The sequence below is a fragment of the Coturnix japonica genome, chromosome 3, assembly GCF_001577835.2.
Source record: "Coturnix japonica isolate 7356 chromosome 3, Coturnix japonica 2.1, whole genome shotgun sequence".
NCBI lineage: Eukaryota > Metazoa > Chordata > Aves > Galliformes > Phasianidae > Coturnix > Coturnix japonica.
In genome coordinates this window covers 87,949,239-88,021,327 of record NC_029518.1, presented here as the reverse complement: position 1 = coordinate 88,021,327, position 72,089 = coordinate 87,949,239, and the positions used below count along the sequence as shown (strand labels likewise).

The window sequence follows — 72,089 nt, the reverse complement described above, 5'->3', positions numbered from 1 at the left end:
TGAAATTGGCTCAGGCATCTCCTGATAAGATCACAGGAGTTGAGAAAGAGCTGCAGCTCACGGATGAGAAATCCGACCATTGACAAAATGCATCCACTAAGGAAAAAAAAGATAACAAAGCTAAATAGACGTTTAAACACACAGAGCACTTGTTAAAAGCGATATTTGTGTCCAGAGTATTTCTGCCTTAAGATCTGGATTCCAGGAGGTATTAACAGTGCCTTCTCCATATTCATACGAACCAGCACTGAAAGCTCATGGGTACTGTGCTGAAAGAAAGGAAACCTGTCTTACATAGCCATAAAACCAGTCTCAGTAACAGCTTTACATACCAGTTAATCCTACATATATTAGCCATGAGATGAAATACAACTTTGAGGGTCCTCAGACCTTTTCAAGCCTTTACTGGTAATTTCACTGTGAATCTGCAATAACTAAGTTACTCATTCAGGTGCCTGTAGAACACCTGAGAAAAAAACACCTGCATCAGCTTCTAAATAGATACACTGAAATTCATCAGTTATGCGCTGACAAACCTGTTTAAAAGGTTTGGTTCATCTTTTGGTTCACCTAGATGAATACTGCTGTACCCACTAAAACCAAAGTCTCTGCCTGGACATGCCAAGGATGACACGGTGGAGCTGTTGAACAGTTTGCTACTCTGTTCACAGAGGAATCACCAAATCCTGGGCATATATGTTGATCTACTCATTGCCAGTTTATTGGGACTGCCCTGAGGGGTAAAATCAGGAGAAAATTACCAGGTTGTCAGCTGGTGGGACAGGATCGCTTTCCACAGGATGGTCACCAAGTTCCCAGCATCAGCTCTATGCCCTGCTCCTTGGTTATGCTCTCGTGCAGCATAGAGTAAAACTTGCAATAGCAACAAGCTCAGTGCAGCAACATTTTGTGTCTCTTGCAGAGCACAGCAGCACACACAGCTCTAGAAGGACCGTTGCACTTGCTGCCAAGAGCTCCAACGTGCCCCCTACTAGGGCCCTCCCTAGACATGGCACTGCAGTCCCCAGCTCTCCTCACAATGCTGGTGCTAGCAAGAGAACAGTCAGTCCACAAAAAACAAAGGAAACACTTCCCAAATTTTGAAGAAAACTGTCAGCCCAGGCAGTAAAGAAATTCTCTGAAGAAGACATCTGCACTCCAACTCCAGCTACAGTGCAGCAACTTGGGAACTGAGGATACTGTGTTCTCTTTGACCTGCTATCACGCCAGCTAGAAAACACAAGAGTCCCTTCCAAATAATGGAATGGCTTCAAACAGCCACAGTTCTCTAACTAGGAAAGCTGTCTGTACTTACACACCTACTGTAATGCCCAAAGTTTGGCAAAAAGATGAAAACAGAGTTCACCAGGAGGCTGCTCTAACATTAAATAGGTCACAGTGCATTGGGATCTGTGGTTTCAGCAACACATACTTTGTTAGCTCAACAGCAGCAGCTACTGAGAAATTGCCCTCCTTGCTTTCTACCAAGGGAACATGCTGCTGCTGAACCCAGTTACACTCAACACCACCTCTTGTACCATTTATCTGCTCTGGAGAAGCTCTGTGTTTCCTTTTGCTGGTATTTGTCTTTCAGCAGACAATTCTGCCAAGAACCTTAGAGCAGTTGCAAAGCCCTCTATAGTTGCACATAGAAACCCTCTTAAGAAATAGCCAGGAGGTTTTGCCTAATATAAGAGCGTAAACAAACTTGTTACATGCTAATCACTGGGTAGGCCACACACCCTTCTCCTCCCTCCACGCTGTGAATCTACTGAAAGGACAGGAAATAAAGCCGTGGTCACATACCTTTGCTTCCTCGTTGATGTCCCATGTGAAGGATATGGCATTGTATGCGATCTCTTCAATGTTACTGATGGTGTTGAAGCTCTCCTTGTAATCAGCTGGTAGAAAAAAAAAAGAAGCGTGAGGGAGAAGAAGAGGTGATAGCACCCAGAGTTCTTCACACATACACAGCAGCAAAAAGCTGCGCCTCCTGAGCAGCACCTTGGGGCAAAGGAAGGTGAATTGTATTTAAGAATGGATCACTAAAAAGTCTGGAAATGGCTCTCAGACCAAAAACCAAACATTAAAAGGAAAAAAGCCAACATAAAACCCAAACCCCACACACTTTGGAAGAGGAAAATGGGGCATTTGCAGAAAACCCCAACTAGAAACTCCAGTGAGAAAGAAAGGCAGACATCACAGATATTGTAAGTCCTGAGTCATAAGCTGCTGTGTAGGGGAAACTGTACGGCAATGGTAAAAGCTCTCAATAAAACTCATCCAATAACAAACAAAGATTTGCATGTACGTCTGCTTTAAGCGCCAAGTGATTAATCCCTGCTTTTATTCACAGAAGGAAGACTCAGTACAACCCAGCTTTCTGCTGGGAGTTTGGAAGCTGTCCAGCCACACTCTTATCTAGAGGCGAGTGGAAATTTGCAGCGTTTTCCTTTTTTGTTTGGGAACTAAAGGCCAGTTGTGAACAAACTTCACTCAAGCTGAGGTACTTCTCTACAAGGATTTTACCCTTTGGAGAAATACTAACATCTAGGACAGCCACAGAGTCTTTAAGATGCAATTTAGCCACAGCTACCAAGATCCATACCAAAAGCAATTGTAATCTGGAGAGGGTCATCAGATCACCCAATGTAAGTACCCAAACTCAGCTCACTCAGGAACCAAATAAAACCTGCCAGAAATCCAGCCTCCGTAAGGAGTCCTAAAAACTACATAAACTCAATCAGAAGCACCCTCCAGCCTTTCAGAAAATTACAGAGCTGAAAGCATAACATAAAGACTCCTTAAAACGACAAAGCTTCAGCAGAAAATCCATGCCAACAAATTAAGTTTAGAGTTTGACATAGCGAGAAGTGTTCCTTTACCTATGTCAATGCATCTTTGTTTAGCTGTGTGTTGTCTTGAGTGCCAGTATTTCCAGTGCCGGAGCTGATCTTCTCTTGTTTTGTCTTCAGCAAACACTACCATGATGACACTCTAAAGGGAGAGGGGGAGGGCAGAAGATTAAAAAAAATAAAACACAAACATGCCAAAGACAAAAGGCCACAGAGTACATTTGTTTTGGAAGTTCTCCTTGGTATCAAGTTTTCCTCATTAGGCTTTCCAAAGCAATGCAGTACAGCACACCTGGCACACAACAGGAAGGCAGACAGAAGAGTTTTCTGGGTCATAAACAGATGAGCAGAACTGCCCTCCTAACTGGAGTTCATGAATCTCATTCCAGGTGTTGCATCACTTTTACACAAGTGCTGACAACGCTTCTTAGCAGACTGAGCCAAGATAGGTTGGTCTGAAGTAGGTGGACAGCGAAGGAATGAATGCTGATGTAACAGCTGGTAAGCTGCCCTTAGTGCTGATACTCTGGTTCAGATTACTGCACTTTGGGAGAGTTTGAGGCTACCAACATACACACCCCTCTTTCCCAAGAAACCACAAGAGCTGCCACTCACACGGACTTTACTGATGGGGTGATGGATTCCTTCACTGCTGCTGATTTCTTTCAGGGTGATTGGGTAAAACTGACCCTTATTTAGGTAAGTCATCGTGCTGTCCCCAGGCTTCTGTCGGAGGGACTTGGAGGCTTCCAGAGTATATTCAAAGTTATTCCTACAAAGCAAAGATGGCAGTGATTGGTAAGACACTTTCCTGGAAAGCTGCTTAAACGTTCTACATTTAATTTGGAGAAATTCCAAAGTCATTAGTTGACTCACTAAGCCATCAATAGGCAAGGAGGCTGAAAAACAGGATGAGCCCCTTCTTAAACTATGTCCTTCATTGAATGAAGATTTAAAGAGAAATTCTTCACAAGCAAAACCCCAAGTCACAGCAGAAGGCAAGTCTGGGAGCTCCTTATTCCACCTCAGAGCAGCAAGCTGCTCTCATGCAATAGGAAACCACTAGTAACTGATTCACAAGCTAATAAGCCATTCAGTGGCCACAGTCTCCTCTTCCCTCCTGGTCACCTGCAACTAACCTAACAACTACGTTATTCTGCTCCACTGAAGTTCATACAGTTTCACGCTTCTTATTTCTGCTGTAGGTTTCCAGCAGGGAGAGAGGAAGGCAAGAAGGCAAGGAAGTAAATGGAAGCCAGCTGATATCACTGCCAAGCTGACAGACAGCGCTGCATCTCCTTATGGGATAGGAAGTCCTTACAAGGACAGCAACTGGAACAGGTTGCTGTTTCCAGTCCCACAGGTATTTTTCCTTAGGGATGTAGGCACGATTTTCAACTACAAAATAACCAAGTACTGTTTGTGCTTCTGAATTCTATAGTCTCCAGTGCCTGACAGGGACTCACTGCAGAAGAGTGAGCTTGGCCAAACCAATGCTAAGGAAACAAGAGGGAAAGGGCTGAGAGGGAGGCTTGAAGCATTACCCAGAAATACTGTCAAAAACATAATCTTCTGAGTTCATGTTGGCCATCCGGAGATTCAATTCAGCAGGAAAGAAAACCTGGGGTAGACAAAAAACAACACAACTAACACAGCAGCAACAACAAAAGTCAAGATTATACAGATAGGTGTTAGCACAGAACTTCTGGCAGGCTGATCACCAGGTAACAATTGGTTTCTGGTCTGTAAAAACAGGACACTGGGGCAGGGTTTCAATCAAAAACTTTTGGGTGCCAGTTAAGCACAACATCTCACATGTCATCTTAGTTAGATTATAGCAACATTTCAAAGCTTTCCCAAATCTCAAAGAAAAGAGCACAGCTACATTCTCAAGGCATGTCCTTAAAATAAAGAAAATCAAAACATGGTTGCCCTCTCAGTTGGTAAGACAAAACAAAACACATGGATTTGCATCCAAGTTTACCACATAGTCAAGGCCCTTACTACTGTTTTCCACTGACACACACTACACCTAGAAACCAGCAGCGAGGGAGCTTGTAAACACAGTCACTTCAGCTAGGTACCTGCACAGGCCCTGCTGAGCACTGAGGTCTTTCTTGCAAAACCTAACCCAGTGCTGTGGATCAAGATAACAATTTCCACACTCTGCAAGCCAACAGCTCTGTCATCAGCAGGATTAGTCATTTGCTTTTGATAATGATTTCACATTGTATGGGTTTTACAGACAAGGTTATACCTATGTACCCCTCTGAGAAAACCTATTTCTAAATCACTAGACGCATTTCTGCCTTACGTAGCAAAAACGATAGAAGATGGAACTGCATCTCTATAGAGAGATTTAAAACACACACAGAGTGCCTCTTGTTACCTCTTGCACGCCTTCCTTGAAGGTCTCTGAAAAGGTAGAGTCCGGTGTTCGTCTCTGGGAGTTCTGTGGCTGGGTGTTGGAATTGAACTGGTCAGGAGTGAGGTTCCTGTCAAACACCACCACCCGCTCGGGGGGCTCGGGGTGGTAGACGCTCGGAGGGATACCCACTGCAAAGCTGTGGGGCTGCGTCTCCGTTTTGATGGAATGGGTGGGCATCGTTGCAATCGAAACAGTGACCGTCGTGTCGGGGGTTGTGAGGTGGCCTCTCTTGTCCATGCCCATCTGGGGCGTATGTGGAAGGACAATATTGAAAGGTACATTTTTCAGAACTTGGACTCTGTTTTCTCCGGTGGAAATAAGTGATTGCTCCGTCACATTTGGGATGCTGTTCCTTTAAAAGGTAAGAAGGAAAAAGCACGTTAATTTTTACAGCTTGTTTTCTCATTCCACAATAACCAGAATCACTTCTCAGCATTTTAGACAAGGACAGCTGATACAAACTCTGGTGCTTGTGAAGAACTGCTCCACCCTAACCTGAAAAATGGAGAAAACTCACTCAAAAGAATAAAAAAAAGAAATCCTCACCCACTGCCAACAACTCTACCCTGGAGGAAAGAGTGAGGATTCACTGCCCAGATTCTCACTGGTGAAGACAGCAGTCCAAACCCAAGCACTGAGGCTTCTCTCACTTCACATCAGCACAGCCTGGCTCACACCAGGCTGCACAAAATTGCTTTTTGGTGGATGAAGGGGGGATCGAGAGTAAAGTAGCTGTTCCTCTGCCATAAAACTGTATGCCACTCAAGGGGAGTTCAAAGGGAAATTACAGCCCTCTTTCACATACAGCCCCTCAAGAAAATCCACATCAGGACTCCCTAGAATGGTTTACATTGCTTCACACTCTCATTGCTGCCAGGATGCCATTTACACCTGTGGTGAGCTGACCTCACAGTTAGCAGCCACTAAGAGTCAACCCTCCCTTCCTTTCTCCCTTCCAACAACATGGTCCTGCCCTCTCCAAAGCACCAATTCAGACACTCCCCTGTCCTCTTGGTGAGCCAGTTTGGCTTGTTCAACTGACAGCAAGCTAATCACTTTTTTCTCCTGCTAAGTTATGGGTCAGTAGAAGACTACATCTCATACTAGGGGAGCAGTAGGAACACGCGGCTGGGAACCAGACTGCTCTTTTCAATGAGAAGTCATTCAATCAGCTCAGCCAGATCACAAAGACTCAACACAGGTCCTTAAGACATTCTTATCTTCTATATCAGTCCAAAGGAAAGCACGGGGGGAGAGGAAGACTGGCTTGAATGAAGTTCATGTATACAGTATTTACCTAACCAGTATCATCTGCTTTGAGTAGAGAGGCACAAGACAGAGGAAGCAGGAAGATGAAGAAAGAAAGGAGTTCCAGAGGACACAAGAGAGGCCCATAAACAGTACAAAACCACACTAAATCCCAAGCACTCTGAAATCCCTCCCTACCAGCCCATGCACGAGGGAGCAGCACTGCTGTTGCCCAACACCAAAATTCTCAGCACACAGCCAAGGAAACCACATGCAAAAACAAAAGGGTCACCAGTCACCTCTATGAGCCTGGGGAAGGGGAACCTGCATTATCAAGATGGTACCCAAATTTCAAGAAAGAAGCTTTTGCCAAGCAGATTATGACACAAGTAGACAGAAAGCAGATGGATGGCAATGAAAAGCAGTTAGGGTCTCAGCTCTCCACAACACGGTGCAGTTCCTAGGGCAGACAAGGCAAAGTTCCTTCAGAAGCTTTGATGGAAAGGAGGATAAGCAGACACACAGTAGTAAAAACTAATACCTTTTGCTATGGTCTTGGTCGGGATGTTCCACCTCTGGTTTAGCTGTTGAAGATCTCCTCTCCCTTGGAACCTGGGAAATACAACACATGCTATAAGTGCGTTCTTCCTTCCACATATATTAAAAAAGAAAAAAAAAAAAAAAAGAGCTCCTTCAAATGCAGCCATTAAAGCTCTTCCCCCTTGTTTGGTCAAATTAAGAAAGCATCACTCTTTGATACCATTCATTATTAGCATTGCAGCCTGACTGACGGTAATGCAGCTGCTTTGGGACACCAGGCCCATCCCAGGTGCTGCTCAGCAGATCCTGCTGTCAGCAACCCAGCCAGCATTAGATCGTGCTAAAACCAGAGGCAAAGGGGCACTCCTAAGCTCTGCTGGTGTTCCAGCTCAAGTGGATCAGAAGGTAAGTTCTTAAGTACCCCAAACCACTCAAGGCTTCACTTCTTCCTCAGGGACCTGGAATCTGGGGGGCTCAAATGATGCTCCTGGCAGCAGCAAACCCAGTTCTTGGCTCAGCAGCACCTCCCAAAGGGGTGAGCAAATAGGGGGAGGTGACCCCAGCTCTGTCCCAAAGAGACTGCCCCCACATCCTCTGCTGGGAGACACTATGGGGACATTTCAGAGCAGAAAGCAGAGCCTTGGACACATGCTCACTTAGTGGTGGTTTACAGTGCAACTCACCCCACAGCCATTGGTGACAGCCTGACCCTGAGCTCAGCTGAACAGCCACAGGGCAGAACAGGCTGGATCACCCCCTCTGCTGCATGGTTATGCCCATAAGTCCCTCCACAAACATACACATGACAGTCACGGCTTTTGCCAGTCTCAAATGATGCTGAATGATTAAAGCAAACATTTTCCTGTGTGAGGAGGAGCAAACTCTCAACTTTTCCCCTTGTTGAAGCGTGCATTACAAGCATGTTTGGAAGCTCAAGTGCAACGTGAAGAATCACCGCTTTACTGCTAATTAACCCTAATGCTGCTGACATAACTACATGGAAAGCATCCTTCTCTTAATAGCCAGGACTGAAGCCTAAACCCTGGACGTTCTACACAACATGAACTCTCTACCAACACTAGAATTGGTTCTACCACAGTCAAATGCAGAATCCTGAGAACCTCTGAGTGAATAACCAGCGATAACTATTTATTGCCAAACCAAAGCTCTTGCAAATTGCCTTTAGACAGAAGTCTAGACCTGCAGAATCCAGATGTTGGCCAAACATTTATTTCCTGTAAGGTCCTACAAGCACCAATGGAACTACCACAGTAGCCCATTAGTCAAATAGAAGACAATTCAAACCCAGTTGTTCGCTTTTTTTTGTGCATTCGGATTTTGTGGTGGACGTTTGTTTTCTAATGGTTTGTTAGTTTTTGTTTTAAATATAAGACATTCAAAGGTGATCTCATCAGCTCCTTTTAATATTGCAAAGGAAGAAGAGGCGTATTCGGAATGCCTAGACGCTGTCCCTCCAGCATTACTTCATAACAATAAATCTTTCAACCTCCAGCCAATCTGCCTCTCACAAGTCTGCCAAATACCTGTTTTTCCACTGATTTTTCTACACACCCTACTGGTATCGAAGCATGAAGAAACCCAAAACCAGACACGAATGTACAGCAAATCCCTACTGCTTTGCTGAGCGTGAAGGATCGACCCGACGATCCCTTTGTAACTTACAGATTTTGATATCAAAGTAGACTTTGTGGATTAAAGTTGTTCTGGTATGTGGGGAGGGATTATTGGGAGGTACCCCCCCCCCCCGTTCCTCCTTGAAAGCACAAAAACAGATGCATCCTGCGTAGATTGGTATCGATGCTGCACTAGATTATGTCAGTGCTACTGTATGACACATACAATCGTTTGGCACTACGCACCGAGCCTAGTGTTCGAGCTTAATAGATTAGCTGCTGGAACCGGCGATCTTCAAGTATCGGCAATGCGGTTGGTGTAGTTCGACGGTATGCAGGGCTTGGGTACAATCGGCCGGTATTCATGAAAGGCATTCAGGGCCCTCGCACGCACGAAGGAGACTCTCGGCGTGTATGCTTCCGCTATATGCAAAAAGTAGCCCAAGATATAAGCCACCGATGCTGTTGGAGCGTCGCGGGCTTTAAAAATGATCATTCAAGGTAAACGGTGTTTGAGGTATGGAAATTCAGGCCCGCTTTCAGTAGTCCAGGTAAATGCGGGGATTTCTGGTAAGAGTTCGTCAGGTGCAATGTAGCAACACAGCCGAAAAAGTGCTTTCCAACAAAACTGGCTGAATAACATCCACATCAATGAGTTTGGGGCATTTTGTTGTGCACGTAGAGCACTAACCCCCATATTTTAAGCATTACAAGAACATTTGGATATTTAAGGCATATTTAAGGCCTTTTCTAAGCAAGAATACAATACAAAAAAGACAACCTCTCCCACAGTTTGAGGAATGCACCGAGGCCGGCAGTTACGCTCACTACTCTTCAAAGACATTCACCACAATATCAGGCAGCAGAAACAAGCCAGACTTCTGGTGTCCCTGCCTGCTCAGTAAAGAGCACACAGGCATCTCCACATGCTGAGCCGGGCTACCGTGCACAAGCAGGTCACCCTCTGCATGCAAGTGTCTCCTGCTCTCCTCCCACTTGAACACCGGGGTGAAGAAAAACACCCCATCTTAATGTCCACACAGAATCACACAGAATGACCCGGGTTGGAAGGGACCTCAAGGATCATGGTAGTTCCAACCCCCTGCTGGCAGGGCCACCAAACATACACCTTTACTAGATCAGGTTGCCCAGGGCCCCATCCAACCTGGCCGTTGAAACCTCCAAGGACGGGGCATCCACAACCTCCCTGGGCAGCCTGTTCCAGGGCTTAACTACTCTCCTAGTAAAGAAGGTAAAGGAAGTCCAATACTTAGGGAAGTTATCCATGAGAATCTAGCAAAGTAAATGTCGCTGAGAAGCCCTTGAATGCTAGAGAAGATGAGCAGGCTTGTCCAAGAAGTAACAGATTATGGCAGCAGAAGCTCACCAAAGCTTACAGGGATGCACACAGTTAAGCCCACCTTGTAATAATCATACAGCAGTCCCAGGGCGGCTGCGCTGTCCTCATCTCCATTGATGCTCATCATAGCTTTGGTGGCTGCCGTGAGGGGGTTTTCAAGGAAGGATTTCCAGGCCTCATCTTCACTGGTGTAAGGGCGTCTCTGGGAGTAGAGCGAGTCATTCTGAAGAACCAACACGGGTCTTTTACTTGAATCGTGGAAAAAAAAAAAGAAGAAAAAAAACCCCAGACACCTGTTAGAACACATGAAAAACATTCCTGAAGTTTTTCAGAGTTCGCTGCCCCACTTTCACAGGGTTCAGGTTCTGATTCAGTGCACGGCAAGGATTAGTCAACACAAAAAGCCTAGAAACCTAATTCCCATCTCACTCGTGCTCCGCGGACGTCGGGATTACTTGGACCAAGCTCAGCTGGGTTACACCAACCTGCACTCAATCACAGTGCTGCCTCAGAGCACCACCAACACTCTGAATCCAACCCAGAAGCCATACGTGCACATTGGGCTGCCACCTACCAAACCTCCAGCACACCTACGGAACACCAGCGAGCCGCGACCTGCTCTAGTTTCCATGTGGGACTAGGAAGTGCAAATGAACCTGACATCTTTCTCCCGGAGCTTCCAGAAGGCAGCGCCCAGCAGCCGCACAGGGAAACCAGCCCCAAGTCAGGGCAGCCCTCGCTGCTTCTGGTGAGTGAAGATGCACCGTCTGCTTATCTGCTTAAAAAGGCCAACCAGCACCAAAGCCACCCCACCCTCACCACCACATTATCCCCCCCCAGAACAGGATTCATTTCATCCACTCTTTACCCAGATGCATTCAGACCCAAATATACTACAGATAGAAAAAGTTGTGAAACTCCGAGTTGTGAAATGCTCTAATCACTATAATCAGCTTAGCGCGATCCCGCATTTATCACCACCTTCCACCAAAAAAATTGCCAAGCACTTTGTAAATGATGCGTCCCATCGCTTACACAAGTGGTCTCATGAGCCTCAATGGGACACCAGGCTGGGCTCCAGCAGCTGGAGCAAGGGGGAGTTGCCAGGGTTTATATGAGCACTTTGTACCTATAAAGTACTATCAGAGCAGGGGAAAAAGCAAACAGAGAAGCCAAGCTCTCCCAACACTTCATATTTGCAGGGCTTTACCCTCACACACTCCTACACAGATGCTGACCGTACCTGGGACATCCACTTTCTACCACAGACAACAAAAGACAAGCTGAGTTTCCTTCAGCACCCCATGGGCACCGCCACAGAGCTCAGGCTGTAGGGCTGTGGATAGAGCCGGCGTCCTACACAGCACAACGGGAGCCCAGCACCTCCTTAAGAAGCCACAGTCGGAACGCACCGCTATGGGCCGCCCCGTCCAACACCCAGCTAACGCCGAGAAGCTCCGATCGCAGACGGGAGCCACTAACAGCGGGCACACCATGAACAGCAGGAACATCGCTACCAAACATCGGGATCGCCGGCAGCCCCCGACGTGCGGCCGTTACCTGCCGAAATCCACCTTTCCGGAGGGGTGCGCCTCGTAGAAATCCATGGGGCCGTTCCAGCTCCGTCCGCCACACGCGGAGCCCGGGCCGGGCGGGCCGACAGGGGCTGAGGCGGCAGCTCCGGCCCCACCACAGCACAGCACCCCACACACAGCACAGCACCGCACCGAGCAGTGCCGGCCCGGCGCCGCCGCCCGCCTTTAAGGCGCGGTGTGGGGCGGGAGGCGGTCGGCGCAGCGCTGCCCCACGCCCGGCGGCGGTGTCGTGTTTCAAAGCGGCCCAGCCCGGCGCTGCCGCTGATAAGGGCGGGGGGAGCGGAGAGGAGAGGGGCGGGATGGCCGAGGGGGGCTCACACCGCCCCCTCCCGCCGCGTCGCGCCGCCCCCCCGAGGCGATGTGGCCCGCACAGCCCCCCCCCACCCCCCCCTGCCCTCGGAGGCAGCGCCGGTCGGACCGGACGCGGTTCCGTCGCTCCCCGCCCCGCGCGCTCACTTGTCGTAGTCTTGTGTCATGTCTGGCGGAGGCGGCGGAACTGGCCCGGCGGGTCGGGAGGGAGCGGGGGCGAGCGGAGAGACAGAGAGAGCAGCACAGCGCAGCACAGCGCACAGCCCGCCGCACTGACGGGTTCTGGCGGCTTTTCTCGCCCGCTCAGGTGGCTCCAGCTGCCGCAGGTGGACGGCCGCCGAGGGACGCCTCCCATTGGCTGCCGGAGGAGAAGGGGCGGGGCCGACAAGCCCCATTGGTCGGCAGGGAGGGAGGGGGCGGGGCTAGAATGAATCACAGAATGACCCGGGTTGGAAGGGACCTCAAGGATCATGTAGTTCCAACCCCCCTGCCTGGCAGGGCCACCAAACATACACCTTTACTAGATCAGGTTGCCCAGGGCCCCGTCCAACCTGGTCTTGAACACCTCCAAGGACGGGGCATCCACAACCTCCCTGCGCAGCCTGTTCCAGGACCTAACCACTCTCCTAGTGAAGAACTTCCCCCTAACATCCAACCTAAATCTTCCCTCTTTTAACTTAAAACCATTTCCCCGTGTCCTGCTATTATCAGCCCTTTCGAAGAGTTTACTCCCCTCCTGGGAGTAAGTTCCCTTCAGGTATTGAAAGGCTGCAATGAGGTCACCCCGCAACCTTCTCTTCTCCAGGCTGAACAAACCCAACTCCCTCAGCCTGTCCTCATAGGGGAGGTGCTCCAGCCCCCTGATCATCTTTGTGGCCCTCCTCTGGACCCTTTCCAAAATCTCCATGTCTTTTTTGTTCTGAGGGCTCCACACCTGGACACAGTACAACAGATGGGGCCTCACAAGAGCAGAGTAGAGAGGGACAATCACCTCCCTATCCCTGCTGACCACCCCTCTCCTGATGGAGCCCAGGATCCCATTTGCTTCAATATTGGAAGCACTGCTGGGGTCTGTGTGTGGCAGAGCTGTTGGGAGCACTGCTGTGCTGCTGCTTGTTCTGCTCCTGGAGCTCTGGGATGTGCTCACACCATCACTGCTCTGCCACACGTGCTCGCTGTTCATGAACAACCAAAGCACGACGCTCCGAGCCACCCAGGTGCTGCACGTGTTGAAGCTCAGCCACCTCTTTACATCACACCCCAATTGCTGCAGTCTCAGTAACACACCGCACTCGGTACTCCTGCTTTACTAAAACCCACCAAGCTCCTATTCCACATCAATCAGAGCTGTTCCCTCTGCGGAAGGGCTGCTCTCCCCGACTGCCTGATTCACTGAGGAAAACTTCAGCTGTGGACGCAGCGATCACTTCCACATTGGGGAGACAATGATCCAAACACGGATTGTGACAGCACTGACTAATCTGCCGGTCACAATCTAGACTGTAACACCGCGGGTAGGTGTATTTCTGTGATGTCATGCACCCGGTTGCATCATCGCTGGATAAAATCAGGCAAGCAGCACGAAGGGATTTAGGAGAGCGTTGGTTTGGGCTCAAAGCCATCCCGGTGTGATGCAGCACAATGGCAGGACTCTCCTTGTCCCGTGTTGGTTGGTGTTCAGCTTCTTCCCTCGCTCAGCCCTTCCGATGTCACTCAATGTCACCGCTCTCCTCCTTCCGTCTTTGACGTCCCCATCTAGAGAAACTAGGAATGATTCTGGATGAGGATTAGCTACTGTTATGACTTACCCAACAAGGTTTTAATATTTCATACAAGATAATTACCATCTACGTGCACCGGCCGTTCACACCTGTGTAACAAACAAGTTGCATCAAATTTGTAACAGTATTTTTGAAACAAGTGCTCAAAACAAGCCCTTTTTTATTGAATTTGAACCGCTACGATGTTAGGGACAAGATGCAGAACTGGCTGTAACGAGTACTGAATTTTCTGTACTTCATTACACAGCACATCTGCATTAGGCCAGGTAGCTTTGGACAACAGAGCCAGGAAAGTAGGCCCACAGTGATCACACTGACTCCCATAGAACTAACCTGAAGGCACCAAAGGGCTGAAAAAAGGAGAAAAGCTCAGGCAGAAGTTCAGGAACCCACAAGGAAGTGAGCTAAATGCAGACACAATGGGAGGAACGAAGCAGACTATACTGCTTTGAGTATGACAATAATCAATCCATTTCACCACAGCTTACATATGAAAAGAAGCGAACACAAAGCACAGAACTTGGTATCAACGACATATTTATCACGATCATCAGCCTCGCAGAACGTTTTTCATCTCCATAAGGCACTTCCTTTGGATTAGGCTTCTTTGTACATGGGATGACAGTGGTGTAGCAACAGAACAGCGCGTGCAGTTCTCTCCCTGCATGCTGTTCTATCTAATCCGCTTTGCTCCACAGCACAGAAACCACTCAGCTGCACAGGCAGGAGTTACAAACATCACGGATGGCAGCGATGAGCCACCCTTCATAAACAAAGTGTTTTGTCACAGTCTTGTATTGAAATGGCACACCTCACCGAGCTGGTGAGGTGCAGCGTCCTGCTGAGAACCTCAGCAACCAGCCCCTTTGTAACCCCTACCTGCAGCCCTCAGGAGCTCTGTTTGCAGTCCACATGTCCTGTCCTATAGGAATAGGCAGCACAGAAGCATTCCCCGGTCTGGTTTTTGGATCACAACGTGGACACAAAGGCACTTGCTGATGTTCTCACTAGGCAACGGCAGCACCTGCCACTGATGAGCAAAGCCACCGCGAGGACAGCAAGGAGGTCTGTGAGCAGATAAGGAATGCTTTCCCAGTACAGAGCAGTCATGTGATATTATCAGGAGAACTGGCTTGTATTTTCTTTCCAAACCACCCGAGGTGCTGCCAGAGGCAGGCTGCAGCTGCCGGGCAGCGGGGAGGAGCGCTCTGGCTCTCAAAGTACCGCCAGTAGCAGTTGTACAAGCACAGCTGTAACCTCTTGTGAGGACATGAGCGCTCATCATCCCGCGTTCTGCCAAACCTTACTCAGTCTCTTGTTTAACACACGCAGTGCTGAGGAAAGCTCTTTCATCTAGGCCTGTTCCCACACCTTGGCATCCCCTTCGTGCCCTCCCGCACATAACCACGCCAGGAGCAAAACAGCTTTGCAGCGATGAGACCAATAACCTCGGAGGAGATGGTAAAAGTAAGCATTCTGCTCTCAGTGCAAAGACAAAGCACTGAGATGTGCTGCTTTGGCCAATCCACGTGTTAATATACAACCACATGTACCAGGAAGCCCATTTCCTTTTGGACCAAAATGTGAGATTCCTCAAAGAAAGTTATATCCTGGCTCTCCCATACCTCTGATCAGCACAAAACATCCCAGCCTGACACAGGAAAGGGACAGGTTAGCCATGGAGCAGGCATCTATCCAGGACTCCACGTTTCTAAGACTTTACCTTTCCCAAAATGCAGGAGGGTCCAGGGCCTTCTACTTCTGGCCCTGCAAAAGCACCCTTTTGACAACACCCCGTAAACAGCCTAAAATAGCATTTCAGCAAAAGTCTTATTTATCCATCCAGGAAGAAAACTTGGCATTAAGCATTCAGGGGAAGGAACTTTTGAGCTTCCCAGGAAGTTACAAGGAAGTGAGTTACTCACTGTGTTGCCTGCAACACTGCATGAAGCTTTGCCAGATCTTCCAAACACAGCTGTTTCAAGGGACGTGCTACAAATAGGTTAGGAAAGACGTAATTACACCAAGAGCCCATACAACCCAGTATTGACAATAAATTAGACTAGCGTTGCCTGCAGGCACGGGACTTTGCTGATGCTCGCTCTCTTGTTAAATCAAGCTCAGGGCCCTCAGCAAAAGAGGAGAAAGCCAAATATCTCTGCTTCATGTCTGCAAAATGGTAAGAACTTGAGAAAGAAAAAAGTACGTGACAGATTAAGTTGGTAATCAAGAATGCAAACACATGGAGGCAGTGAAAAACTAGTGAGGTAAAATTCCAGCTGTGTTGGCTTCCAAAGAAAATGACTCGTCTGATAGTTCTCCACAGAATCAATAGGAAGGTTGCTTTATTTAAGAAAAATCTTAAAGTATGGTTGCATTTGTACTCTGAATGATAGAAAATAGCATTTAATCTAAGCTTAAAAAAACAACCCACTTAGCTTTAATCTACATAAGAACATTTGACATTTAGCGTTAAAAAAACCAAACCAAACCAACCCTCCTCACTTGGAGACCTGCATTTCCAAGGGGAGAAATACAAAAATGTACATGTCAGAAGGCTCAGGGAGAACTCATAACTCTCAGCAAAGAGCTACAGAAAGAAGCAGTACTTTGAGGTAGGAAGAAGAGGCGGCTGGAACGGGCTGTGGCAGCCACCCTGCCCTGCAGCCAACCGCCTGCAGCTGCTCAACCAACGCCTCCTCCCCAGGGTTACGTTCAGTGGACTCAAAGCAGTTGTCCTAAGAGAGCTGGGCTACACTCTGCTGAAGATAAGGCACAACCATGGCCCATCAGCTTCTTAAACACCATTACTCCAGGATAAGTGTCAATTGATTAAACTGGGTAGAACTAACACTAAGTATTTGAGAGGCACACCCTTAACTTTTAAATCTGACTCTTAACCTATGTGTCCAGGAGGCACATGGCTCTTGATGCTTAATTGCAAGCTTTATTCCAGTTTATTAAAGTAGAACTTTAATTTATTCTAACATCTAAGGGAGCTTTGTTACATTTGTAACAATGTAACGAGTACAGTATTTTAATTTATGAAGCTGAGATTTTACTACTACAGTAGTTTTAAAAGAAATATATACCTATAATTGTCTAAGTCTTTCAAATAAAGACTTCTGAATTAAATGGATCCTTTACATATAATAAAGTGTCTTTTAGATAGCTAATTCTAAACTTTAACAAATACTACAGTAAAACAAATGGGATATGTTCAGTAGTTGGAGCAGGCCCTGTTGAAAGCATTAACTCTTCTGTAGGTTTCTAACTGATAGAAATACTTACAGAGAACAAGAACAAAAGATGGTTTTTCTCCATATTGACCGACTTCAGCAGTTCACTCAGGTGAGGTCAAGCATAACAGCAAACAGCTAATTCTACAATACAGACACCAGACACAACGTCCAATTCAGTCAGTACATTCCATTAATGCAATCACCACTTCAAGGCATCAGAAAGTCCGGAGGTATCCAGCACAACATGGTGATGTGGTCAGACACACTGAACTATACTGCTCAGGAAATACTTAATACAAGTAACAGCTCATTCTGTAATTTCCATCGCAAAACATAGTTTGCTAAAACAGTACTTTCCCATCTGAACATCAGAGTCACATTAAGGGACCGCCGCTCTAAACCCCTGTTCTGTAAGAACTATTTAAAATGTCTAGACAGCACTTTTGTCTATAACACCACCCAGAAACAGCTGCTGATTATGTTACCGATCAAGTGTATTTGGGAACTCCTATACTTGGGAGTGACAGATGGAGTTACTGAATTTTATTTCATTCAACTGAAAGCAGTATTACTCATCTGTATATCTACTCAACATCTCTGTTCAACATATGCATATGTTATGGTGTCTTTCATGTAGTGGTAGCACCCAACTTCATTTATTCCTTGTCTGAGATAGAATAAAAACATGGTGCATAAATAAGTTTGAGCATGAGAAACTGGGAGAATGGCTGAGGCATGAGTGGTGAAAGTGCTATGATACGAAGCAATAAGAAATGAAGTACAACTCAGGAGACCGCAGTGAAAGAAGAGTGACAGGAGGATCTGACCAGCACTGCTGTGTAAGAAACAGGATGGAGGGCTCCAAGTATAAAAGCAGTTACAAAAGCTGTGGAGCCTGGAGTGGAACACAGACCCAAAAGGTTTACACTCAAATGAGAGGCTTAGGCTTAAGAAGAGACAAGGAGATACTTGGGATGCAAGGAGATGTTGAAAGCAGTGCCAGAACTGCCACAACACACAGTTAAGAAACAAAAGCTGAACAACTCACTGTAGAGAAAACATTGTCCACCTGCTCCTTTTATTTGTTAACACACTCTTTCAAAACAAAGTAAACATTACTTTCTAGAAACGAAGTTGCAGTCATACAAGTCAGTAAAAAAATAAGTAGCATTTTAATTGCAAAGCCTTGCAATGCAATTAGATGCCAATGTGCCGTCCAGTACATTCAAAGCATGTACAATTATGTGGAAAAAAAAATGGTAATTTCATAGCTTCCTGTTGGCCCTGCTGCAAAGTGAGGAAATAAACCTTGGTCAACAGTTTCCCGGGTAGCTCACAGCTGGAAACCAGCAACTTCAGTTATGGATAACATGACACTACAGCTAAACTGCAGTAGTAGATGTCAGTACTAAAACCTTAACAGAAGATTTCTATGTAGGCAAAAGCATCGGTATCAGTTTGAATAGCACGGTTTGGGATCAAACCAATTCACACAGCTTCAATACTATAATATTCAGGTCTTTTTACTTCCTTCGGCGTCGCTTTCCGTGTTTTGGCTTTTTAGAGAGTACTTTATTAAAAAGTTTGTGTTCTATCGCACACACCTCTTCGTGGATGGAGGAGGGCTGTATCCTCAGAAGGAAGGAGAAAAGTCCCAGTACAAAATGGTAACTCTTCGGAAAGTCCTCTTCTCTGTAGTGAGCCAAACAACCACACAACCTGAAAAGAAAGAAAGGAAGAAAGCAAGCCCTGAATTACAAGTGCATGTAGTTAGTATTTTGCAAACATTTATATACTCAGTTGTAATCAGAAGAAAACACCAACATTTTATCAATTGTCTAAACCACAATTCTGATCTACCGTGTCAGTTCTGTCCTGAAAAAAACTCAGAGGAGTTCAAAATAGCACAACATCCAGCTGCTTCAATTAAAAAACCCTTTACATTCATATGAAGATTCAGGTGCTATTCCCTGCCTAAACCCTGTGCATCCTCTCGCTTACAAGGTGTTGCCCTGGGATGTGGAGAAGCAGAGATTCCATTTCCCCTCTTGTCTGATTCAGAGCAGCGGTCTTAAATATTCACCAGAACAAGGACTGGAACCTGTCTGTCCCTATTTATGGGCAAGTGTGCTAATTACTAGACTACGGAGTCATTTGCTCACTCCCTCTGGCCCAACACCCATTTACATTTTACCTCAAACTGGAGGAACGGATACACTATTCTGGAGTGCCACAAAAGCCATGGGAGTCACACTTCAGGGTGCAAAGTCACTGCTTAAATCCTCCTGATTAGAAATCTGAATGTAGTTCTCTCACACCAAAGCCTGTCTTATACAGTCTGTCCTCTGCCTGAAAGCCACCAGCTCACAAAAACCAAATTAAATTGTTCATTTCAGTGGTGTCAGAACAAACCAGCTGATTCCATAACCCACGCTAAGTGTCTGTTAAGTTTGAGCTTCATTTATAGGTGCTGTTGGTTGAACCAAACCTGCATGTTTTGGCCAAGAGGAATTAAAACATGTTGTAATGCTCCAGCCTTAACTCTGAGTTTCAGCAACTATAACTTCTCAGGGAGTCTTGTTGTCAGAGCTCATTTTTCACTGGGAGGGCAGGGAAATTATATTGGCTATTTTTAGGCAATGTGTAATTACATCAACATTATAAAGCACCCATCTGATTAACTGGCGTCACACTTTTCACAAGAGTCCCAAAATGCAACCACAAATGCACCATTGTCCCATTTTGTGCTATTCATACTATGAGCAGCACTAAAGAGCTACAAAATTTCCAATACATTTTAATCTGTGACGCAACAAGGGAAAGATCAGTTTTTCTTAACACTTCTCACACCTAATACTTCATTATCTCAAAATAACAAGGGAGATCCTGGAACTTGGACAAACCATCACCTCTGACTGCTACGTTGCAAGGCTGACTGAGCAGAAGGTTCAAACTTCCAGAGTCAGACCAGAGAAGACAACCTTTTTCTTGCAGCACAGTAACTCCAGGCCCCATACCAGTTTGAAGACCATGAAGCACATTGCCAGTCTTGGCTGGACTATCCTACCACTGTTTATCTGCTTGGTCCAATGAAAGATGGACCGCAAGGGCAACACTGTCCTAGTAATAATGCTGTCATAATAATGCTGTCATAGCAGCTATGAAGCACTGAGTCACCTCCGTTGGTGTAGTTGTATAAACATGGCATGTAGACTCTTGTTCATCACTGGTGCAAATACATGGCAAAGCAGGGCTTGGGGGCTGAGAATCTGCTCAAATAGTGTTATTGCGCTCTTTGTATCTGTTGTAGTTTCCATGGAAATAAATAGGAAGTGTTACTTTTGGAGCAACCTACAGAGCTATATACCCAATTAATTTAGAATTCAGCTTAAAAATTAAAGTTTTAAAGTAAAAGAAATCATAGAAACATTAATTCTACTAATCAGTTAACCGGTCTCAGTTTTGCCCATTGAACTACTTCAGTCCTACCATTAAAGCACTCCAGCAGGCCCAGTCAGACCATGCTGATTTTTAGAGAATCTGTAAGTTTGTTTTTATAATACACATGCTTGCATGGGATAGAACCTCATATCAGAGGGAGTAGATGTCATTCTCCAAAGTAAGTTAAGTAAGTGTCAGATGTATAATGAATTACTTGCATTGCAAATGATCTAATGGGAAATTTAGCTGGTAAGAGTTTAAATTCAAATCTGGTTTCATGAAGGCTAAGACAGCTTGCCATAATCATTTTAATACATTACATATGAAAATGCGGGCTTAAAAACAGACTTTGCATGGAAAGATTATTCACGCAAACATACACCGAAATCTCCACTCATTCAGTGTGTATGGAAGATTTACGCAAATTTGTGGTAAAAGGATTATTACCTCCCCTTCCTTACAAAAAAAAAAAAAAAAAAAAAGGCTGAAAAAGCTTCTTATTCATACAAAAGAATGAATCCATACAACCGAGGCTCTTGTAATATAACACTGTGTTTACATTATTCCAACCCATTTCTGTCACGGTGGATATGTGAAAGGCAACGTGAAAAGGAAAATAAAGATAAGCAAATAAATCCGCTGAAAAACAACAAAAGGCTGCATACATGCACAAGGCAGTGATTTTCAAGGGTAATATTTAATCTTTTAAAAATCAGGAATGTATCACCGAGATTTTGTAGGGACTACTGCTCTCTTAAGCGTGACATTTAGACGCATGTTCAGATAAAGACTTAAGATGTCATTCAACACTTATTCAACAGCAACACAAATGAAAACTCATTTCGCATTAAGGTACCTCAACCTGCACAAGGAAGGCTACATCACCTGCCCTATCACTGTCCTTGCTACTTAAGTCCTTGGAAGTAAATAACTGTACTAAGAAACATCACGATTGTTCTGATAAATGCTTAGGTGAAAAAAATTCCTTTACACTAGTGAAGTCAGGATTTGGGCACAATTCTCTAGTACAGAAAGACACTAAACAAATTTAAGAGCACAAGAGGATTTCTTTCCCCAAATTTCCTATATTGCTTTTCCAGGTTGCTTGCAAAGATAGCCCAGGTGAAATAGTGTTCGAGCCCTTTTCCCACCCAATCACCTCATTCTGAAGTACACTTTGGAGGCACTAACTGCTAATTGAACCCTAACTGTTAATGTAGATTAAAGCCATGAAAAAAACAGCATGGTGATTTAAAAATGAATTTTCAACACTTTTTTGGTGACTTACAGGAGAGAGGAATGGACGTTTTCTCATTCTCTTAAAAGTTTTGGTGTAATAGCTTCTGAAGTACTACAAAGAAGGAAGTGGAGTGAATATTTCTACCTAGCTGCTGCTCTTGCCATGTGACTTCAACTGCTGACTGTCTCATCTCCTCTCTTCTTAAAAGCTCGCTTTGATCACTCTTTATATTAAAATGTCTACTCCCAATCCAAGCCCAAGCACTCTGCACACCCCCCTTCCTACAAATGATTTCAACTGTACATGAACACATAGCTGTTTACACACCCCACATGTCGTTTGTAAAGGAAAAAAAGAGAGATCTACGTATATACACACACTGTGCTTTACCACCAAGATTATTTTACAAAATGCAATTAACCAAAATGTACTACTTACCTCTCATTACATAGTTTAACTGTACCAAGCCAATAGTTAGTATTGGTGGCTGCATGTAAACCATGTCTTTCTTTCAGAACTCCCTTCAGGCTGTGCCCATGAAAACAAGACCCATCTGTGTTTTCTTCAGACCAGCTTAACAGAAAACTTGATGGTTTTGGCCTTCCTGCAGGTCGCACCGAACCAGATAGCTTGCCAAACTGATTCTGCAAGTTCTCAACCATCTCTGTACAAATAGAAAGGAGATGAAAAAGATAATAATCCCACAAGGCAGAAATATTAAGTTTTGGAACATGGGACTCCTAATCCCCATGTGAAATGTGAGTGAGAACGACAAACTTTCATACTTAATTGACGGACAGAAGGGAAAGATGGTGTGGTGACAGATCAGCACCCACAATGCAGCCACCAGGCCTTGTTTCCCCAGGATAAAAAGCCAGCTAGAAGACAGTTTTGCTGGAGCTCCGGCTTCTTTTTATGACCTGTATCTAACAAAGTCATTCACTAATTGGAAAAAGATAGGAAAGAGATCCTGAAGTGATCTGGGGAGAGGAATGCCTATGTTTCAAGACAAAAGATAATAGTTTAACTGCAATCAACCATAAAAATCAAAGCTGAGGAAGGTTTTTGTAACCTGTATCTTCCATGTAAGCATATGCTAAATGATAGAAAGGGTAAAAAGCTATTATAGGCAAAAGAAACTTCCAGAACAGGAACAGGAAAACTGTCCAGAAATAATGAGCCAAATGTACAAACTGCATTAACACCAGATCAAGTATGGTTCTAGGGGACTCTTTGTATAGGCATTCCTTGTCTCTACTATTTAAAACTTAAGATGAATCTTGCCTTGTTGAAATGATATGATGTGAGATTCCTGGCTGCAATAACTCAATGATCCCGTTGGTTCTTTCCTATCTCAAAGAGAACAAGATCCAGACGGAGAATATAAAGTGGCATGGAATTAATGAACAACAAATGGTTTTTCATTTTTCCTATTGACAAGGGAACTAAATTGCTCCTGAGGAAACCATTTCAGAATGAAATAAACAAATCTGTTTTTACCCAGAATGTGACTTAACTGCGACATCACCACTACAGAATTTTGAAGGATAAAAACATTACTAAAAACCCAATGCATTCTTGCACAGTAAGTCTAACATGAATTATTCAAACTAAACAGGAGTATAATAACGAGCTTAAAAGTTCCTGGATCAGTCGCTTCCAGAAACGGGAAGAGTATCTAAGGAGAAAAACATCACTTGCCACATTAACACCTCTCTCCCACTACCTGTTGCTTACTACTATCAAAAGTAGAATGAAGAACCTCAGGTTTTATTTAGTTTAATAAAATTCCTGTTTTCCTATTTACAAGGATGAGTGCAGTCTCTGTTGGTTTTGTTTGTTTGTTTCTGTTTGGTGGATTTTTTGTTTGTTTTAAATGGAATAGTAAAACCCAGTCACTGGGTTCCTGATCTGAAGTGTGGCAGCCCTGCCTATGGCAGGGAGCTCGGACTAGATGATCTTTAAGGTCCCTTCCAAACCAAGTAATTAATTTATACTTCCATATATATTAAAAGGAAGGGATCTTCATTCTGACCATGAACAACCAGCTGTTCAAGCAAAACCACACTCAGAGAAATCCTTCTCACCTTCTGTAGAAGACTGCAAGAGTAACTAGGAGAAAAGAGGGACAGGAGGGTCTACCCAAGGACAAACGTGATATATACGTGGAAAGAGAGAGGAGCTGAAAAGCCATGGAAGATCAACAAAAAATTATGAAGAGCACAGTAATACGAAGGCAGCTGACAGATGAGTGAGATGAGGACAAAGTACTAACTCTGAGACTACATTAAGTAGATCACTGTGAAGGCTGCAGTTTCAGTTAAGCAGTAGGAAAACGTCTGATTGAAGAATTCCAGCCACGGGTTGTAAAACAGTACAACATTCATTGTGCCCAGAGATGAAAGACTGAAGGGAAAGTATTTTAAGATGTAAATATTATTACAGTCAGAATTTCTATGATGGGAAAAGTTGGGGCAGACTTCTGTGCTGGCGGAAAGAGGTGGAGTTTACTCACGTCTTTTCCTAAGGATTTTAGATTTCTTCTTGAGTGAATAAAACAGGGGCTTTTCACATTTCCACAGATACCTACAAGTAAGAGAAATAAAAACTGTTAGGAAAAAGAAAACTAGAAAAAGCAAGTCAAATCGTAATTTCTTAATTAGATACAGCTATTAAAATAAAAACAAAATAATCTGTTGTTAACACCATTAAAAGACACCTCCTCCAAAACATACAGCAGCCTTTTTCTGCATAGATAAATGGAGGAATGTAAGCCTAGATTCACTGTGATCAGTTAATTGTTCAATTATATAAGCTACTTGTCACAGACAGTGTTTAATCAACATGCTGGATAAATATCATTATTGTAAACAGAAAATTGAGACACGGATGGAATCACTGTTCACCTAAATGTGCAGGATGGGAACATTGGAGCAAAGTCCAAACTTTTTCAGCTCCTGTGGGGGGTCAGGATTTCACTTACAATCATCTACCTTAATATTGCTATTATCATTATCCAGTACTTAAAAATCTCTTACTTGGCCTTTTCTTCATCCAGTTTTTTTTGCTCCACATCCAAGGTACATTTTATAACCTTGTACCACTTTTTGAACTCGAAATAAGGGCCACCTGAATAAAACATTCGTAATTTAGTTTTAGGTTGTGAAGGAGTGAAAGAAATGTGATACATAGAATGTGGTCACCATGCAGTTGGACTCTGCATCTCCCGTCTGTAGGCAAATCTTTAATTCCATCTGCTTATAGAAAACACACTTAACCCAACATTTCTGTAAGACAGAGAAAATGAAAAGCAGAAATACTAGAAAGGAACAGCATAAGAGGTGGGAAGAAACACCTCTGCTCAGAATATGTTTCCTAGTTTTAGACAAGTTAATCCTTCTCCCTCCTTTCTGAAAGTTAAGTGTAATTGCTACCAGAACTAGATCTCCACAACACTAACTGGTCTTCTTCCTCTGCTTGAAATCTGACTTCAAGGAATTCATGAAACTGTAGAAGCTTAGTTCTAAACAAATTCTGAAGCTCAGATGTAGGAGGTGAAGCAGTGTCACAGAATCACAGAATTGTAGGGGTTGGAAGGGACCTCTAGAGATCATCGAGTCCAACCCCCAACCCCACACCATCCATCCTGCTGCCCATGAGATGTTGCAAGGCAAGAAGGATAATCCAGACAATTGTATTCACTGAGTACCAGCGTCCCACATACACTGGATTCTCACTCATTGATATGTGAACAAATACATAGCAGTGCATGCAAAAACGTTAAGGCATAAGTCATTCCAGCAGCATGTTTACCACTGATACTCCAGAGAGGCACAGGATTGAAGTAGATCAACAGGGTACAATAAGTATAAGAACTGTGAACAGAACTATGGTGCAGGGTAAATTTAAATAACCAACTCTTATTATCCGTGGGTGTATTATCTGCATCATGAATTAACCAGGCTTTGCATTTCCCCATCACCCCAGCTGCTCTGCAAGGATGCTTGCATCATGCTCACTTCTAAAGAGCTAGCTGGCAAACTGTTCTGAAGGTGAATATACTGTTCTTATAAGCAAAGTTCTGTATGTCTTCTATGCTTTTGCTACTCAAGTTATCCTGCCACAAGAGGCCTTACAAACAAGAACTACAGCTGGCCTGAAATGGACAAACAAGGGGAAGAAAGACCCGTCAGTTATTAAAATGCAATGACATGGATAAAGTTCTGTTTCGAACTCCTCTGCACAGAGGGTGCTGGGAGGTTGGCCTGTGGGAAGAAAATAATTTTTGTATTTAACTTAATACAAATTATTCCAACATCTGTCACAAGGAAGCCCACTGTCAGGGACATGACACTAACCGTCCACGTGGCTGGTACTGCTAGTCCTGCATCGACACGGCTGAGTCAACTGGCAAATGCACAGCTCTGTGATGCACTCACACATATACACATACCTCAATCACATTTTATTTGAGCATAAACAGCATTGTGTACATGTGCAGTCTGCAGAACATACACTCACAGACACACGCAAGGAAGCTACAGCTACAACTGCTTCCAGGCTGTCTTGAGATGTAGGAGCTGAAATATTTTATACAGCAAAAGAAAAAGACTAGAGAGAGGATGGCTGTATTGCAAGTACAATATGCCAGATATGCTGGATCGTTACAGTGCAGTATCAGCTATTATTCATCTGAGCACACTAAGCTTGGTCAAGTGCCAGGGGCAGTGCTGAGCTCTGGCACTGATCAGTGCCCGAACAGAACACCATCACATCAGCTGCCTGCCGCTCCAACAGCTGAAGAACGGGACAACAGAACACAGCACAGGAATTGTTTGGCACCTGAAGGTTTCAAAGGTGGAAAAAAAAAAAAGTGGGCAAAGAATGAGCTGTTAATTCCCAAAGGCAACGAGACTTGTTAATAACAGAGAAACGCTATTAAGACATTAATGGCTTTGAGCCTCAGCTCGCAAGCAGTTGTGCAACTTCTGCTCAGGTCACCACTGCCTGAAGTTTTCAAGGGAAGCAAAAATGAAATAGTAAGATTTGAAGTAAGTTGGAATATCCACTTAAAATGAGAATTACAGGTTCTAGTTGTCAGTGGGGGGACTGTCTCTAGATACAGCAGTGATGATGCATTCATGTATGACTAATGTTCATTTTTGTTATTGACATAAATGTAACAAAAGGGTAAAAATGAACCAAAAAAAAAAGAAAGGATGTGAGGCTTAAAACATAAATCACTGCAACACGTCTTTGATCTTGTCTTCAACTGTGATCTGGATAAGGTCACAGAGGATCTTCCTGAGGATTTCTAATCTTTGATTTGGTCTTTCTGCCCTCAAAGAACTATGTTCACACCATTATCTTTTCTATCTTAATTGCTGCTAGCTTTTCCACACTCTCTCAGGATTATTTGGAAGAAGAAAATAGATTACATCTCAAATATGTTACGCGCTAAGACATTTTATTTAACAAGACTAAACAAGTTTGGATTTTATCATAAATGTGGTTGGATGCCCCTAATAAGTATCTGCTATTCATGATCAAAGTGTGTTCCCACTTTACGAGGTAACCGTTCACCTTCACCTAACATGCACAAAAGGGAGAAGAGAGCAGGGAAGAGCAGAAACATATCCAGTAAAGTATGTACAAACTTCTCTATCCTTATATTCTTCTTAGGTATCGCTATTAGAATTCAGTAAGCAAGCCAGAACAAAATCACATTGTCTTTAAAGAACTGCCTGAAAAGAATAAATGACAAAATCACTTCTACGATCATTAGAATTAAGTCTTTCTAAGCCTGATTACAAAGTTATTTGGTTTAGAAAATCATAAGGCTGCTTCTACTACAATATTTACGTACCCTCACCATCTTTATTGTATTTATTTCTTTCTTCAGAGAAGTCTGAGAGAAACCTGGAAGAACGAAAGAAAGAAAACTGAGACCCTTTTGCAGACCCAAATAGTGCAATTTTCACATGAATTTCAAATGCGGCTGACAAAAACACACCCTAATTTTCCTTCCAGGTTTCAGCTTCAAACTGCTGATTTGTAAAAATAAGTAATATTCAAAGTCTAAACAGCCTTCAAGTTCATGTTTTGTTCTACCGTACTTTACCAAAATACTACAGGTTCAACATTACCGAAGAAAGGATCATCAAAGAGTTATTTACACGATACATAAGTTTGTGCTTTGTTAGAGAGCTGCCTGCATACTTACCACTCATAGTGATCATCTAATAAAAACAGTAACTTTAGAACCACCACAATAACCGCTGCTGCAAGGACATCATATTTCACTTTCCTTGTTGATTTATTTCCAGGCGTGAGAGTCAGGAAATCCGCTTCTCCAATAGAAGTCTTTTTCACCAGGCGACAAGTCCAGATGTGCAATTCATCTAGTTAACACAAATCAAAATGTAAAAGGAGCACGTTGAAAGAAGCTCAGAATACTTTTGCAGTGCAAAATAGTGGCCATTAGAGGAAAACACCACTCCTGTCTTTTGGGAAAGCCATCTTTCTCAGGCTGAAAAGCATTTCTAGATGTTTTCATAGATGGTAGGTAATCGTTGCTGTAATCATAATAAAAACAGTTCACATACATTCACGGGGAAAAAGAAAGAAAAAAACATTTTTAATATGGTCTTAATGTTGTTCAAAAGATGTCATTATGTCACCGTGAACTTTGTTCCGGGAAAGTAAATCTTAAATCTATACAGCTAATAACAGTTGAACTCTAATGTGTAAAAAAAAACCAACAAACCCAAAGCCAAAAATCTGTCAACCCCCTTTTTTTCCCCTGTCTATCAGCTTAGAACAAACGTGGGATTGGAGCCAGGCCATAGCAGCAGTAGGAGAACCAGGGGCTGCTTAAAGAAGCTGAACCGGGCACTGCAGCACTGGGCACAAAGCAGACGTTCTCTGCTGAAGTTCAACCTGGAGCTGACCTGTAAGGGCTAATTGCACCTGCTGCCATGGTTTGTACCAAACCTATACAGCTGCAGCTCTGAAAGCAGCAGCACGCTACTCATACAGCCTCGTATTACTCCACGCTTATTTTTCACAGATACAAATCCCCCAAATTTCTCACTCTTCCTGTTCAGCAAGAAATACAGGTGGCGATTACGTCACCATTGGATTCCACAAAGGTTAGCAACGTATGACTAAGTAGAGTCTTAATCCATCTCTAGTTTGTATTCTCCTGCTGCTTACAAAGAGCTCACTACAAACCTGTATTTAATCCTCTCGTACATAACAGTTTAAGTTAAATAAAATCTGAAAAGTATAAAAGCACTTCCAAAGCAAATCTTCTTGCAACAGCTGCCGATACACTTTCTTGTCCTTTCGATCATTTAGCCCACATTTTCATTCTTATTCACTGTCCTAAGAAGCAACGCCAATTCATCTTAGGAGCTGAAACAACAACAATCTTTCTTGCCATTTATCAAAGAAAAATACAAACTATTCACACACAGAGTAACATACCAAGCAAGACGGGCTGTCTTCTCACACAACATCACTTGTTAATACTAGAATTACTGCTGATACACAGTATCATGGAACACACGTTCAGTATTGCATATTACGGTTCCATTCAGAGCTGAAATTCATGAACCACTGATCTAAAGTTACTAAACCAGGTGACTTCCATTAAGAGCTCTTAGTTCACACTGCTGCTGAAAGATGTGAAAAAAGGATCCACTCCACAGCCTCAGAGAGTCAGCACCAGAGAGCCCTGCATATCTGGGCCTTCAGTACCTACTTGGATGTTTGATGGAGGCACTTCCTATAGAAATTACCTTCCAGTTCAAGCTTAAGCATGCATAAAATAAAAGGAAAAGAGAAGGCACTTTTAAGAGTAGTAATTTAAGTCTTTTTACTGGGGCTTAATAAACTGAAGAAAAACATATCGGTTCAGGTTTGGGAACATATTTACCAGGTAAATTAGCTTCCATCAAGTACTTCATGCACAATACATCTGGATGCAGAAAGCAGTTGTCTGTTATATCTGGAAAACGAGGCAGGTCTAAAAATGCTGCAAGTTCAACCATTTTCTTGTAGACTTCTTCATATTCAGGCCATGACTGAAAGACAGAGTTAAGAGCATGTTATGTAATTTCCCTGTTGGTGCATTTGTTATTAATCTTAATAATGAATTTTCTTATTTCATACAGAAACACTGCATTTCTTCAGCACTCTGCATGACTGAACACACGTGCGAGAATGGAGCCAGACTGCAGTACTGCAAAGGGAAACAACGGCAACTTTTAAAGCCCGTAAAATGCATATAATGCCAATAAAACATTGCTGTTCAGACCTGCTGCCAAGCCACTGCCTTCTTAGTGAAGGGATCAGTACATTTCCAGATGCTCCAAGACTGAAACTGCACTTAAAAATAATAATTAAATGGAAGGTGAAATATCTCGAAAGGTAAGAACAGAATCACAGAATGGGGTTGGTCAGGACCGTGTCCAGTTGGATTCTGAGCATCTCCAGAGTTGACAACTACATATGACTGCATGGCCAACCTGCTCCAGTGGTTCACTACCTGCACTGCAGAAAAAAATAAATGTTATTTCTTATGATTAAATGGAATTTAATAGCTAATGGGAGTGACTGTTGAAAAAATGTCTTGTAGCTGAGCGTTTACTCTATCGGTGTTACTATGCTCTGTTGTAACTTTCAGAGAAATAAATAGGAGGCATTACTTTCAGAGCAACCTGAGTACCTTCCTTTAACGGGAATTTAGCAGAGGTTTAAACTTTGTGCACATATTCAGGACTTCCTTGATCAATAATGAATTCGGGGTTCTGGTTTTTATAGGCCAGACTGAGAACAGAGCTACCATGTTTATGACAACAGTAAGACTGAAATAATGCCTTCTTATCCAATCATTTGATTTCATTTCTGTTAATAGAAGCTATGCAGCCAATGTTCACATTTTATAGTTACCATACTGTGTTTTTTTTTTAAGTGCTCTCCCCCCAGACTGTAGTTAAGACTTGCTTAACTGCATTAATAAATGCTTAAGTAAATGAATAACTCTGCTGTCACTGTTACACATGCCAACTTCTTGTAACAGTTAGGAAGTTGTTCATTAGATCTTCTAAACGGTGTTAAAAAGTGGCTTAGGCTTCGCCATTGACTATCTTGAGAAACAAGAAAAACACGCATTGCCAGACCTCTGCAAAAGCTCAGGCTCACCGTGCTTCCCATTCCTCTTAAAACAGCAGCTGTACATTGAATACCAAAACAAAACCTGAATCAGATTTCACTTCTCTCCAGTGTTTTTTGGAGAAAAATATAAGTCCCGGTTGATTCAAATAAAAGCATCACATAAATAATATTCATAATTAGATACAAAGGAAATGTGTTGGATGAACAGCAGCTGGATTAGTAGCTTCTTAATAGCACAGCGCTGATGACAATAAAGACACCAAGAATTCAGTCATTTGAATCACCAGTGAAGTTATCTGAAATCTCATTTAACCAAGAACTACTTTAAGGAATGTAGCTCTTGATTTGAGGGTTCTATCACTTTATATATGAGCTTTTCTCTCCACATCAGGCTAAGGAGGCAGCGCTCCAATCCCAGGTTCTAGGAACACCAAGAGCTATCATTTAGCTCATTTTATAAGGGTGTTAACAGACAGACAAAGTTCTTAGTCAATTTGTGTTCATAAGGAGATGTGAACACAACTGCGACATGTGGCTCTAGAAGAACACACTAATTCAACACAGAGACCAACCGAATCAATTACTGCTTACCAAGGCTTAACTCCCAAGCTCCACATCATTGACTGCACAACTTGTGCCTCTACAGTGCAGAGACGAGTTACAACAACATAAGATGAATGGAACCCAGTCCTTTCAGGAGCACACAGCCATTGCCTGAACTTGGAGCTGTAGGTGTAAGCTGAACCTAACAGATCACATCTCAGCAAGACACATCACAGCAAAGAGCTGGAAGGCTTGAAGGTTGAGCACTGAAGAGACCAGAAAGCATTACTAGCCCTATAAATTCTTATGTGTCACCATATACACCTGCCTAATTCTGAAGGAGGTCTGATTTCATACAGAAAATCTCTTATGCTGCAAAATCTCGTCCTAACTGGGAGGGCTAAAACAAACAGAACACCCAAATTCCACACAACAAGCACAGTAAATGCCAGAGCAATACTAAGAAAAAGCAAAATACAGCAAAGCAGCAGCCTTGAAAGTCAGAGATCCACACATATGAGGTTCAAAGGGAACCATGGAAATCACGTGGTTCAATCTTGGCCCAACTGGGTCCAACCTAGAGCAGGTTGTCCAGGCCCACATCCAGGTGGCTCCTGAATACCTCTGAATTGATCAATATTGGATACCTCCTAAATGATAAATGTTATCACTTTCTACTTAGCTATGCATCTCTTCCAGCAAAACAAACAAGGTGATAAAACAAGTAGTAACAAAAAACCAACAACGAATCCACTAGGAAAGCAGATTTCAGAGCTGGGGCTTCCTTCCAGTGAAAGCAAAGCCTCCAGCATCTCATGATTAAACCCCAAGGCAGGAGTCCTTGGACAAGAGGGGATTAGATCACACACCACACATTCTCCAAGTCCAACTTTCACTTACCCAGTCACAAAGTAAAAGATTTTGCATTACTTCTTTGCATTTGCATTTCTGTGTTAACTATAAGGACAACTCCCCTGTCCGTCAGCACATGAAGTTACTAAGCTCTCACTGTGTTTCAAGAACCTGGGAAACACTCCACATATAAAACTCAGTTACAAACCCTTCAGGGCACTTAATAATTTCAGGAAGACTGACAGAAAACCCTTTTAAAGTCATGCCATCTGATAGCCCTCTCAGGTGTTTCGCAAGCAGGAATTTCTTCAAGACTGATCAACAATGCTGACAGAGCCCATAACTCGTCCAGAATGGGTACAGAGGTTACTGAGAACTTTTCTTAACAGCTTTGTCTTTAAAATCTTTGTATCTCTTTCTCACACATGACAAATAAGGTAACTCAAGGTCTTCTACAGAAAGCAGTGTGAAAGATTAATACTGCTTAATGCTTTTCTTTTTTTCTCTCCCCCAGCTTCAGCTTTGTATAGGAAGAAAAAATACATAACGTCCAGTTGGTAAAGAAGTGTCTATTATAAGATTTTCATTATGATACAAACTCATTACACTATTTAAATTAGTTTCTTTTATCGTTCAGAACTACACGAAGTTTTTCACCTGTGTTAGACAAGAACCACCTGGTTTTCAGAAGCAGGTGAGCCAAACTATTAACATGATAATCAGATCACAGTAGCAGGTAATTGTTTTGGGTGAGCCAAGATTGCAGCCTCTCCTACTTGTTTGGACAGTATCAGAATGCTGCTGATCAACAAGTAGAAAACAGTATACAATTGCCTGGCTTTCTAGATTCACTTGCAGGCTCCACAGCTTGTTTCAATTGTGGTCTAACTGACTCTCTTCTTGGATGACTGTATACACAGTTTTCTCCTCCTGTATCAGGGCAAGAAACCAAAAGTAATTACTTACATATTCACAGTTCTGTTTATATTACTGTGATTGCTCTATCTTTCTGAAAAGAAATGAAGAGTTGCTTTAAATCTTCCTTTTATCTTTTCTTTTTCCCTACTGTACTCCTTTCCAGTACTTTTCCCTAGTACAGTTCCCTTTATCATCCATCCCTTTACACACAAATTTCCACCCAAAGATTCTTTTCTACCCCAAACCTCATCACTTTCGAGATGATGAAGTCAGCCTAGACTGAATTTGAAAAACTGTGCCAAATTTATCAAGAAATTAACTAAGAAAGGAGTTTAACCTGAAGATTTGGAAAACATCAAGTTACGAAGCTTGGAGAAGAGTGTTTGTAACAGAACCCAGAAGCTGGTTCATTAAAGCAAGGCATGTCCATAAATCAGAAGATACTTAGTCTGAAGTTAATGAGGCCATCAGAGTGCCACAAATGGGTACTCCAAGTAAGTACCCCAATACATGTAAACACCTCCAAATGAAGCCTGCATTGAGACACACATCACCAGGAACCCAAGCTATCTTTAGAACTAGCTCAGGTAAAATGAGCTATCACAGCAGTCAAGCAAGTGCTCTGCAGAGCCTGGCACACTGTGCTTTGCTTCTGTTACTCAGCTGAGCTGCATCTGTTCTTTGCAGCAGAAAGCTGTCCTGCCCACCCTGGGCAGGATGCAGCCCACCAGGCTGCACATAGAACTGCCAGTGAAGGTAACAAGCAAATTAGCTGTGAAATGTACACCCAAACTGGTATTTAATGCTGAATTAAATGACCTGGTGACCCAATTGTTACGTGATTCCTAATGTGACTGGATAGCCCACACTCCTAAGATGACTGAAGTTTATTTCTCCATGTTAGGGGTACTGACCTCACCAATCCACTACTCTTGTGCTCTTCTACCAATCAGACTACCATTACCACTGCTGTACAAAAATGCTCCAGTCTCAAACTGCTGGTGCACATGAAAGGATTATGGGGAGAACCACTGCTCCCTGCTCTCCCATCCTTCCTTAGGTCACCATCAGAAGCAGGGAACCAGGTTCAATGGGCACTGAGCATGACTCGGTTCCACCAGTTTTGTATGGATGAAAAGAGTAGATGCAGTTCCTCAAACACTGATATTCATGAATCATATACAGATGCTGATGTAACAGCAAAGGGTGTGCCTGGAATTACTAAAAGGGAACCAAATGACAGGAAGAACAAAGATGGGTGAAACTGCTACAGCTCCATTCATACAACTGCTGAGAAATATACTGCGTGCAAGGGTTCTGGAAGAAAAACAGACCAGGATACACTTGAAGTTGGTGCTTTCTGTTGCCGTACAGAAATGATTCATTTTAGAAGAGGGCTCAATAAGCAACATTTACACAGTGAGAGAACTAATTCTAGGTGTGCTAGGGTATTTGACTGCATTGAATTGACGCAGGCAGTTTTTAATCAAGGAATGGTGCGTGGATGATGAGCCAGCAACCTACATGCAAGAGAAAGAGCCAACTGAGCATTCGGCACAGATCACAAAACCACACGATCATAGTGGCTGGAGATCATCTGGTCCAACCCCCAACAGTGAATCTTTACTGTAAAAAACCAACACCAAAAACCAGCTGTTTGGCTGTATTGCAGGCTTTTTTAATATCCTCCTTTCAGAGGAAGACGTCTTGTTCATTAGGCAGTTCCTGGCTAAAGTGGTTTTTGAATAAATTAGTTTCAATATTATTAAACCAACAGGGAGACGTGCATGAATGTTGCTCTGCTCACGTTCGAGTTAACCCTAAGCAACAAAATACTTTCCTAAAAGACATGGTTTTTCTATAAATGGAGAGAGCAACCCAGCAAGGAACTGAAGCGTCTCAACATATTGAGCTATAGGAGTTTGGGAACAGATTTTATTGAATTTCATAAATATTTTGGTAGGTTTGTTTTCTTTCTTCATTAAGTAACGCTTGAAGGCAGGTATGGACAGGCACAGAGTTTCTGTTACACAACAGCAAGCTCCCGTGATAAACTTGATTACAATAACCCTTTCAGCAGCGAACTTCCTCCTCAGCTTTTTTTTTTTTTTTTTATAATAAAAGCCTCACCCTTGATTCTTTTCATTCTGCACTATTTTCTTTGTCGTGAACGAGGAGCACATGCACCTGCTAAAAGCCAACAAGAAGACAAAACTGCAAAGAAACTAAGAAAGAAAGAAAACAAACAGATAGAAGGAACCTACCCCCACCCCCCAAATTAAGATTACAGAGTATGGCAAAAACACTGAAGACCAAAGCAGGAATTGCTGCTTGCTTTGGAAAGTAAAAGCAGCATGGCTGATGAGCAACATTTGTATGGCTGGAATTCTCCACCTCTTAGAAGACTTTTAAAAATAAACAAGAATGACTGGCTTCTGTGTCAATTTGAATTCCTTAAAGAGCTGCCATTAGAAACAAAAATCAGAGGGCTCATTCAAATTTCAGCTGGGAGAATGGGGATCCTTCCACATCAAACTAAATGGGATTTTGCAAAAGGACTTCAGTAAATAGAGGAGCTCAGCTACAAACAAGTCTACTGGGTGCACGTCCCCTGGAAGCAAAAAGCTGTTGTCATTATGAACTGAATGCTCAGGGAAAAAACAGAACGAGCACATTGACTTGCACTCATGAGTTAATTCATCGATTTCATCAGCAGTTCCTTAGTTTGACTCAGACTCAAGCTAAAATATAAACACACAGCGCACCAAAATCCAGGCTGTGAAACAATCCCAAGGGCAGCGGTTTCCTCAAAGATGTGTGATGACTTGAAGACACGAGTATTAGCCAGGATCAGATTATAAAGTGGTACGAAATCCTTTTAAATAGGCAGTGTGAAAGAAAAACTTATTAAACAAGGTGACAACTCCACGGGGTTTAGGAGATCTTCAGGGTTGCTCATGGCAGTACCCCAGATGCACGGTGTTGCCCTGGGCAAGTATCTCTATGCTGGTTTCCCAGCTGTAAGGGAGTAGCAGTGCCCTACTACCTCCACCCTGAGCAGAACAGCCACCACGGCACCTGATGGGCACCCAAGGACAAAACAAAGCAAACGTTCTGCAGCTGTGCTGGCTTTACCTGGCATGCGCTAAAGCAGGCTTAAACTCCCACGTTAGATGAAGAAAAGGAAAAGATAGACACGCAACTCATTACGTTCTGTGTATTAAACTGCAACGCTATCTTGTTGTAGAAACAGTAAGAGATTAAATGATTAACAGCTACACCCTAGCACACTTCGCACACTTTGCAAATTCCTTCAGCAATTCCTAGAATCTGCACACTTAACTTTATAATCTTAGTCACAACTCAAAGACATGAAAATAAGACTGTATTTGTGTGATCTGTTCAGAAATCCAAGACCTATGCTTACCTTAAAAGCCAAAAAGAGAAGAAGTTTGTTCAGAAGTACTACCAATAAGGTGTAAAAACTGCCTCCCACAAGACCCACTGTTTACCCTCATTTGGCTTTTCACTCATCTCCTCTTGCCACATTTTCAGGCCAGACTTTGTGCCACTGTTCCTTCCTCCTCCTACCATTGGGAAGAAAAGCATCTGTTTTTCATTAGTTCCGTCATAAAGTTCTACCATCTCAAAAAAAAAGTCTCACAAAACTCACAAATCAAAACTCTAACTTTAATCCCAGAAGAGCAACAAAATGTGGCCGTACCACATCTATCTGAGAAGATCTATTGAGCCTCGTGTCCAGCAGTGAGCAAGAGAGATGAGTGGGAAAGAATTCAAGAGCCAAGTAAGGCACAAGGACTCTTTCCCAAACTTTTGTCCAGCTTCACACAGTTTGTGGCTGAGCCAGCACTTACATGTAAGGTTCTGCATGCCTTTTCTACTGTGGGCTCTGTCCAGTCACTCTCTGACCCTACTAACACCCATAGCGTCTGACAGCAAAAAGTTCCACCAACTACCCACGAGATACACAGTGAAGAATTCTCTGCTGTTTTGACTCTGAACCTGCAGACCAGCAAACTCTGTCTGACACTTCCCAAGAAGCTATACAGGAAGAGATTTGGAATGGCTGCCTTCAGAACAAAATAAACCTCACCACAACTTCCTCCCTGTCAACTCTTCTTTAGCTTGGAAGGTAAGTAGATATACTTAATTGTTTCTTACCTAGGAAACCCATGCCTGTGTTTGATCACTCTTCACTCCAAAAATCTTTTTGTTCTCCTTGGATTTTTTTTCAGAGAGGGTAAAAAAAAACAAAACAAACAACCAAACAAATCAGAAAAACACCCCAAAACCAACAGCAGCAAAAAAATCCCCCAAAAAACAACTGAATCCAACCAGAATTCCACAGAGTACAATGGATTTATCCATCAATGAACTCTTCATTCTCTATTTCCTTATTAGAAGTCAGGAATTACTAGAAAATAATTCTAATGTAGCTGGACTAAAACAGCTGCATGTTTGAAAACATCGCGAAGGAATGACAGAAACTTGTATAATTAAGATCATGCAGATATTTAAATTAAGGTTGGTACACGAACATTACAACGTTGATCATATCAGCTTCCAGAGAACATTAAAACATTTCTACTTTTAAAAGAAATCACTTCCTATTAGACAGACTTAATGGTCACATCTGTTGATTCAGATACACCTTGCGGGTGTTAGTGGACACAAAGCAGCTATCAGTGAAAAAATATATTTGTATTTAATTGAAGCTTGTGGGTCAATGACTCACAGTCTTTTCTTAAAGAACAGCAAAAATTAAATGCAATGCTTGCCCACTGTAATCTCTACCACTATAATGATGCCACACAAAAAACAGAGCTTGTACTGTATGTCTTTTGAGTTTTTCTCCTTCCCATACAATGTCTTTACTTCCTACTCTTCTCTCCCAGTAGCCTCAAAATAACATCAGTCAGCTGCAGGATGGGATGAAAACCTCAGAAGTTTCAAACTGTATTTGCTTTATCTATATTCTCATGCATGGAAGAAACAAGGCAATACATAGCATTACCCAAGACTCCAGGAGAGCCAACCTGACTTCTCCAAGGACCTACTTGGAGGTATCCCATGGGTTAGAGCACTGGAAGGTAATGGGGCCCAAGAGAGTTGGTTGACATTCAAGCACCACTTCTTCCAAGCTCAAGATTGGTGCATCTCTAAGAGTAAGAAATCAGGCAAAGGTGGCAGGAGACCTACATGGATGAGAAAGAAGGTCATGGAAAAATTCAACAGAAGAAGAAAGTGTGTGGATAGTGGAAAACAGGCCTGGTCTCTTGGGAGGAATACAGGAATGCTGCCAAGGCATCCAGGGGTGCAGTGAGGAAGGATAAGGCCCACCTGGAAATAAGTCTGACAAGGAAAGTAAAGGACAACAAGAAATGCTTGTTTAAGTATGTCAATAGCAAAAGGAAGACTATGAAAACTGTTGGTCTGATGCTGAACAAGGTGGGTGTCCTGGTAAGAGAGGACACTGAGAAGGCATAGTTACTAAATGCCTTCTTTGCTTCAGTCCTTGCTGTTAGGACTGTCCTTGAGGAATCCCAGACACTGGAAATAAGAGTCTGTAGAAAGGAAGACTTCCCCTTCGTTGAGGAGGATCTGATCAGAGATCATCTGGGCAAACTTGAGACACACAAATCCATGGGTCCCAATGGCATGCATCCATCAGTGCTGAGGGAGCTGCCAAGAAGCTTTCCATCACCTTTGAAAGGTCTTGGGGAACGGGAGAGGCGCCCCAGGATGATAAGGGTAACGAAGTATTGAAAGAGAAGTTGTAGAGTATCATTTTTTGGAGACAGTAAAAACTTCTCTGCATGCTTTTCTGTGTAACCTACTGAAGGAAACCTGCTCTAGCAGAGGGTTGGATTAGACCTCCAGAGGCCCCTCCAACACCTGTGATTTCCTCAGCAAGAATTTCAGTTGAGTGACTTCATAAAATACTACAATACAGAATTAAACAGAGGAATTGCACTCCTCCTTAGAAGCTGGGACAAAAACCATAAAACCCTAAAACAGTGATTCACTTCATCTACCCCTCCTAGAAGAGTACTATAATTAGGAGACTAAATCCACACCCAGAACTAAAGGAACATGAGCATTTAAGAAACACTGTCAAGTTTATAAACTTCTATTAACATACACAAACTCTGTAATTAAGCAAATGTTAATCCATCTGCTTTTAAGCTGATGAAATTCTAGATCCAGAAATAGCATCTTTGATATCAAACAATCCCAAAGTATGAAATATCATTTGCTCAGTTATGCTACATCCAATTTAGGGTACAAATCAAGAAATAAAATGAGCACGGAGGAATTAGCCTGGAGAGCTGGATAAATACCCATAGTTTTAATGACATTAAAAATGATCACCGTGAAATTTCTAAGGCTATTCAGTGGTCAGTTTGACTTTGTATGAAGTTATGCCATCACAACAGTTGACCCAGAACATTTAGCTTCTGGCTCTAAGCACCAAACTGGGCAGGTGCAGCAGTGTGCTCCACAGCCATTCCCACTAAGCACGCTCATGGAGAATGCATCGTTCTCTGTGCTCTTGGGATCTGAGTACAGACCTCATCTCCCGTGTGACAATACTGCTCAGCTACTTTGCTATGTGAGAAGATACCCATTTCTTTTTACTGTATTTAAAAGAACAATGAAAAATAACTTGATCTTTGTTCTCAGCACACGTGGGAAGAACAACCTACATGAGTAAAAGCAGCACACCAGCTCCACAAGCTTGTCCAGCCCTTGAGGAGATGGGCTGAGTGTCTGCGAAAAGTGAAGCATGAATGCTCTATTAACAGTTCCTCTCCTCAATTCCATGCAATGTACATCAAGAAATTACATTTAACTTATCTAATGAGAATGTAAGTGAGAGAGGTACCTGCTTTCCAAAGCCTCCAAAGGCAGACCCTATCTGTCTAGGTTTAGGCAATTCAAACACAGGAAAATATTTCACCAACGTGTGATATTCTCCCAACTTCAAGAAAGAGAACAGAAGAAGCTCAAAGTACATTGCAAGAAAATGCAAACAACTGTTTCCAGCATGAATAAGCCGAGCAACAGACTAAGGTAGATACGTAAGCAATGAACATCCTCCCTGTGTTACTCAGTACCATAAATGCAAAGAACTAGTTTTCATGAAGCCTGTAATATTGATTCTACCTCTGGCCATAGCATGCCTTTATTATTCAATCAATCCTAATAGCATAAATTACACTAACTCCTTTACACTTTGACAAAGATTATTAGAAATTAATGAGGAATTAATGTTAAATTAGTTCTAAGATTGAGTCATTATCCTTGAAGCCTCAGGACTACCAGTCAAAGACCAGTTTTTGTTATATACAGTAGGTAACCATCAAAGTTTGTAGCAGTTTTCTTTTATTAACACATGAGAAATCCTCCCATTTTATACTTTCCTCCAGGCTAATTGTCAGTTCTTCTGCCCCCAATATTCACAGGGAAATCAAAACCAGGAGGCGTATTAAACTTCTTAAACTCGTCAGCTAAATTTACAAAACAAAACTGATTTTATTATGCTTGAACAATGCTGAGTTGATTGAAATATGCATGTGTGGCGCAACCCTATTTTATTCAAAACAACTCTTAACTGAGCAGCTAAATTATTAGATGGTCACGAGGCACAAAATGTCTATAGGTTACAAGTACTAACAACTGTATTCCCATTATAATTTTGCCTATAGTCACAATAATTAGAAATAAGAGCAAAATCTGAGGTCTGACATCTGCCATCACGGTACAATTCAGCAACACGTAGCCACGCTGTAAGAGCAGAGATTATCATTATAGAATCATCACGAACCTGGAAGCAAAGGAGTCCAACACTGAGCAGCACAAGGAAACAGAACCCAAATTTAAACCTTGTTCTCAGTTACGAGTAGAATATACAAAAATCCCCAGCTCCTGACTTAAAAGGACATACTTTAGGCCTCTCCAAACACAGTACTGGCTGGTCAGTAGTACTACCTGACAGCTCATGGGTTTTTGGGTTAATGGGATAAAGGGAGAATATAACAGCAGGCACACAACTCAACAACAGTCTCCTGGATAAAAGAGGCAAGAAAGAGCACTGTAGATATTCTGCAATGAAATCAAAGGTGAAGGCAACTAAGCCATACACAGCAAAGAAAGCAGACAAAAAAAATCCACCATCACCAAAAGAACCTTTAATTTTAAGGTAAATAGGCAAGCAAACAAATAGGAATAAAAAGAAAGTTTGTTCTGTAACTGGAAGAAGAAGAAGAATGTTTAAATAAACAAGAAGGTTAAAATAATATGGAAGGCAGGGAAAATTTATGCCTGTAAAAAAGTAAAGGAGCATCTGATAAAATGAAGTATTTCACAAAGGATAGGCCTAGGAAATTTACACACAAGGAAGCTTCAAGGAAATAACTGAGGAGCTCAGGAGTTCTCTGAAACACAAATGGTTTTTTTAAATATCTGAAGAAATTCTGAAGATCAAAGGAGGCACAAAATTAATATTAAAAAATGTAAAAGGGGAGATTCAGGAACTCTACAATGATTAGCCTGGCACGAATTCTGAAGAAAACAGTACAATGACAATGGGAAAAATGGGAGCTAAAAATACCCTGTCAGTCAAGTAACCTTCATAAGGTCATAAGAGGAGAGAGCCAGCGGAAGCTTCAGCTCCAGTCAGGAGATTCTACAGGTGCTGCTGCTCTGAAAAGAGCATTCTCCTTGTTTATGGAAAGCTAAATGATATAAGGGGAGCAAATAAATAGGCAACAGAAATTGTGCACTGAAGAAGCACATTCTGGGAAGAGCTGAAGAGTCTTCCATCCCACTTGAGAATTACACTGTGACACCTACTCCAACACCCAGCACTCCTTACTTTGAGGGAAACGAAGATTTGGGATGAATTAACACCTTTTCTTAGGGCACCAAATACACACACCGCTTTTCAAGCTCTTCCTTTTCCTACCAAAGCCAATGTTAGATCATAAATATGAATCAAAATGTTTATTAACACAATGGAGAACTGCCCAGAATTATGGACACAGACAACAGATATAGTTTTAATGCTGAATGATGAACTACTAAGTGAGTGTAAAAGGAGTTTAGGGAGAAAAGAGCTATCTGAATGCCGTAGGTGAGAATGAAAGAGCTTCACCAAGGTCACTCATCCGGCTCCTCGCCAAACCTAGATACTTGTGCATCTAAAATGAAGGTCATTCCAGGAGCTCCTCAGAACAACCGGATCTGAGAGATATTTATGAGGCTACACCTATCCTGTTCCACACAGCACATACTCCAAACTGACGTGTCTGTTATCTTCAATACTTTGGTAAATCGAGTTGCACAACAGTCATGGGAGCGATCTGCTTACCTATGGACATGTAAGTTTGCGTGCATGTCAGTAACCTGAGAATCAAACCAGAAATTATTCCTGGACACACAAAATAATAATGAAATATCAACCTGCAGTCAAGCAGGAATGGAAAAAAGGAATTGGTGGTGTGGTGCTTCACCAGAGGACAAATGCTATAAAAAAAAAAATAAAGCTGAAATTAAATTAGTTAGTCACAGAGCTTTATGTATACTACTACTAATTTACAAACTAGTTTTAAGTCCTACACTAGGAGGCTTTTAAAGATAAACATCGTCAGCAATAAGGAAACAGAAATGATTTCCACCTAAAAGAGATGACTGCTCATCAAAGATGTGTTAACTACTGGCAAATGCCTTCAGATCAGGAGGGATTAACTGTAGTTAACTAAATTGCAAATAGGAAGAAAAAAAACCTTGATCTCCTCCATGGAAAAAGTCATCAAGAAAGAAAAAAACCCTCAAATATTGTGGAGAGTGGTACAAGTCTGCTTTAGCAAAAAGCTTCACCTCCCTCCGCTCCCCCCCTTCAGTAGAAGATGGAGGCTTCACAGTGGTTTTGGGCAGCCTGTTCCAGTGCTCAGTCACCCTTACAGTGTTACGTTAAAAATAAAAAAATAAAAATTAGAGAATCTTATGTTTAAATTAAAGCTTCTGTTTTTCCAAAATGCACCCACCGACTGTTGCCCATTGCATCCAATGTTCAGTGAAAGGAGTCTGACTCCATTTTTACTCCATCCTATCGAGCATTTACTCATCTTACTACAATGAAGACCCTGCTCAGGGATAAAAAAAAAACTGAGCTCCCGCAGCCCTTCTTCCCAGGACAGACACAATGTTCTTTCATCACCTCCAACTCCTAAATTGCAGGCAGAACAGTGAAATGCCATCAGTGATACAGCCTCCATCCCTGCATTATAGCACTGAAACACATTGGCTGGAAATGCTAAGACAAGCTGTGCTCCATGCATTCAGTTTCAATAACTGAAAGACAGTAAGATTAAAAATTGTTGTGTGTGCATACACACACTACTGCTTAGACAGAAATTAGATGTAGCTCACCTCGTAGTAACTATTGCATTTATTTTTTAAAGCTAAAATAACTTTAACCTCACACAACTTCGGTGTGTGCTAGATACCTGGAAAACTGCTACTGAAAATAGGTTTCTAAGACACTGAGAGCACTTATATTACATATATAATATATGTATATTATACATTATATATTTGAAACTAGATGATCATTGTGGTCCTTTTCAACCCAGGCCATTCTATGATTCTATGATTATACCTATGGTGACCCTTATCAAATTACGATTCATCTATGCTTAGCTGATAAGATGGTAGCTTATTATAACTTTGTATCTTAAGCAGCCACATAACTACTACTTAATTAAAACTCAGGTTGCAGGCAGCCAGCACAGGACACAATTAGATTTACTAAAAAATGGTTAAGAAAATAACAAAAAAAAACAAACACAAAACCCAAACAACTACAGAATAACCTTGTGAAACAGCCATGGGCTGGCTGCCCCCCACCAGCTCAGGCTGCCCAGGGCCCCTCCAACCTGGCCTTGAGTGCCTGCAGAGATGGGGCACCCACAGCTCTCTGGGCAGCTGTGCCAGGGCATCACCACACTCTGAGTAGATTACTTTCTCTTCTGTTAATCTAAAGCTGTTCCCTCTTGTCCTGTCATTATCAGAGAAGATTCTGAGGATTACTGTCTACAGAATACCATATACAGAACACCAAAAAGAGAACACAGGCTGTACTTTGAGGATAGAGCATTGCACAATCTGACTTCCAACTCCAGGACAACCACCTGCTCTCCTGAATATCTCAAAACACAGATATCAAAACTGGATGCAGGTGAATAAATGACTGGTAATCTCTATGCTGAAATGAGAAGTAAAATCAGTTTTGAAACATAAGATCTAGGAAACACCTTGATGTTTTCTTCTGCAATTTTCAGCCCAATCACGTACTCAAAAATGTCAAGACTAGGCAGTCTGGGTTCCTCCCTGGGCAACTGTGATCTCCTTTCTGCCAACCAGACCACCCACTCTGAGGTGTGGTACAGATTCTATGGCTGCAACTCATGCAAAAACTTTAACTGGGATTTTTGTTTGGTTTTTATTTAGTTTGGGCAAAATTCAAGTTCTGTGTGAACTTTGAGAAGCACAAATATCTCCAAAGGATGAAGATGATGGTGTTGTGGTTTTTTTTTTGGTAGTTTTACACAAATACTATGCAGCCCTCAAACATGAAACTAAATCCTATTTCTGAACGTTCCAACAGCAGTTCCTAATGCCTTTTTCTCAACAAGCATTTACTGAATTTGTTTTAACTTAGGTAATCAGCCTAATTAGACTGGTTAACAATTAAAGCATGAAGGGTCTCTGACTGCACCTCATTCTACACAGGCTCCAATAACATGAAGCCTGAACTCTACAATGTAAGAACAGATTTAATCGATTTATTAGTACATTAACCAAACATACCACAAGACAAATGAGCTGGTTGTTTGTTTTTAATCTATTATTTAAAGGGAAAAAAAAAATTACCTCAACACAAAAGATCTTAAGATCAAGGCCATATAACTTCATCTTCTCTGGAAAGTGCTGATAAGCATTGAAATATGGAATATGACCTTCGACAACAAACCTGTGTAAAAAAGCGAACACAAACAAAAACAGCAGTTAGCACAACAAAAGCATGCTTGTTCTACAATTAATCCACGTATCAATTTCTGGTTCAAAACAACATCTGTATTATGCAGCCTAAGCAACACTATCTGAATTACACACCGCTACATGCTCCCCAGGATGAACACCAGTTCCATCCCTTAACAGGCCTTTAAGTTCAAGCTCAGCTATGACCGACAGACAGTGAAGTTATGGCAGGAAGCTTACAATCAGCAGGCTTGTATACGGTGTGCTCTGCTCATTCATCAGCTCCTGTGTTTTTAAAGCTGCTTCAAGCCCTGTGTGAGTGGTATGGAGTCTTACAGAACACTAATGCTGTAAGTAAACTTCACAAATGGAAGATGAAACACTTTGTGCTGTGAGTGAGGCAACGTGGAGGTGAAGTCAGAGAATTATGGGCACACACCCAGAACCACAACTCCAAGAATTACGTTCTGTAGTTTGATTAAGAAAAACTGTAATTTCGGTGAGAAATTACTTTGCATGCTAATAAAATCCAAAATCATTTATCTCAAACTTGCACCCAAATAATGTGTTTTTCACTACAAACTGGCGCGTAGTACACAGTAGTGCTTTGGATTTATGTTGTTCTCCAGATCCTTATTATGGGATTTAGCAACATCTACCAAAAACAAGAGACCAGCACTTCCAAACCCTGTGCTGATCCGATACTGACACTCACAACAAGCAAAGCAAGCACTGAACAAGCATGGAGCTTCATGACAGAACGGGCACTGCTCTCATTTCAGATTAAAGCCTACTGACAGCCTCTCACAGGGCTCAGAACTGCCTTCCTGGATTAGTTTTCCCCAGAATTTGTTTGAGTAATAATTTAGATGAGACTAAGTTAACACTTCAAACAGACCAGACCCTGTTCTTTAAATGGTATCAGATTTGAAAACAATTTTCTCCCCTGTGCCAGCTGTGCCTTCTTTCTGCACAACCAAGATCTACAAACTCCTCCAGTGCTGGTAAATTCAGGCTCTGCATCTGCTCCCAACAGAGGACAGGACCTGCACACCCTGATTGCCGGAGAGGTTCCCTCCCAGCAGCAGCCCAAGTTCCTCATAGCACACAGCCATCTGTCATTGCCACTCACATCGCGTCTGGAGAACAAAACAAGACCAAGGCAGAACAATGTCTTCCCTGACAGAGCGCTCACCTCTCCCCTCACACGTGGCAGGGCACAAACCCACCTTTTCTCTTCCACTACAGCACCCTCATCATCCCTTGCTGGGTATTACAGAGTATGTGTAGGGAAACTGATTAAAATTCTGTTTTAAGGGCCAGTTACTAAAGCTGGCAATGTGTGCTGCCCCACGTGCTTGCTGAGGTTACCACCCATACCCAGCACCTGCTGTGTGCTTGCCACCCTGCCTGAGCAGCCACTCAGTAGCTCTGTGGCTCCGTGCAAACTGCAATAAACTGAACAACTTCAACCAGAAGAATGGTTTGACAAAATGTACCGAGCTAACAGAAAAGCTCAACATAACTAGTTGTACTTCCCTCCTCCTGCTCCAGCTGTGTACCCCTGGGGCTTACCATTCACTTCCACACATTAAACTCACAGCAGCAGCAAAAGCATCCCTGTGTCCCTGCTATAAGAAGAAGAGGGTTTGTTTGCTGTCATTTAACCATCAGAACCCAACAGGCAGTTCCTACAAGTGCCATGAGGAGTGAAGCACACAAGCGGCTCAGCCGAGAGGACACCTGGTAAGGAGCACTGCACAATTAGCTGCCAGATCTGAGAGGTGGCTCCAAGAAACTGAGAGCAGCAGCTCCTGAGCCAGCACAGCACCAGCTGCAGGACAAACAACCAAGGCACAGGGTGTGGTGTGGCCTCGATTGCAGCTAAACCACCCGTAACAGCTCACTGCCTTCCAAATGGGAAATCCCACCCTCCCCGCTGCCCTCTGCATCACACTCCTGCCTCCTCCCTGCTGACAAAAGCACTTGTGTCACTTCTCCTACTGAGGATTAGACTGAGAACAGGCTTTTGTTTTCTAGGGTTTGATTTAAAACAGTCAGATTTCCAGACTCTGCTGACAGTGCCGCCAGAACAACGTGGAAAGGGATCGTGTTGAAGCAAATTACACAGCAATGTGACTTTCTTCTGCAAAACTAGAGTTCTGATTTGCTTTCAGCTAATGTTAACAGCTGGGTGCGTGCTAGCACCCAGCACAAGAGAAAACACAGCAACATCTATGCAAGAGGCAATACAAGAGACAAGCAGGGCTTAAAGAAATGGTGGTTGTGTGTTTTTGGTGTTTTGCTCTTAGAAGTTCTCCCTAACTTGGCTTTACCACGTCGAAGCGTTGCAACTGCTGAAAAAACAATGACGACACCTATCCCAGCCTGAAATTACTGTCTCCGTGCAAAAAAACATGCTCTTCTCTCAGGTGGAAAGCTGCTTCCATGCTTTAAAAACCCCTGAAACAGCATAAATATTCTGCTGTGAATGCAATGTGCCAGTGACTCGGGATTTTAACACTAAAAGCCCAGATTTGGAACAGAACTTGAGAATAGTTTAACTGTCTGCTGTTCTTCCAGCCCTGCCATTTAGCAGATGGGTGATCTAAACACTCGCAGGACAAAGTTGTATCAGTGAAGTGCCTGAACGGCACATACAGCGTACAGTCCGTGTTCTTTTAATTACAGCAGCAGCATACATTAGTCAGGGCTAAGTGCAAAGAAAATCCTGCATACTACGAGGAAACGATGCATCTGCTGAAGCCACACAGCAATGCCACAAACTGATTACAAGTTCAGTCTTGCCGGAGTAGCCGGGTATAACCTCATTTGAGAAGCAGCAGTTCTCAGCCTCTCAAAGCCTAGCACCTCAATTTTCTTCCCCCTCCACAAGCTCCCCATTTTATTAATTAGTTAGAAGAATACGCTGCATGTAGACAGAGCGCTGTGAGATTACTCACGGTGGAAAAGGCTTTACTATTACGCAGGCTAGAGCAGAAGGTTGTTAAAATGTTATTTTTAAACCAAAAATGTCCCTTCCAGAGGAGGTAATTGTAGTGTTTTTTCTGCTAAGTGTGTCAAGTAGCAAGGAGGAGTGTATTTTTGGTGTAGTAAATCCTTTAAAACCTGGCAGGTTGCCGCAGTGTGGTGCCTAAGCATGTGTCACAAGGGAGGAGCGGGAGTCAGCTGACTGCAAGGCAGGGAGAAAACCAAACTGAGGACAAAACAAGGCAGAACTTTGAAGCACAACTGTAATTCGGATGGTTTAAATAACACAATTTGCTTACAAAGATTTTAAAGGCAACACTGAATATTTCATGTTTTCATTTCTGGTGTGTCACTATTTTGATCTGTATCTCAACGCATGCAAAAAATGTTAAAATTGTCTGAATTTTGAGCTTAAATATTCAGCCATCAGAAAACAAGAATTTGACGGTAGCTCATGCAGTTTAGAATTCTCTCCCCTTCTTCATCAAGCTTGTGAAAGGCAAAGACCTTAAGGGTAGGGAGGGAAACATGATAATGTAATTCCAGTCTCCTACAACTATCGTATCATTGTAAAACTTTGCAATACAAAACATCTTTTAAACATCACTTTTTGCATTTAATTCACTTATGTTCAGTGCATTTAAAGTCACTGAACCATTCTGATCCCCCCACTAGATGCATGGCCTTATACAGAGTGTATTAAACCCATACATTGTCCCTAATTAAATGATACGCTCTTTGAAATAATCTTATTTCAGTTTCCAGTTATTAGTTTCTGATTATGCTTTTTTCTGCTGTATTTGGTACCTGACTTTTATTGTTTTACAAAGACAAAGGACACTCTCCGAGTTCTGAATTTTCTTGGATCTGTTCTGCAGTCTCTGGATTTAGAAGACTCAAACACAACAGTACACCATTAACATGGAATCAACACGGTCCACCTAACTGCTGAATTCTATTCTTACAACTGGCTTTCATAGGTTTTGGGTTGTTTTTTTTTTTTTTTTTGCCATGGTGCTACTCTGAATTCTGAATGCAATGGCATTTTGATGAACATTTTAGAAGCATCTTTTACACAACAGCATATCCAGTTATGCAAAGATGCAACAGTTTGTGTGACTGTGATTGCTGAAGGCAGCAGACATCCCCTGAACTTAAATCAAAGGATTAAACATCAGTTTAATGTACCCAGTGTTAATCGCTATATATCATGACATACAAACCTCTCTTGCCTTGAAAGTACTCAGAGAAGAATGTTTCCATCGTTCTCGGAAACCTTGTACAAAGCTAGCAAAGTGCAAAGGGATTGGCACCCAGACTGGCAGATAAACTGGGATAAACTCACCTTGTATTAAACCTTCAGCAGCAATACCAGTGATATCCATCACAAGTATTGCCTTGTCTTTTAGCCCACAGGTTGCATACTTGGAAAAAAATAAATAAAACTTCAACAACTGAAGCCCACCATATCAAGTGAATCTTGAATCAGTTTTTCCTCTGTTCTATCCAAGTGCAATTAGATCTGCCCACCTACAGTTACTTGATCATTTTGGCAAAAAGAAAAAGGATGTTTTCCCCATATTTCTAGAGATGGACAGTATTTCAACAACGGTTAAAAAAGAATATCAGCACACTGAAGGTCTTACAGAGCAGCCTTAAGGATTTCTGAATGTAAACTGTGTTGGTCTGATTTAAAATACTCATTGCTAACAAAAGAAAAAAGTTGGCAGTTTAATCCCTTAAGAAAACAAGGAATATATTCCTATCCACATTGTAGGAAGGAGAAAAGAGCTATGTTGTCAGTAATGGCTTGACAATCCCTATATTTAGCACCAAACTATATCATTACATTTTTTTATATCTACTGTATTGAAAACTCTTTATTCTGAACTCTGAGGATTACAAACACAAAGATATAAAGACAAAAAAAGGACTTGCTATATTAATTTCTGAGCCCCACTCCATTACGTGAAGCTACTGAGTTACCTTCCAGATCACCGTATACTGCTGGCATTGTTTGCATGATGACACTGACGCAAGTCCCAGAGAACATTTACTCATTTAGTTTTGGCATGCTGACAACAGCAAAAATAGCAAAAATGTGACCATGCCTACCGCTCCACTGGATCTTAAGAAATCTCAAAGGAGAAGGACAAAAAGCTTCTTTAGCTCCTAAACCTTCTGCCTTGCAGGTCTTTGAGTTTCAGTGCAAACAACGGAAGAGAATGTTCTCATGAAGCAGCTGCACAAATTCTTGTGTCAGAGCACAGTTATGGATACTAAACATAAGGGACTCCTCACTGAAGAAATTACTAACAAGGTAACATTGAAGGTCTTATTAAAATATATATATTTGTGTATGTGTATATAGATAGATAGATAGATAGATAGATAGATAGATAGATAGATAGATAGATAGATAGATAGATAGATAAATCATAAAAGCAACAACCACCCATTCTTACCTTAGGAGATCAGATAACGTCATTGGTTCTTTCAGCCAGAGTAATGCCATGTAACAAAACGAAAGGGTCATTGGCATTGACATCCTCAGTTTATCCTTTTGGTTCCTTTTTACATACAAGCTACCATCCACTGATCCAGAGCCTACAGAGGTGCTTACTTCGGTTTATGGTAAAAACAGAAGAGAAAAACATAATTGATACAACACACACACAATCCATGGGGTACAGAGAACAAGACAAAGGAACATACAAGTTCTCTTGTTCAGTAACTAGCAGCATTTCCAAATCATTACTCTGCAGTTGTTTGGTAGTCAAGGTACTTTTACTGCTAAACAGCTTCAATCTAATTTATTCATCTGCCATCATATGAGGCAACAACCTGTCCCCTAAACAGATATCTCAGGTGAAACATTGGATCACATGAAAATAGACCTCATTCCGGAACCCATAGAAACAGAACCAATTGGTCTCTGGACTTTTTGGTGGGAGATACACTTCCCAGCTTTTCAGAAATCTGAGTTTAACTGCAGTCATCAGCTGGAAATACTATTTTCCATTTGACAGATAAGGAAGCAGTGGAGAAAAGAGGGAAAATTCTATGTACTTAAACCAACACTGTGGAGTTGGAGATTAAAACAGAGTTTTAAGCTTCTGTACTGTCAGAGCTTTAATAAGAACACAACCTACAATGCAGAGACTTTACTGAAATTAAGGTGTGTATCCATCTGCCAGAAAGTAGGTTGTTATTGTTTCTTTTTAACTTTAGAACACAGAAGTATCAAATGGTAAGGAAGATTAAAGAAAACCACAACGAACCACAAAACAACCAAACCTTCCTATATCCTTACTGAGATGAATCAATAACCAAGGAGAAGCAGCAACAGGAAACTTAATTTATGGGAGTGACTTATGAGTTGGGAACCTTTTCAGCAGTGAAACCTTGGAATTCAGGGAAAGAGGAACAAAAACTGAACAGCTCTTCTTCCCTACACCATGAACTAGCCAGGACAAACAGAAATGGTTCGTTTCTAAAGCACACCAACACATCAATGCTGACTTTGTAGTGACTTCTCCCACAGCTCCCCAGTCTGGGCAGAAAGTGTGAAGACTGATGCACAGTTCCCGAGATGGGAGCTGCAGGGACACAGCAAGCCTGTGTAGGAGGCTATTCCCTGAGTAGGGAGCTGGGCAGCCCCGTGGTTAAGCTGGTAGGTGAAACCCAGGTGTGTGAGGTGGCAGCAGGCAGAGGTCTGGCACCTGCAGACACACAGGCAGGCAGATGTGCAATATTGTGTTTCTGAGTCAGAATTAGTCTTTGATGCCACCTACTGGCTCCTCAAGAAAGGGACATCAGGACAAAAGAGACAGCACGCAGGGGACACAGACTCGGTGAGAGGATCCTGACTGTTGCGTGTAGGTGTGCTGGGGAATAAAGGCAGCAGCCTTCAGTTAATCCATTTAGTCAACAGTTTCACCTTTTACACGGATACATGTGCTTAGGCAGCTTCACGACTGAAGCTTCATTATTAATTTCACATTCAACTCAGTTTAGAATAATCCTCATTATATTTGTGGCTTTAATGATAGCACACAATTTCCTTTTATTTCTTGCAGCTTACGCAAGACGTGACAACATACAATTACACACATCTAATAATTTAAGAGTTTAATACGCTTCCCTAGCAATATCTCAGCACTGTACTCAGTGCAATTTGCTATTATCCCTATACAAAAATAACAAAAAATAATAAAACAAAAAAAAACCCCAACACAACAATTGCATGTTGGAGCAGCCTCTTAGGAGAGTGTTGAGGTTTCCAGTCTGTAGCAATAACAGCTCAGTAGAAATGGCACCGAAGAGGAAATGAATCAATCTTCACTACAATTTATGGTCTATTAGAACACATCTAGTATTATTTGTATCAAATTTCAATATAGTAAATAATTGCCGTGTTTCTTTGGTTGCTCCAAAATATGCTTTTACTGTCACTGAGCTCTTATCTGCTTCAAAGGCTTTTAGTGAAATAGGTATGACTACCTGAAGGTTAATCTGTTCTCCAAAACAGACCAAGAAGAACACATTAAATTACGGCCTATCTTAATGCTGACTTTTAGAAACATAGGAGGCACAGCTCCTAAAAAAGAAAGGAGTTCCTCCAGACATCTAAAAGGGAAGAATTCAACTGAGGATTTTAACTAGTTTCTTTTTCCACTATATTCTTTCCTACTTAATACGTACTTGTAAAACACCCTGGATCTCCTATGTATGAACATACAGAGACTTTTTACTTGCAAACCTTGACATTTTAGTATATTAAGATGGCAAGTGTTTGCATTATGTTCGCAAAAGTTTGTATTGCTATTTTACCCCATTTCCCCCCCTCTAATCCTATTCAAAAGTTTTAAAGTTTCTAATATTTCTAATTGCCGTAGCTCAAGTTTCTCATTCTGGTTTCATTTCTGGATTGTATGAAGTAAAGAGAAGAATATGGAAGGACGAGATTATATTCTTCAGACGGTAGATGGGCAATATCATAGAAGAACAGAAGTGGAACATAAAGAGAACCACATAACATGGGAAAAACAAACACAAAGAAGGAAAAGACAAACAAAGAATCAAGCATAAAAGAAGAATCAGAAACTCAAAGTGCAAGCAAAAAACATTCAAATATGCTTTGAGTTGTATTTCCATTATCAGACATCACAGAACTGTCTGACATTACACTTGCCCAGTAACACCAAAGACTCCGATTTTCTGTAGTGTTTTAATTAAAATGTTTAGAACTCAGTCAATGTTTCTGAGCTCATTCGTGAGCAGAAAGGAGAAGCTGAAGGAATGATACAAGATTTTGGATGAAAAAGGCTATAAAGATAGTAAACATAATGCAGGACAAGAGATACAGAAGTACCAAAAACACTGCTAAGGAAAAGAAATAGAAAGATAAATGCATATGGGATAGGAAAAAAACACATAACGTGAAGAAGAAAAAGGAACAAAAGAATCACCTCTTTTTCTTAAACAGAGCAGTTAGGACTGACAGCTCTGCTGTTAGCTAAACAAGCGCTTATGCTTCAAAACTCCAGCATTTGTGAACATGTAGGTTTGTAGATAAAACAGCTTTTTCTTTCCTCATTCCAGACAGGATGCACAGGGCAACATGGCTACAAAATACAACTTCCCTCTGCAGTTCCAGATCATGCTCAACTTTAGAGGGGAAAAAAAAAGGGGGAATAAAGAAGTCTTCTGCTACAGGTAGAATTGAAAACTTTACACTTTCCAGCTACATATCAACAAGTCCTTCCAATTCATTCTGCACAAATACACCTAAGTTGTATACAAAAATGGTTTCCAGATACTTCACTTCATTGCTCCTACCTGAGACCTTGCCAGCTGATGAGGCATAGTTGCAATCTGTCTGTAGATCCCCATCACTTTCAGAGACAGATAAAAAATGAAGCAGGCTGGGTCGCTCTGGTTCACTGTCCCTATCTGTACTGCTTTCACATCCCTGGTTTTTGTAAATAAGACATAGTATTATCTACTGTTAGTTGCTGTTTTAATCTGAATAAACTAAATAAGGCACAACAGATACAAGATTTAGTACATGAAGTTGAAATGCAAGCTGTTCACATATTTACTTGCTCTATGAATCACCGGTATGTAAAGAAACCTTGAAAAAAAAATTTCTTTGTGATTCTGTTACATCCCAATCTGCTACAATGACCAGAAAGGAGGCGATTTATAGGAGCAAAGCATAATGAAATAAGTAACTTCAGAAGCCTGGACATGTCGTATTCCATTTAGAAGACATTCTCGCTGGAGCAAGATTAATGAAAGTTAGGTATGCAGCTCAAAGAAAGATTTTTGTTGTTACTCTTTAAAAAAGATAACCAATATCTCATAGGATCTGAGCTTTTCACTTACTGATAATGCCTTGATAGTTTCACCAGATGGTTTGTTGCAATATGCCTGTTGGTTCTTCTGAAGGTAACGCCTCCAAAAATTGCACAGAATTTCATCCTGGTAAACACAAATGGACAATTAGTGCATGGTTTAGAAAACCATTAATTTATGTGAAAACAGAACAGAATTGCTAAGCCAGGGACCTAAATAATATTCCAGCTCTCATTTCATTACCTCCAGTTTTTATTTCATGTTTTGTAACTACAAAGAAAATTAAGTTTGTTTACATGCACTCGATATTTTTTTTAAAAAGAGAGGGATTTGATTTACCCCCAAAATTACAGTATCTTTAAGTAACAGCCCTGCTGCACAAGCACAGTGTGCACAACTCACAGCTTGTAGGATTCACACTGATCTCTACATACCTTCATTTGTGGACATACTCCCAATGCTTCCAAAGCTTCAGCTTGTTGCTTTAGTACCAGCTGAAAGCCTTCACAAACATACCATTCCGAGCCTTTATCTATTAAAAAGAAAGTGTTTTTTAAACCTTAAGCAAGGTATTTCCACTTAATATTGTTATCTTGTACCAGGGCAGAGATACATCTTTATTAAATAACTTCAGATATGAGATCAAAGACCATTACACTGAATATTCCATTAACTTCCACTTACTCACAGGCTTAAGAAAGAAGAAATATTACTGAACAAGCGCTGTTCTAACCATATTTCCAAATGCTAATATATTTCACTATCATTTCTAACATGACATTTGTAACTGAGTAGAGAGTTGCCTAGTGACCAGTTGTTAAGTAGAACCTATTGTTGAAAGAACAAAATGTCCTTTCTTCCCCATATTCAGCATGAAAAACTGGAACACGTTACATTGCAGTACTTCATCAGGTGCAAATTAAAATATATATAAATAAATCAGTGTTCTTCACCACTGTCTCTCATGGAATCATACAGGTTTAACTGAAAGTTTTTCAGATGTTCAGAGTTCTTACTGTATTTCAGCATATGATGAATCTCCTAAGGCCTGCTCCAATCTATTCACTATTTCCTCAGACAGCATTACATTTACTTTCCACAATACCTCTCCACATTTACAAGTTTTTTCCACATACTCTTGGTCTTAAGAAAAAGTCTCTGTAGCTCCCAAATCTCTTTACATTCACTCCACAGCTGTTACTCGTTATTTTCCCCTTCAATCACACCTTGCATCTCATCATCTTAGAAGTTATCTGCCCCAAGTTACTCCCCTGCATTAAGGATGCTGGCTTTACCTGCTAACCGCAGATACAGCTTAACCCTTCACATGTATGAAAATAAACTGACATAGTCTTGTGCAACTGCAATTGCAGAAGGGACTGCATGAAGCTAAGAAGCCTAATGCACAACATCCACCAACTTCATGGAGGCCACCTGTGCCTCTGGAACTCACTGAGGCTGCAGAAGCTCTGACAGTATCTGGGGATGCATTACTTTCCTTTTCATGGTCCTTACTAGCTATCTCCTTTCAGCCACCATTGAATGCAACGTGCTCAGTAAACCAGTGCATCCACTTTTATGCACAATACAGAGCTTTGTGTACAACGTACCAGTTTTTTTCTGACTTCTAGAGCCTTTGGAGATTGTCTGGACTCTTGCATTAAGAAAAGTTTCAGCGCTTACAACTTCTCGAGTTCTCTGCAAAACAGTAACACATCTTAGCAAGGAAAACACCAGACTGAAAGCAGTCTGAAGGCCAACAAGCTCCGCTTTTTTACCTCAATAACATTGTGGCAAGTTCTGCAATAATATCTGCCTCCATCTGTGAGACCCCAGTTCACATCTGAACACTGCGCACAGCACTCATCAAAATCCCCCTGAAAGGAAGAAAAACAAATAGTTTCACATAGCAGATAACCCCATTCATAGAATCACAGAATCACAGAATGACCCGGGTTGGAAGGGACCTCAAGGATCATGTAGTTCCAACCCCCCTGCCTGGCAGGGCCACCAAACATACACCTTTACTAGATCAGGTTGCCCAGGGCCCCGTCCAACCTGGTCTTCAACACCTCCAAGGACGGGGCATCCACAACCTCCCTGGGCAGCCTGTTCCAGGGCCTAACCACTCTCCTAGTGAAGAACCTCCCCCTAACATCCAACCTAAATCTTCCCTCTTTTAACTTAAAACCATTTCCCCGTGGAAACTAAGTCAGTGCCTCAGTAAATCACACACAGGGCACAGGACGTGATGGAGAAAACAAAGAGAAAACACCCATCGGAAATAGGAAGGGGAATAGAGCCCTGGAGATGGAATTGAGAACGACTCAGAAACACGTGGGGGTTGCCTGCACAACGCATGGAGGGTCGTGCCCGGAGAAACCCAAGAGGGGAGAACAGGGAACCCCACAGAAGCAGCATGAAGAGGATCCCTCCTACAGCCCCGCGCTCAGCCCGGGCCTCAACCCCGACACCGGGCCGGGAGCGCAGCCAGGGCCTCCCCCGCCCCAGCACCGGAGCCCCGAGCGCCGCCCGCAGCCACCGCCCGCCCCGCGTGTCAGCGCCGCCCACAGGGCCCCGTTCCAGCCCGGAGAAACCGGCCGCTCCCGGAGCCGCCCGCCCCGCACCGCGTCCTCCTCGTCCATTCCGCCGGGTGCCGGGCAGCCGCTCCGGGGATCCCACCACGGCAACCGCGCCGAGCGCCAGCGCTGTCGGCCGGCTCGGAAACGGCAACCCCGGCGCTTGCGTTCCGGCCCTGCCCTGCGGCCTCGGGCGGCCTCTGTGACCGCGTCCTTCCCTCAGTGCCACATCTCCACATTCCCTGAGCACCCCAAGGGTCGGTGACTCCACCACCTCCCTGTGCCAACACTCTGTCTGACATGAAGTATCTCCTAATATCCAACCTCACTTCTGAGGAAACATGGGGAACTTCACAATTGGAACGTGGATGTTTCATTTTTAAAGAGGATAGCAGTGCTTTTCCAACCCTGGTGATTCAATAAATGCATAAAGCACTTCAGGATCCTTGGATGAGGGAAATGAGGATCTGAAATTTGCTTTCAGTAAAAAAAACAAAACAAAAAACACCAACAATAAAACCACCAAACCTCCAGATCTTGATATAGGTCTCTAATTTCTGCTACGCTAATGGTGATGTCTGAACACTAAGCTCTGTTATTGCAATGAATTTGCCCACAGAATTGGAGAACAGGTTTAGGTTTAGGCCCCTAAAAACAACAGCAACAACAAAACAAACAAAAAAACCCCAAAAAACCACTGAGTGAAAGCATGGGAAAAAATTAAAGCTAAAATATACATGGAAAGAGGTGAGGCTCCCTTGACAGCTGTGGTTACATTGATGTTGGAGGATATGTACAGAGCTAGAGGGAAACTGTTTATGTTCATGAAAAATAGAAGTTATTACTCATACCAACTGTGATCTTTTTTCGGTGTGGGATGAACATTTGTAACACCCATTACAGAGAATTATGCATATAATTCCTGCCATTAAAAAGGTGATCATCAGCCTTGCAGAAATACAGCTAATACCCTGATGAAACAGATCCTACTTCTTATATTGATTTCCATATATATTTTTGTTGTTTGTGAAAATACAGTTCTGGGAAAGCAAGGCCTTTTCGTGTGATGGAGTTTGATCTTTTTCTAATGGGTTTCTATGATGAAATCCCATCTTGAAAAATAATCAGAAGTGCTCTGTATATGGTAAACCAGGAAGAGCTGTGTCCCAGTTAGAAGACGCAGCCTTTCTCCTGCTGGGAGCTGGATTTGGAGTCACCCTGTGAGCAGGCCGCTCCGTGGATCTAATTCAACTGAAGAACTGGCTTAAATTAAGCATGGAATGACTGCTTGGATGAGGCAGGGCCTCAGTGGACTTCTGCTTGCTAATCACACCTGGGCAAAGCAAAGGAAGCACAGTGACAGAACTCTGCAGGCGCTGGTTCTGTGCTTGTGGACAATTTGCTCAGCTTTTCTGAGCCATGTTTTCCATGCAGGTGAGGTAAAGCTATGAAAAGCGACCAAACTTCAGACAAAAAAGTTGTACAAAGAGTAGTGTTGGTAGTTCTAGTTACATATTCAGGCTTTTTATGAGTGCAAAGCTTCCATGAATGTTTCCTAAGACCATCAACTAACTAGTGCAGACTAGTAATCTGGTAGCAAAAATTCAGAGTGTAATAGGGGTAGCAAGTCTTATATCTATTTCTTAAATATTTTTTTTTTTTTGAGATGACATGCTCAAAACCGGTTTTTCAGCATATAAAATGATGTGTAACCTTTGTCCCTAATTACAAGTTACTCAAGCATACAGATAGGCATATGATAATTTCAAAGCCAGGAGACAGACTGTCTTCCTGCTTCAGCTCACTTTTCTAATTAAAATCATTATGCATAGTAGTCAGATTGATTCAAGGCTTAGATAAATAATACGTCCTGTTGTTTCCATTGAATTGAATTTTTAATGAACTGGGTTCCACTGCTGATACCACATTTCTGGCTCTTGAGCACAGACTTGCTGTATGTGAAGGCACAAAAACTACATCTTGAACCAAAAGACGTGTCCTTTGGCCTATCCTTCAGGATATTGCTTATGAAACTTCATTGGCTCCGGGATAAGAACTTCGGCATCACAGATTCTCCCAGGAGTCCCTTACAGACTTTACCCATTGTCAGACACCTACTACAAAGAGCTGGAGCAGAAACACAACCTCAGCTGCTCTAAAGATTGTAAAGATTAACGCTGGGCACATCTACCAGATTCCTGCTTATAGCAGATATACATTGCTATTAACACCCACAATTTGATTTTTGTACCTTCAAAAGAGGAAACAGATGGAAAATGTAGGGAAATTAGGAAAACAAGACAGAGGTGCTTTTATCTGAACCATATGGATTTAGTCTAACCAATCTCTAACAGCGATCATGATATAGGAAGGGTCAAGGGGAAAAGCTGTGCCAAGCATAAGTGCAGCAGAGATGAAGCTGTGGGGAGATAAGTTGTGCAAGAAATAAACATAGGAATGGACAAAGGTGGGAACACTGATGGAGCGTAGGGGTTGGAGGAAGGATAACCAGGGAGGGGCTGAGCTGAGTGCGGCTTTGAAGGAAGCGACAAGAAGAATGAATTTAACATTACTGCTTGGGCACACACAGAATTGCCTTGTGGTATTTAGTGTTTATTGTACAGCTTCAGCTTTCAAATGTTATTTTTAAAATGTGTTTCTAGCCCCGATGTGGAAAGCCTGAAAATGTGACCTTGAATGTCCCAAACAACAGAAAGCACGTAACATTTTTTTTTCAGAGATTACTCAGGTTTTCTTGTGCCGTACTTAGGATGTGAGCAGCATGAAGTTGAACTTTTGCCTGGTGAAAGAAGCAATACAGCTAACACAGGGGAGGGCAGGCATATCCAGTCATAGACTGAGTGTGGAGTTCTACCTTCTCAGATGGGCAGCCCAGCTCATCTCACAGAGATACTCTGCAGGGCCATAGGTTTGCTCCAGCTTTATATGTGACCCCGCATAAAGAGCTGATGTTCATCTGCAGTCACTGAACAACCTGCCCTGGAGATGCAGACCTCAGGGAAGGGCTTCATGTTTGCATCAGCAGATCTAAGGAGCAAAGCTGTTCGGGTTCAGCCAACTCATGTGATACGAAGCCATGCTAAATTGTGGTCAGCCATGAACTTAGCTTTGAGGTCTGCTCTAGGGATTCCAGAGTCCTGGCTGGAAGGAAGGAAGGAAAGACCTCACTTCAAAGGCTGGTTATCTTTCCTGAGGAGCACCAACCTGCCTTCTTTCTGTCCATACCAGCAGAGATTCCACTGGGCGACTATGTTCACCTCATTCTACAGAGCAACAGAGCATGGGCAGGACCCTTCTAGGAAATGATCTTAGCAGCCACGAAGGCACAGAGTAGATAGCAAGGGTTTGAATGTTCCATTGCACATCACAGGCTTGTACAATGCCTTTGTTTTCCCCTTTTTCGGATTTTATTAAGCAGTTAACATGAAACATTCCTTCAAGTTATAATACTTCTAATTGTATTACATTTTGCATCTTTTCCAGTTTTACTGAAAGAATATGCAGCATGCTAAAGGGAATCTCACTTTCCACTATATCACTGTGCAACTGTAGAGCCCCGAAGATGCAGTTCATCTACAAACACAGTGGCAGTTTTAAAGTAATCGAGAGCCACCTTGTGGAGCTGGGATTCGTGGAGGGGCTCTGAATAACACTGCTGGGAACAGCTGCTCACAATGAGGAATCCAAACCCAACAGGATGCTGGAGGCTGCTAATCAAGTAAGCAGATGCATCTGCACATATGCAATAAATGCGCATTGCATCACACCTCTCCTCTGCTGATTAATGCTGGGCAGCAAAGAAATACATGTGGGCAGTGGGAGGAAGGAATGTAAGAGATGGAGAAGTGCAGAAAGCAGCAGAACCAGGGAAGCAAAGTAATGTGTTGTATTTTGCAAAGCCATAGTAGGGTTTGGAGGGTTTTTTTCATGGGGCAGATTTCACCATGTAATTAATTAAGTACTCAAAAGTGCTGATAAGTTCTGGGGCTGTTCTCTGTAGATATCTGTTGCAGGCATGTTTTGTCCAGAACTCAACTGTTAACATCAAGAGTTATGACTGCCAGGGCTCAAAACCTGCCACACACAACATAATGTATAGCAAAGATGGAATCACTGGTGGGCATAATCCATAACTAGAAAATTTCAATGGTCATTGTTCCTACAGAGAAATAATAAGCAGTCTTGTCGTGGAATTTACAATAGGGCCTGTAAAGCAGTTCTTCTTTTCTCCCATCATTTATAGAATCGATAAGATTGGAAAAGACCTTTAAGATTATGCGGTCTAAACTATCACCTATATTCCCCACTAAGCCATGTCCCTCAGCACAACATCTGAATTCTTCTTGAAGACCTCCAGGGACAGTGACTCCCCCAGCCCCCTGGGCAGCCCATTCCAGCTCCTGACCACTCTTTTGAAGAATAAATTTTCCCTAGTATCCAACCTGCTGCAGCAGGAACGTTATTTCCAACACAGTGTCATGAAATGGCTTCTTAAGCACAATATTTAAAAACATCTCTCTAAATATCTAGAATAGATCAGATGAGGAAAAGAAAAAAAGAAAAAGGAACCTTGATGCTTGAGTCATTCTCCAGGTGCCAGAGCAGCCACTGCTGAGATAAGTGGGAGTGATGGTGATACGCTGGTGATCAGCCTGGTTATTGAGTCACGACACAGCAGTTTCAGAGCAAGACCTGCATACTAAGCAGACTGACATGCTTTTACCCATCTTCCAGTGACTTCTGTTTTAGCTCCAGAAGCTTTTCTAATTAGTTACACACCAGTGGAGCTCCAAGTTAAATTACATTTCTGAGGAGATACCACACTCAAAGTCCTTGTTAACCAAACAATCATTAATATCCCACAACATGCTACAAAGCCAACAGCATGAGAAAGCAACCTGAAAAGTCATCAGCTTGTGTTCTGGTTTGCAAAAGTAGAAATCTCAAAAAAAACCTGCACCTTTTCCTATGGTACTTCATTCCATTGTCCATTCAAGAGGCCACCATACACGGACACACAAAGCACTGGGAGCAGTTTTCCAGTATTTGTTCCAAAACACGATACTTCATTCTACGTTAGAATACACTGAGGTGAAGGACAGACAAATCTAGATGAAACAGAATCATAGAATCGTGAATTACCCAGGTTGGAAAAGACCTTGAAGATCATCGTCCAACTACAGCCTAACCATGGTACCCTAAGTTCTACCCTATTAGAAGCCAGTGGAATACAAACTCCTGTTTTCAGAATGCTCCCAAGCTTTGGACTCAAATCTGGACTTCCCAAGCTGCCTCTGCCAAAAAGAGAGCACGGCAGAGGTCATGAGAATCCAGAAGAACTGGTAGGAGCACCTTCCCCTGGATGCAGCACTCTTCAGTGCTGACAAGAGTGTTGCAGGTGACAAACGTTTGGTAGATGTCCTTCTGACCTACACATGGTCCTGGAAAAGTAAACCTACCTTGTGCTAAAAAAAACACGAGGCTTTGTCAATTTTCTATTCCTTTATATGCAGCCTTTATAAGAGTTTTTATTGTATGTGCTTATGCAGGTTTGCAGAGCTTAAAATGAGAATTTAAAAGTACGTACTTTTTGCTCTAACTACAAAAAGAAAGAACAGTGAAGAATTCAATAAAGTTTCTAGGGTGACTTTTTAAAGAGAAAGGCTATAAAAAGCAGTTCTGACCCCTATTATGACAAAAATGAAAACATAATAAAACAGAGGCATAGTTTTGCTTCGACTTACAACCTCATTTCCCCAATGGCTTTTGCTCTCCTTTTCTCACCATCTGTTTTTTCTGTCCCCTCTGAAGAAAGAGAAGATCACCATTGCTATTCATAGCTTGATTAAGCCTGTAAATTACAGTGTGCCGTGGGACATGGACAGCTTCACACCAGCCTGGGGAGAACTTGTGACTATATGATGCTTCAGCAAGATTCAGCGGTGTTTTGAGTTCATCTGCACACCGGGGTATTTGTGGTGGGGATGCTTATTAAATACACTATGGAAAGGTGACAGAGTCATGATGGTTCCTCTTTTCCTTACCTCTGCACAATATCCTTAAAACCTGAGGTAGCAGGGAAAAACTTTGCACCTGCAGTGCCCAAGTCTTTGGTTCAGGTGTCAATTCTGCAAGCACAGCAGATGTGCTCTGACCAGAGCTGAGATGTAACTGAGACTCTGTGAGGATTCGTTTTAATACAGTGAATGGCAAGCCCAGTCCTGTTTCATTAGTATGACTCTGGCTTAAGGGGATGCATTTTACAGTGACGGAGGGATTGAGTGTTATAATCAGAAGAAAAACACTGAAACTAATTTTTAAGTGATTCTGTGCAATAAGGATGACAAGGAAAATTAGGGATGAGTCACACTCCTTTCCACTTTACTGATATACTTCATTTTAAGACTGTTTTTTAAACAGCACAGTTACTGGTTGAGGACAGTGATTTAATTGTGATTGAAAACTGTCCACCTGACAGTCTTCTAAAGCCATTAAAAGTATTCATTGTGATCTTGTGCTAGTTGTTTTCCTGGTTTTAAATATAAAACCATTTGGTTGTTCAGTAAGATCCCATCCAGAGCCCTTCAGGGACAATGGAAAAATTTTCACCCATGTCAGTGGCTTTTGCATCGTGCCCTTGGCCACTGACTTGGGCTGGGTGTGTGTGTGTATATTGTAGTAATTATCAGAGCTGAATGTATTGAGCCTTAGCTCACCCTTGGGAAACTGAAGCATCCTTGTCACCACTCACAGATGGATCTGTAGATCTATGCACCACAAGTTCCCTTAGTCAGATCAGTGTGTAATCCCACAGTACATCCTTCTGCAGTCATTGCTTACTATTGCATCAAGGATTTCTTCCCCTGTCGTCTTTGTTATTTATTCATATTTTCCTCCTTCTGAAGTCGTGTGGCCTCATAGAAGAAGGGTTTGGGGCTTGATTTCACCTTGGGATTTTTGTTGTTTTGTTTTGTTGGGGCTTTTTGATGCTAGCTGAATAGATGCTTACTTTCTCACAGGAAAATAATGTGTGGTAAAAACGCCTCGTGCCCGAAGTATTGGTTCCTTCCCAATACTTGTCCCATTTTTCTCATCTTAGCCATGCGAGTATGACACTATAAGCTAATTCAAGAGTATATTCAAGTTAGTGGAATCATTTAATTAATTCTAATGATTGTAAAATCCTAATGTACTCCAAGTGTACTTCACAATCGTTTGAAAGGAAGAAAAGGGAGCTCTTACATCCAGACTAGGAATCTTGTTTTCATCTTATCCACGTCTGTATGACAAGGGCAAGCAATCTCAGACAAAGGCGTAAACTGCATCCACCCATCCCCAGCATTGCTCACACCATTTAGGCAATTTACAACAGTAAACAAAGATAAGGGATCTGCACAGAAGCAGCTTTAGGTGACCACAAATGGATACCGCTGTTTAATTCAGCCCTCTCTCACCTAAACAAGTTTGTTTTCTCAGCACTGTTTATTTGTACTAGGGAGTGCTAGGAAGAAAATTCCATCCTCCTCCAGATTACCTGCTTCAATGTTGTGAAAATTCAGTATTTCCCCAGCCTAAGAATATATTCCTCCTACAGACACACTGTACTTTGCGGTTTTGCCTACATTCTGTTGACGGGTTGTTTTTTTTCCTTGTAGCTCATAATACTTTACCAGGACTAGAGCTCATCTCCAAAGTGGGAGAAGCCCTGCAAAGTTCAACCCAGATGAGTGAACCAATCTGATCAGCATTTCCATCTCAGGAGGTGGGGAAGTGGGGAGAGGAGATAAAGCAGAGGTAGATATGTGAGGCTTTGAATAAATGAGCTGGGCAGCGGTGGCAAGGGAATGGTCTTCCCTTTGTTATGTGTTTTCTGATACTGAAAAAAGGAAGCGATGACAAAAGCTTAAGAAAAATTCTTGTGTGAAGTGTGTCTTCTCAAAATCCACAATGAAAACGTCTTCAAACTGAAATGTTGAAAAGAACATACACTTCAACCTGTCAAAAAGTCAAACCTGCCCAACCAGTGAAGATAAAACAAGGGAACTCATGGCATTCTCCCCAATTTGAGGTTACATAGAGGTCTGCAGACAAGATGAATACACGTAACTGTTGCAGAACTAACACTTGGGGTGAAAATCACTTATCACCTTTATTGACTCACGGATCAGTGGGGGAAAAAAAATCATGCTGTTGATTAGTTGACTGGGTGATTTTTAAACTTGCAGGAAGGTTCTTTCAAGGTTATGTAATAAGGCATGTTAAAATGATCCATTCACAAAGCCAGCCCAAAATAACTTTGAAGCATAGGCTGATAGCAACAGAAAATGCTCCTATGTGACCCTTTGCTTCAAAAGAGTTAAGAAGGTGCTGGTAAAGGCATAGATTACGTCCACCCACACAGGAAAACATACCTGGCTGAACAGCTCTGTAACTGCACATCAGGAGACAAAACAGTCTGGCTCAGAATTATCCTTGAGATGGAAAAAGTGCACTGCTGGGCAGGAGAGAATCTTCAACCTGGCAGTCGGATCTGAGACCTGCAGCCAGACCAAGGAGGCTGAACCCTGAAATGCTGCGTTTTCATCCCTCTTTGGACAAGGTACAACCATTGAGGGAAAGCATCAATCACACACAGACATGCTATGGCTCTAAAAAGAGATGGAAGCTTTGCTCTTAGCATCTGCTGCCGTCTGTGGAGATGGGTGCTAGAAGCCCCATGTAGCCAGAGCTGCTCTGGAGCTTCTCTCTGGTTTGCTGGGCACTTTCCAGACCAATGCTTTAACACTGTTATGGGCTCCCTGCTCCAAAAGCTTCATCATTTGGGAAGCTGAAGTAATATGTGAGGAGACTGGGGAGAAGCAAAATTAACTATTTATGTATAGATGTATATTTAATAAGTAGTTGCAGTTCTCACAGCTCTCAACCACCACTTCCCGAGAATATCTTGCATTAAGAAGCAGGACTTGAGAAAGGGCTGATGCACAGCTTCAATGTTCTCCTAGCCCAGCTCACTAAAGTGTTACAGAGGTCCTTCGTCCCTTGATCCCTTGATCATGCCTTGAAGAGGAGGTGAGATTCTGAGCCTGAAGGTCTGTGGAGATATAGCTACACTGATCAGTACCTGGTGATCTGGCAGTGATCTGCCACTGGAGACACACACACACACACAACCAATTTATCTTTCCTGTCTGCACTACCTGCCCTCTGCTGCTGTCTCTCCTGGTCACTTTTATTGGTAGCTTTTAAACCCTCAACCCATGAGGTGAAGCATCTGAAGGAGACAATCACTTAAATCCAGCTTTTCACTATGCAACACTCTGGGAACAGCTGATGACACTTTGCATAACTTCCTCTTATCACTCGTCCTCTTTTCCCACATGTTGCTGTATGGAGAAGGTGTCCATGGCTATTACAAGTGGTGACAGCCATCAGTGTCCTGGTGCTGGGAAAATCTGATGGTGTACACTGATAGCAGGATGCTGACAAGGCAGGGCCATCCACACGTGGTATCAGATGGCTTTAGGATCTCACTGATGTGACTGTCCAGATTCACTTGTATTGCCTCGCTGCTTGGGTTTCTGCAGCGGAGGCCCTGAACTGTGATGATGGGAACAGCACTAAGCTCAGAAAGAGTCCCCCAATCCTCCCATTTCAGCCTTGGCTGCAATACAGACAGGCTTTCAGTTATTTGGATCATGTTCGGGTTAGATGCCAAATGCAGGCAGTGTCATAAACGTACCTTTCTCCCATAGCACCGGCTGCTGAAGTAGTACATGGTTATGCAAACCACTAAAAAATTCCTTTATGCAGCCATCTATTATTGTTTTTAAAGCACAGATATGGATATGCACTGTATGTTTTAAATCAAGAGGAGCTTTGACATCTCCAAAGAGCAAAGACCAGCTTTCTATGCCATAGCATCAGGCTGATTTCAGTGCTGTATTGCACAGATGCTCATCTCATTATGTTGCCTTCTGTTTCACGCAGATTTCCTTCCAGTACAATTTATGCATCTACATATTTATATGCTTTATTGCTAAATTGCAATTAAATCAACACGGCCAAAACCCACAAACAGTGCAAAGTCATTTTCAAGCTTTGCACAGGCTGTGCAGCTGCACACAACAGCTTCAGCCTGGAACAGAGCTCCAAGGCTGGCTGCCAGCCATCGGCTGCTGCAGGGCTGGAAATACAGCCCAGGCTTTTGGGCTCTGTATAAATAACAGCTATGAGAAGCTTGGTGCTGACACTGCTGAAGCCAAAGGCTAAGAGAGATCAGAGGGCTTGCTTAAAAAAGAAGGAAAAGAAGTAATTCAGAGAACTGGAAGCAGCTCGGCAGCATCTGTATTTGTGCATCTACTCTTGGTTTCACCCCATCCCTACAACCAAATGGAGTGCATAGAGTTGCAATCAGACATTCAACTCAACAATCTGACCATGTCTCTTTACTTTTATAAGCCCTATCTTAGCAGAGAGACATATCCCTCATTCACAGTAACACCTTGTTCAAGGCATGGCTCTTTGGCAGTACATGTATGTGTGTAAGAGGCCATGCTTTTTGCATTACTGTCTCAAAGTTTGCTGAAATGGACAAGTTCAGGCAAGTCCTGGCCAAGGTTCCAGGACTCCCTTTGTCTGAGACACACAGGAACCAAGGTTCGAGAAATCCTTTTGTTTAGGAGATGGACAAGTCCGGGAGCTACAAAAGGGAGATAAGATACTGATCAATGGCCCTTAAGTGGTCTTTTGTGTAGGCCTATCTCAAGGAAGATGGCCATCTCTGAGGACTGATGGCCCTTAAGTGGTCTTTCTCTCCTGTTGGCTCATCTCAAGGAAGATTGACATCTCTGAGGAAAATCACAGGACTCTGACCCGAGCCGTCCCGAAATGTCTCGAAGGCTGGAAAGAAGGATAAAAAGGGCACGGACAAACCCCGAATTTGGGGAGGTTTTCTGACACCAGATGCCTCACTACGGAAACAAGGAGGTTTTCTGTCATCAGATGCCTCTCTACGCGAGCGCCTGCATGCTGAAGAAGATGCCTGCATGCTGAAGAACCTTTGTGGGCATCTAGGTATCTGACCTCAGATTCCTCCACCGTTGTCCTACTGCTGCCTATTCTCTCTTCTGGGATTGCTGCTCGAGACTCTGCTCTGAGGGACCTCGCTGCCCAAGACTCCACTTCCTGAGACCTCGCTATTCTGACCATCTTCTCTGCGTTTCATCGATCTGTGGCCTGCTACTTCGCTGCTGCTCTCCCCTATGCTTATTTTGCCCCGGACCAACGTTAACAACGTGCTACGGGACGCTGCTGCATTCAGGAGGTGACTATTCCCCGCTTTAACGTAATTCTTGCTCTTTTCTACCTTTTTCTATCGCCTACTTTCCCTTCCCCATCACCCTAATTTTGGTATTCTTCGCTCTCCCTTCCCCATCCCCTCAATTGTCTATTATTTCCAATAAACTGGTCGGATCAACATTTGAATGTTCTTCTTCTTAATCTCACGCCTGGCATAACATATCAAAAGAACCTTTGCCTCACTCCTAAATTGGAGCGAGACAATGTGTGAGCAACTGTTTTCAAGGGTGAAGCACAGGAGAATTGCAGCCACTGCCTTGGAACCAGCCTGAGGCATTTGATTTACAAAACAGGGTCACATATCCCACTAGTTTTATGAGTTCTTTTTATTGTAGCTGAGAATTAGCTCTATCAAACAACGTTTTTTTAATGCTCATTTTATCTGTTGTATTTTCCATGGTAATAAGGCACTACTTTCAGAGCAACATATGCAGCCCTGATTTCAGTTCTCACTTTTCTGGTGTATGAGTAGCTCAGGGGCCATTTGGTGTGCAGGTAGATATCCAAATCATTGATTAATGCACCATCAGTGGAAATATAATCCCCTGCTGTCATCTTCACTTTATCTGTATTTGAATCCCAATATTGCCTTCACACCAGTGTCCCATTAAACGTAACGCTGATTTATTGGTGTAGTGTGATGGAGGCTCTCTGTTGATAATTTATCACACATTTTAAATGTGGTGTTGTATCTTATGCTTCAGCACAGAGCTATCAGCATCCATTTCTGCAACATAATTGGCTTCCCAGAGTTCTCATCAGTCCAGGATTTCCACTTTTTCTCATTTCTTTGTTTTGTTTTCAAAGTTTGGAAGTGTCAGGAGTTTTAATGCTTTCCAGCCTGTGCACGGTTTTCCTGCTGCAGTCATCAAGGAGGGGCCACAGCAGTTCTCCTAGGGAAAAGCTTGGCCAAACTCACTGACAGCCGGGATCTGGAGGATGTATTTCCAACCGGTGCACAGGGAGATGAGCAAAGGCTGTTGTTACTCTTGCATCTGGCCAGAGTTACAGAATGTCACTGCTGAGCAGATTTAATAGCCCCACTGTCAGCCCAGGAGCTTGATGTGATGTAGCTGCTGGTGAGCAGCGGGACTCAGTGTGCCCAGCATCCCATGGCTGGCCCTGGGGAGTGCTGTGGGGATGTTTGGGTGGAACTGCCCTGAAATCAGTGCTGCATAGTATCATAAAATCACAGAATCATAGAATTACGGGATGATTGGGTTAGAAGGGCCCTCACAGCCCACACACCCAACCCCTGCCATGGGCTGGCTGCCCCCCACCAGCTCAGGCTGCCCAGGGCCCACCCAACCCAGCCTTGAGTACCTGTGGGGATGGAGCACCCACAGCTCTCTGTGCAGCTGTGCCAGGGCATCACCACCCTCTGAGTGAAAAATTTCCTATACCTTGTGTTCAGTCGTCCTCTGCTGTGTGGATCTGCCTCTGCCAGCCACATCCAGACACAATAAAACCTATGGAGCAGGGAGCTGTGCTGCTCCAGAACGAGAGCTCTGGGCTGTGTAGCCACACATTTATTTTGTAATTCTGAGCACACTGCTTGTAAAACCATGGCAGAGCAGCCCAGACAGAAAACTCTGTTCTACTGGAGCCAGCCTGGATTAACTCCAAACCAAGCGATAAAGCCAGGCTTGGAAAGGTGCTCTCTTCTCTTCTGCATCTCTTTGGGGATCTTTTCCTTCCTGGTCAACTTTCCCTGAACTTTCCCAGAACTGCCTTAAATGTGCTGTATGTACAACTGAAAGAGCCACTTCAGTTTCAATGAATATCATTCAATGCTTCTTCTGGAATTCAGGTGGCTTATTTATTTGTTTATTCAATGGGTTGCTGCTTGTACCAACTGTTTGCCATCTGCCCCTCCCATCTGAAATATAGAAATACATTTTAAAGAGGGAGCTCATTTTATTTTTAATTTTGGCAACTGGTTGAAGTCTGTTATTCCAGTAGCAACACAGAGCTGTGCTTGATGTGTTACAGCCACCTCTAAGCTCTGAGGCTGCGGATGCAGAGATGTTGTTGGCTCAGCATCCAGCATCACCACATATGGAAAGCATCAATGGCCTCAAAATCTTCTTGATTTAGGAGGTGGGATTTGTTTCCTTTTTACTAAAGCTCTCCAATTTCCTGAGTGTCATGCACTTGCTGTGATGAGCCCTGCTTTGCTTCTCACTGCAATGGAGGGATCCATGGCAGCGGATCGAAATTCCTAGGTCAGCAAAAGGGTTTTTCTGGTGGGATTTGCCACAGCAAGTTGAGCAGTGCAGCATGAAGACTCAGTTTCATTTACAGCTGGCGAATGTCTGTCTCCTTCCCTGCTCCAAAGATTTATGCTTAAAATGACTAAGATTTTCCCTGGCTTTACACACTGTGCAATCCCGATAATAGCGCTGTCATTAATATTATTTAGGACAGGTTTTACTTATACAAATAATTTTTTAATTTCATTTTTGTCTTTAGCACGTTGGCTCGGTACCATGGACAAGACTACCTTTCCCTCCATAGGCAATTCACAAATGAAGTGGCTCCCATTGCTTTTTTAACCTTGAAGCTTCTGAATTTCTTGCCAAGGATTTGATTTGTCAGCTGGAGAAATCTTCAAGATCCTGTCAGAAGAGATCTGCGCCAGAACCTGCAGCTTTACACAGAATCACAGAGGGGTTGGGGTTAGATGACCCTCTGGGTGCATCAGGCCCAACCCTGCTCCAGCAGAGACACCTAGAGCAGATTGCCCAGCACCACATATGTGGGCTTCCAGAGAGGTCCAAGGAGGTGATCACGCATCCTCCAGGCTGCCTGTGTTCCATCACCTGCACCACACAAAAGTGCTCCTGGTGCTCACAGGGAACCTCCTGTGCTGCAGTTTGTGCCCTTGTCCTGGCCCCAGGCACCACTAACAGTCTGACATTGCTTTCTTTGCACTCTCAGGTATTTAAGGACATGGGGTGGGATCCCCAATTCTACTGGTGTTTTCCTTTATGGAAAAGAGAAAGCTCTTCAAAAACTTCCCTTGAAATGTATAATGTTAGGGAATGTAAGTATTCCCTAAGGAGACTGCTCCTCCTGCAATATGTGATATACTGGGTGTAGCTGACATGAAAAGGCAAGGCCTGCTGTCAAAACAAAGATGTAAGGATCTGAGTTGCTCTGAGAATCAAACTCCTCAAATCTTTAATAGTACAGCTACATCATCCACTAATATTCAGATTTCCTACAGAATCCCTAATAAAGGTATTCTATAGATAAATGCAGCGTATATATAGTATGTGTGCCATCAAATGCTGCATGTCAGTCGAGAGCAGTGCCCCAGAAGCACCATTCTGCCTCTGTATGTGCATCAAGGTTAAGAGTTGCCACACAAGGTGCCTGTTTGAGAAGCACGACTATAAAAATCTCCTCGGATCTATGGAGGACAATATGTTTAGTGCACAAAAATAAATGCTCACGTAGAATTGATTGGGGAAAAAATTCAAATAGGATAATTACAGTTATAAATCCACTGGAACAGTGGTATGTGAAGAGCGTGGTTAGATTAG

The 72,089-nt window shown here is 42.7% G+C and overlaps 2 protein-coding genes across 4 annotated transcripts in view; both read right to left on the bottom strand.

Moving 5' to 3' along the window:
- The window catches only part of GRHL1 (grainyhead like transcription factor 1), a 33,675-nt gene extending 21,402 nt beyond the window's left edge, over positions 1-12,273 (bottom strand). The window contains exons 1-8 of one of the 2 annotated variants that reach the window (XM_015859472.2): positions 12,117-12,273; positions 10,127-10,313; positions 7,073-7,143; positions 5,245-5,635; positions 4,400-4,476; positions 3,471-3,627; positions 2,886-2,997; positions 1,807-1,901 (exon numbers count right to left, since the gene is read on the bottom strand). In XM_015859472.2, coding sequence (XP_015714958.1) covers positions 1,807-1,901; positions 2,886-2,997; positions 3,471-3,627; positions 4,400-4,476; positions 5,245-5,635; positions 7,073-7,143; positions 10,127-10,313; positions 12,117-12,136 — 1,110 coding nt within the window. In that variant the 5' untranslated portion in view covers positions 12,137-12,273. Of the gene's footprint in view, positions 1-1,806; positions 1,902-2,885; positions 2,998-3,470; positions 3,628-4,399; positions 4,477-5,244; positions 5,636-7,072; positions 7,144-10,126; positions 10,314-11,625; positions 11,673-12,116 lie in introns of those variants that run through there. The other variant, XM_015859471.1, reaches the window with a different exon arrangement.
- Positions 12,274-16,069: 3,796 nt separating this feature from the next.
- Positions 16,070-57,391, bottom strand: TAF1B (TATA-box binding protein associated factor, RNA polymerase I subunit B). 2 transcript variants are annotated; one of them, XM_015859453.2, is made up of 15 exons: positions 56,775-56,985; positions 56,362-56,460; positions 56,194-56,281; positions 55,018-55,115; positions 54,614-54,709; positions 54,065-54,197; positions 50,689-50,845; positions 45,125-45,224; positions 29,613-29,760; positions 27,897-28,074; positions 27,540-27,592; positions 24,712-24,802; positions 24,189-24,259; positions 22,112-22,337; positions 16,070-18,711 (listed from the first exon to the last, which is right to left on the bottom strand). In XM_015859453.2, the coding sequence occupies exons 1-15, from the start codon at positions 56,775-56,777 to the stop codon at positions 18,516-18,518; spliced, it is 1,737 nt and encodes a 578-aa protein (XP_015714939.1). In that variant the 5' UTR covers positions 56,778-56,985; the 3' UTR covers positions 16,070-18,515. The 2 variants fall into 2 exon arrangements, with proteins under 2 accessions (XP_015714939.1, XP_015714938.1); XM_015859452.2 differs by lacking the exon at positions 56,775-56,985 and adding an exon at positions 57,211-57,391 and having other exon boundaries at positions 16,079-18,711.
- Between the last annotated feature and the right edge of the window lie 14,698 nt (positions 57,392-72,089).

Bases quoted from the DNA above. Each gene is read 5' to 3' on its own strand.
- TAF1B (XM_015859452.2), bottom strand. The intron at 50,846-54,064 runs GTAGGAGCAATG...CATAAACCGAAG, and splicing joins ATCAGCTGGCAAGGTCTCAG to TAAGCACCTCTGTAGGCTCT. The intron at 28,075-29,612 runs GTAAATATGTTC...TGTGTTAACTAG, and splicing joins GATGGAAGCTAATTTACCTG to ATGAATTGCACATCTGGACT.